The following is a 72089-nucleotide window of genomic DNA, read 5'->3' as shown; positions in this document are numbered from 1 at the left end:
TTCACCCTTACAACCTCAATATCTAGTACAGTATAAGAACATTTTAAGTGCTCAATAAATATTATGTGACGGACAAAGAGCTTGAGCTCTTAACCTTGTTTTAGAAGGCTTTACCTATGCAGGAGTGGGTGGTTATTCCTAAAGCAGATCAGACATCAGATGCCAATGCCTTTTAGTTTCATAATATTTATTTGTAACACTGATAGTGGTTTAGGAAAAAATAAGTTAAGTTTGAAAATCTGTTTGCATATCACCACGAGTAAGGTTATATTCTTGTTATTTTAAATGACACTTGTTGGAATGTGGACAAAAGACAGGAGGAAGTAGGAGTAGGATAGCTATAATTCTTTTTTTCCCGATCTTTAGTGGAGTATAATAACTTTACACTGTTGTGCCAGTTTCCACTGTATAACAAAGCAAATCAGCTGTATTTATACATATATCCCCACATCCCCTCCCTCTTAAGCCTCCCACTCGAGCATCCCTCCTATCCTCCCTATCCCACCTCTCTAGGTCATCAGTAGTCATCAAGTTGATCTCCCTGCATTAGGCAGCTGCTTCCCACTAGCTATCTATTTTACATTTGGTAGTATATAAATGTCAATACTATTCACAAAGGATAGCTATAATTCTGAGCAGCCATCCTCTCTGTTCTTAAGAAGTTTACAAGGGGAAAGTCTTCATACATAATGGAAGCTATAACCAAAATTTCAATACAATTTATATCAAATATCAAATAAATCATTACAACTTAAAAGCCATGGACTTTTAAAAATGAGAACAGTTACGAGAATTGGGATGGTCAGGAAAATTTTGTGAATAACACGGGAATTCAAAGGATGAAATTTTGAAAAGAAGAGAGGAAGGAAGAGACGTGCTAAATAAGCAAGAATGTGTGAGTATATTTAGAGAATAGCTGAGCAGCAACACAAGCCTAAGTAATGACTGCTGGTTTTCTTCTAACCAGTGTCAGGACTCACACGTGGCTTATTACCAATTTATGGAACTTAAAATAAGAAGCAAGAATGGTTTAAGAATGACTTTGCCTCCTTGCTTTTAGCTTCAGTTAACCTACCTGAGTCTCAGTTTCTTCCTCTGTAAAACTGAGAATTATAGCAATTCAACCTCCTGGGATTCGCGTGAGGATGTAGTCATAACTGCGTTTAGGGAACGTTATCAGTTGGCATGCCCCCCAACAACCATTCCTACTAATCTTCTCCCTTGATTTCTTTTGCCACTTAGGCTGGAGACACATATTTTGTTGTTTTAGCCACTTTCCAATCACCTTAGCCTCTTTTCCAAACCTGAGATTTCAGAAAGCTATCCAGGGAAGGCTTTCTCTTTCTTTTAAAAGATGAAACCTTAAGAAACTTCTAACATCTCTCCAAAACTTTAGCAAAGGCAGCAATGTCCACAAAGATGCTAGGTGGTATTTGTGGGTATGGTAATAACAAAACATGAATGATATCACCACCGGAGGATAGTAAGATGATTCATGAACTAAACTGATTTAGCAGAAGCATGGTGTCAGACAATGTAAGTCCCCTACGAATTCACAAATTCTCTGGAAATGCACTGGATTTTCCATGGACATGTGTAGGGACAGGAGAATTTTAACTTGAGCCTGGTAACTGACATTGGTGTGATGGGCATAATAAAAGGTAATTCTCCTGAGTAGGGCCCAGATTGCATGGAAACAGCTATAATATGAAACTGTTTGTAATGACATTAAGTAAAGTTTCTCATATGTTTAACATTATTCAGTAATAGAGCGTATCTATAAATTCTTTATAGGGTCTCTCAATTTCTAATTCAAAAATTTAGAAGATTGTCTCAATTAGGGTCATATAATTTATAAGAACACAGAAGAAATTTGAAGAGGTTTTTGCAGACAACATTTTGGAAGGGAAATTTTTGGAGAAAATCTAGGATCAGTAGGTGAATATTTCAGAAAATTGCCCAGGTAATACGTTTTGAATACCGTATATTAACGCATATAAGTGGAATCTAGAAAAATAGTACAGATGAGCCTATCTGCAGGGCATGATAGAGATGCAGAAGCAGAGAACAGGCATGTGGACACAGGGCGGGAAGGGGAGGGAGGGATGAATTAAGAGATTGGGATAAACATATATGCACTGCCTTGTGTAGAATACATAGTTAGCGGTAACATGCTCTCATGCACAAGCAGCTCAGCTCAGTGCTCTGTGATGACCTAGATGGGTAGGATGGGGGGTGGATGGGAGGGAGGTCCAAGAAAGAGGGGATGCATGTATACATATAGCTGATTCACTTCATTGTACAGCAGAAACTAACACAACATCATAAAGCAATTATACTCCAAAAAAAAGTAATACAGTTCTGTGGCCACAGTTCTTATTTTTATTGCAAATACTCCTGTTGGATGCACAAGTATCAATGGATCCCTTTTAAGGAACTGTCTGCTTGATCGCTTAGCATTTGACAAAGTGGGCACCTCTTTGGTGTCCATGCTACTAGATTTTTCTGCTCCTCTTTTTCCTTTCCAGTTTCGTATACGTTTTCTTTCCCTTTACACTAGTTTTGACAATTGGTGATCCTCAAGTTCTTCCCTTGGCTTGCTCTTTTCTTTCTACTCACCTACATTTATTTCTCTGTCTGTCAATGCCACATACTTCTATATCTCCGACCCATACCTCTCCTTCAGCCTTTTCTGGATGTCCAGTGCAACAATTCCAGTACACATTCCCCATTATCCTGCCCCCCCAAATCTATACCCTTTCTTATTCTCAATCTGAAGAGTGACACTTCCAATCTCAGACTTCCAACCAATCACCAAGCCCACCTACACAAAGTATCTGTTACCGATACCTCTTCTAGCCACACCACCACGTCTCTTCAGATCCTTAACATATCTTACCTGAAGTCATGTGCTAACCAGGCTCCCTGCTTCTAGTCTCAGGGCACCACACGTATGTCTTCCATATTTTCACAAAAATCACCTTTCTAAAATGCGAAGCTGTTGAGCATTCTTCAGATTAAAAGCTTCTTTAACACATTTACAATAGAGGAAATGTTACACAGCATTTAGGGCATTCAATGATTGTCTGTTTTGCCTCTTGGCCAACCTTATTGTGCCTCACATACCGGGCTCCAGTCGTACTAAAGGTATTGCCCACCCCATATGCTCAGAGGTGTGTTACAGTTCTGTGCCTTCTCTCAGGCTGCTAGCCCACAGAAATGCCTCTTTCTGCCTGGTGACAATCTCTGTAAAGCCTTTTTTGATCCCTCATAATTAGAAATATATATATACATTCCCAGCACTGGTATATTATTTTAAGTATTTAATAACTGTGTGCTTAATTAACTAATTAATGCATACCTGGTGAAACTAATCAATATTAGAATGAGTGACTATTCTTGGTCATTTTGCTAATTTCCAATTAGAAAGCTACCCTGTTTTCTGTAACTACCATCATCAGTACTTGTGGCTATCTCTTGCACACTAATTGTTACACAAGTCATACCAGCCCTTAAAATCCATGAACCAATCCTTATTGGCACTATTTTCATCCTTTGATCCCTCATCACTTTGCCATTTCACAGTGTACAAGAGTTTTAAAGTGTACACTGAATCATGGTTAAACCTTTATACACACAGAGCTGGTCTGTGTCCTAAAGGTACAAATCTAGCTCCCTTTTCAGGTCATATTCCGTGTTTAACTTACAAAATCCCACAATATTGAATGCAGTCAGTACCACCTTTTTTTTCTTTCCCTTGCTGTCATTAGTAATTTTAAAGGGTTTTATGGGCTTTTAATGAGATATGTCTAAAAATATTAAAACTCATTTTAATAATTTAGCACCTAATATATACAAACTAGTGTTTACAAATGAATTCTAGTAGCTATGCCAACTTTTAAATGACTATTCTGTGCCAGTCTGTAGTTTAAATCTTTAGTTTGCTTTAAACTAATTTATTTTGCATAACAATCTATTGGGTACAGCCTATTAATATTCCCATCTAGCAAATGTGGACTCTGAAGGATAGAGAGATAAGTAACTTGACCAAAATCCCAAGGCAAGTACATGGCACCTAGATTTGAACTCAGAAAACTGGACTCCAAAACCTGTGCTCTCAATCACTTCCCTTTTATTAACAAATACACCAAAATTTAGTTTTACTTTTTAGAGTAGTCCCCTAGGGAGGTAGCACTTATTCAAATAATTCTGTATTTTCCCGTAACTTTAAGTGGATTCATCTTCAGGAATCATCTGCAGAAGTGGTTTGTTAGTCTCATAAGCGTTATAATCTGTAGGCTCTACTGTAACATTCATTTGCCTTCCCGATTCTTTCTTTCTTCTCTTCTCAGCTTGGATTTGCTCCTTTCCTTAATTCTAGTGTTTCGTCAACAATGTCCTGAGAGTGTGAGTGGGTTGTAACTTGGATCCAGTAGCCTCTCTCCCTCCTAGTCCCCCAGAGGAAGTGATGTAAGGCTACTCTGATAGTAGAGCCTGGTGATGTTTGAGCAGAATCCTTCAGGAAGCCAGCTTAGAAGGCAAGGTTGTATATTGTTCCTTCTCTTTCTATGTATGATAAATTTATAACACAGCAGCAACTAACTGCAAGTCATTAAATCAAGTCATTTTAAATCAAGAATCTCTGTTCTGTAGAATCTGTTGATAGTTAAAGCGCATAAGTATCTGCAGTGTTATGTGCTCAGTATCTTTATTACAATAAAAACCGTTAATTTTCTTTTGGCGAACATGTTTTATTCTCATTTTCCAATCCATGTGCTATGATGGCCTGACCTGTATAGTTCAGGGTTGCATATGTGATCCAGACTAGGTCTGTGAGGGTCAGGCCTGGAAATTTTAATATAACCATTGGGGAAAGAGACTGCCAGAGAACAAAGTCAACACAATGTCTAGAAATGGAAAGGGACAGATTACTTATGTTGTCATGTGAACTCCTAGATCCATATGTGCCTAAAGCCAATTAATTCCCCTGGACTTTTCTGATAAATCTACTGATATAGAGGAGGGCAGGGTCTTTCAAACCAAAATAGTCATGACTAATAAATAATTGGTAGCACATATATGCACACCAGTAATGTTCACTCAAAGTGATCAGCTTGGCTGGACAAACCTTAATTAACACAGATACTTTTTCTAAGTATCTGCCAAACACATATCAAGACTCATGTACTCAACAATGTCATTCGTCTTTGAGTTTTCAGAGGAATGTTATAAAGTTTGAAAGCTCAGATTTGTTGATTACAAATATTTCTTAGGCATCTAAAATGAGCCTGCCAATGTATTTGGCAGGAGGATACAATAGTGAACATAATCAAACCCATCTTCTGGCTTAACTGAGGCCAAAGACTTGTAGCAAGATAGACATTAAGTACATAATCACACAAAAAAGTATAAAATACCAAATGTTCAAGGATTGTCACATAATGGTCCAAGGGCTTATAAAAATAATAGAGGGATTTGACCTTATCATGGAAGTTAGGAAAGACTTCCCTGGGTAAATGACGCCAGGATCACTCCTTTTATGGGACAGACAAGAGTTCTGTGGAGGCTTCTGGGCAGCCACGCACCACTTTTCTTTCCACCCCTGGACCATCATCTTCATGATGGCCTGACACAACCTCCATCTCCGTCTGCCCTTTGGGAAAAGCACACTAGTGCCCTCAGGAAAGAGGCCTGGAGGATCCTCTAGCACAGGCCCGAGGGGCCTTTTCAGGTATATTTGTGTAGGAAATTATGGGGTCCCAAGGTCGTGAGATGCCATCTAATAGGAGAATTACAGATCCCAGCTGGGTTTGTTCCCTGAGCCAGCCCAGTGGACTGTCTACCTTAGGAAGGGGGACAGTGAAGGGAGGGTCAGAGTGGGGACTTCCAAAGCATAGGCTCCCAGAGTAGGAGCCATGTTGATCAACTTGAAGGGCAGAATGCAAGGACACTTACATGAGCTCTGAAGGCAAAGCCTGGAAATGAGACAGAGGAGCGGAGGAGATGTTGGGAGCAGAGGATGAGAGAGTGGCATGAACCAATATTTTAGGAGAAGACACATTCTTCACCATTAGAAACCTAGCTTGTATTCAAGTTACTTGTTTATGTTTAAAAACATAAAAATGTCTTAAATATGAATATGAACAATGCAAAAAAATAGCACATGCCATGATATGTGGGTGGGCTAAAATTGCTACATAGTATAATTTTCACACCAAGCTATTGTCTCAAAATAACCAAATCACACAATTACACAGAGAAAGAGATGTACAACAAATATAATATCCCCCCTCCCAAAAATTCTTACTTTGTTTTTGAAAGAAATGGTATATTCTGTATAGCCTGAAGCTACCTAATCCCTCTGGGACAAGTTTAGCTGAGTGACAGTCACTGAATGTGTCCACAGACTTTATAGTGACAGTAACAATTTACCTCACTTTCCTTCTTTAATTAAATAGTAATCAGTGAGTGGTAATTTAGAGCCCCATATGTATGGGTACCTAAGAAAGTATGACAACATGATTTGCTAAACTCTGAGTGTTAGTCCTACTTAAAGCACTGGCTAAATTTCTAGGTTTCAATGTGCTTAGTTAGGCCTGCTGCTGAACTTGAAAGAATTGATAGCTCTAAGGCATATATAGGTTTGTTAAAAGGACATGTTAAACCCACAAACAGGTGATTGCATATATAAAGAGTACTTTTTTTCTAAGTCTTGGGACATGATCTCCCCAAAATATTTTCTATTTTTGGCTCTGAATGCGGCAATAGTAGCAAGTTGGCTATGAAGTGGTTTGCCCCTCTTAACCAATTCTATAAGTTACTGTTATTAAGAATAAACATCTTTCTTTTAAAAAATGGTTGAGTTCCAAGTCTTTAAAACACTTTAAAAATAACACCTTAAAACAAGGCTTCTCTCACTATAAACTAGATAGAGCTTTAACAGAATGAGATTTTATCTGATTTTCTTTAGAAAATGTGTATATTCATCAGACATTATCATAGCATCAAGTTTAGTGAATTTTGTCATTTAAATAACTTCAGTTATAATTCCAGTTTCCTCCTCTTATGTAAATAGCCTCAAAACTGCTTTGGAGCAGAAGCTCTCCAAATATGGTCTCAGCCTAGAGGTAATTTTTTTTTTTTAACAGAGACATTTTTTTTTTTAGCTATATTAACTCTCCAATGCAAAAATCCATGAAACCCAGTGAAAAGAGAATCTAAGAAATTCTTTCACTTTGATAAATCTGAAATGTTGGAACTTTCAAGTTTAAAATTTTCCCTGGGGCACTGTAAGAAAACTGACAGGAGATAAGTTTTAAAAGAATGTTATAACATTTAGAAGTTATAAATAAATTAAACAACATAGGTCATTGCATAAATGAGCATTAACTATTTCTATCAGGCTTGAAATTTTCATGACCTACATTTCTTGGTATCATATTATGAGGTCTATATTCATTCCCAGAGCATTTTTTTTGAGAGCTACTAGAGCTGTGTGGAAAAGAGGTGAAGCAAGAGAAGGTTAATGAGGGTGAAAGTGAAGGACCATGCTCCTGCCACCTCTCATTCACCAGACATTGCAGGGAAGGGGCTCCTGCTTCCAGGACTGACAGCCAGGCACCTTGCATCACTCAAAAATGATGCCACATTCAATTAAAGTAAGAATGAGACATTTCATATATGGCAAAGGAGGCCAGACCCTTTGAAGTGTAAATTTATTTCTCCATCCTAAAGTAATGGTTCCAGGGGTGAGGGAGTTTCCAGCTACCAGCTCACCAAAAACTGCACTATTTTCCGTCTCTTTTATATAGCCTATTTAAAGGGTGCTTTTGCTCTGCAAAGCTGTCCATGGTATTCTCCTTCAGATTAAACTCTGAATTGATCTTTGTAAAAATTTCATATTAAGAGCCAGATAACATCTGAAAAAACTCAAATTGCCATGTGTCCTACTCTTAACGAAAACATTCTGGGGCAAGTGTGTTTTTAAGCCAGGAAAGCTATAAAAATAATGATTATATTTATTTTCATCTCTGTGTCCTTCCTTGGAATGAAAAAGGACAGGGACATTTTGGGTACATATTTGTTGAATGGACAATGGAATAATCATTGGCTATTTTCAAGACGAGCAACTAATAAATCCTGTGGCAAAGAACAAAGTAGAGCCAAAGTATGCAAAGCATAAGTGCATACTTGAAGTTCCAGAATATCAATTCACTCAAACTTAAGTTATATACCAACACTCACAGAGTGTATCTTCCCCTGTGTTCCTGACAACTCCCAACTTCATATCATTTGCAAATTCAATTAGCCTGCTCTTTACTCCTGTCACATAACCCATCTGACCTCTTCTGTCTTTCTGCTCTATTTCACCCTTTTATCCCCACAGACTCGCCTAGGAACAGACGTCTATGTATCATAAGTCCTATCTCTCTCTGCTTCCTATTTTCTCTCCTGTACTCAATGGAGAAGAATTATGAGAACAAATAGTTATGTACATTTTGTAACTGAATAGAAAATCTCTGGAATGATTTTGTCCTACTCATGATTACCTAATCTAGGCAATAATTCAATAAATGTATACATGATTAATAATTTTGTGTAACATTTCTATGTGCATTTACTGCATATTACGAGTATTATTATCTACAAATGACCTAACACTTATAATTGCCGTGTGGGGAATCTGATGTTACATACTTATGACATCAGATTCATATTGTGTATCTCAGTGTGCACAGCAAAAATAAATTTGTCTTGGATACTAAACTACCTTTGTGGTTACAGGTATAAATATTATCATTAAATAAAAAAGTATTTATGTGCCGGTGTTGACCTTTGAATTAAATGGAAATGGCCAGAGTCAATCATCTATTGACAGGTATTTACATAGCAAGTAATTACAGGGTAAAGAAATTATTTCGGTTATAAAATCAGAGAGCAAGTCATACAAACTTTAGAAATAGAGTCACCAAGGAATCTGTAAGAACATGTAATTGCTATGTTTTTAACTGGAATTTACCAAGGAAAACTAAATTCTTACGGTAACATTGTAAAGTGACTTGTAATTGAGGGTATTGGTATGGTTTTATTTTCTTAGTGATTAGGAGTCTGAAATATCTAATAATATTTACAGTCTTACTAATATGTGAAAGAATTTCAGAGCATCTCAGCATAGAACTTTCTGCATAACTGCTCCGCTCTAGTGTTGGAAAGCTACAGCATTCATTTCAAGGTTCTCCACGGGATCAGCGCAGCTCCTCCTGATTTTAGCCCCAAGAGCAGCACCTCACTTTTAGGCACCCTAACAACAGTATTTCTTGAGAACTCTATGTCCACTGTTGACAAAAGGCAGTGGTAAAACTATGGAGAATCATTGCAACAGAATTTCTGGCAATTTGAAGATCTGCTATTTTTAAAAACATTATACCATAATATAAAGGTATCTGGATTCTGGCTCCAGAGATTGAATCAAATCTCAGAAGTGAATACAACCCATCTTCCTTCCTCCCTGCCTCCAGAGTCACCTAAACAGTTACAAATCACTATTCAGTTTTCCTGGCCTCTGAATCCTGAGCCTCGTATGCTGAATAAGGTATCAATTAGTTCCTATTGCTGTGAATGTGATGATTTTTAAAAACTGAATAACATGTTAGCTGAAGTTATTTACTCAAGTTACTCCTCGGTTATTTATATAATAATGAGTGGCTGTTGCCAATGCCCTATTGTTAACTCAGAATTTCAGTGGACTGTGAATTCAGGCTACTGCAGGTCAACAAAACAGGGTTTATGGAGCTCAAGTGAAGACAAATGCTCCGAATTAACTTCCTGCACAGGTATCGTAGTTTGTATGTCTTTGGGGCTTAGATATTGCTGAAATTCAAGGAGTGTCAACAGATCTAGGTATTAAATGAGAAAGTCATACTCGACTCTATGAGCAGAATAAACCAGGAGACTGGGAAGATGAAAAGAGTATAAATGGAAACGAAAAGCTACCTTCAAACTGAAGAGACATTTTTTGAGCTATTGCTAAATGATTGTTAAAGTGGGTGTACATATAGTTGTTTAAATAGTGCCAACTTCTACCTGTCATTTGGAGAGGTAGAAGAAGAAGAATCTTTAGTTAGCATAAGTAAAATAAATTCAAATAATTTTAGCTCAAGAGGGAAGCATGGGTAGTAAGAATTCTAAGGAGAAAATTTACTGTGATCAGATTTTCTAAGTCTATTGGTACTTCCAGGGACTAAATAATAAACAACAGGGAAGACGGAATGAATACTTTTGAGCACTTGCTGTGTGCCAGGAAAATTCAGAACGTTTCACATATTTTAGCTTATTAATTAACCCCTACATACAAGCCATAAAACCAAAACATAGAGAATTCTCAGTGCTTCACGCTGACCTTGCTGTGTGCTCCTGCTTCTAGCACTACCAGCTTCACAGAGACCGATGACTCTGGCTCTTGCTCTAGTTTTTCCTTTCTTCATCATGTTTAGTATATGAAGCCAATTTGCAGGAAATAAAGTTTGGTATTAATCCGGCTTCATACACTAAGGACAGACCAAGAGAAAATATGCATTTAACTATACAAATATACACACACAATACATTGTTAAAAGTAACAGTGCCCTCCCTTTTTTTCCATCTTCTTTCCTTAAACACTCCTCATAAAAAACGGTATTTCTTGGCAAGAGAAACCATTTTTCCTTTATGTCAGAGTCACTGTTAAGTTCATATTTGTGTTTGCAAGTTCTGTTTCCAACTTTCCACTCTGGTTCTATCCCCCACAGCAAGAAGAAAATCACGGAATTTGCATATTGTGCTTATAAAGTAGAGTAGCTGTCTCTGAGAGAAGCACCGAGGGGTTATAAATCATGAATACACACACACACACACACACACACACACACACACACGTTGTCTCAGAATCCTAATCCAACATATTTGTCCTCTACTTTTATATATTTCTCTGCTTTCAATTAAGACGCCTTATTAAATAGCATTCAAACATGTGAAAGCAAGGACAGAGCCTGACAGAATTTCAACAGGTTCTGTGCATTCATACTGTATGTCACCTCTTAATTAGCAACCAAAATGCAATGAACAGATTGTACAGTTTACCATCCTAGCCCAGCTCCTACACTTGCTATTTGTGCGTATACAGCATATTTAAAGAGACCCCCATCCAGTGGGATTTTCATACTTGCTCCATCCCTGGAACAGAACCACCATCAACTAAATGCCACTTCATGGCTGCCTTAGCCTGCAGCAGCAGCTGGCATTACCAAGCAGTTGAAAGGACATTTTAATCTCCTGTTTAATGCATTTTTCTCCACCTGGGCTAAGAAGCCAAAATTGCTGTTAGCAAAAAATGCCTTAGTCATTAACTGAAAGTGCCTTTTTTAAAAGTGTTCCATTACTCCCCTACTGGGAAATTTCAGACTTTATTAGCATTTTTTGAATTTGTATTAGTGGTACCTGAGTGGTAAAATGCTAACGGATGAACACTTAGCTATTTTCCACAGATTTTGCTTTTGGGCTCTCCTTGTACTGGGGCAAAAAAAAGAGAAAGGGGTCAATAGATTGCACTCTTCATCTTGCTCTCTGGGATTGACATCCATAGACAGAGGAATCATCTTAATTTTCTATTATTCTACCCCTGCAGAAGCACAAAAGACTGGATTTGGGGACTCTCTTTTACCTAAGGGCAACTAAGAGGATATTAAATGTTCTTTAAATGCAAGTCTTGTGTATTTAAATCACATGCATGCTGGGCTGGTATTACCTTGCTTTGGTGATCAGACTGCATTGAATTCAGGCTGTAAGAAAATAGAAATTCTCCCATTGAAACACATGCTGTTAGTGAAAGAGTTGGTCTGCCATTTTGGCACAAGAGACCTGACATTAAAAGATAAGAACCATCCAAGCAATGATCTGAATCAAACATAATCTAGATCGAGATTCTTCCACATTTTTTTTGTTTTATTTTCTGTCTACTCAACACCCACCTCAATTTTAGAAATCTTCTGAAATATGTGATTAGCCTGATACAGTTGTGGTTTAGTTTTGTTTAGTTTCTGTAAGTACTGTGTTAGTCATGAGCTGAAATAAATATATAAGTGTAAGATAGCCACTAGGGTCCCAGATAGAAAATATAAATATATCGAAGTCTTCCCCCAAGATGCTTGACTGTCTCGTAAAAACTAAAGAGGACAGATAGAAAGTCAAAATATATTTTGAAAGTAATGTAGCTAAATTTATTCCTTGTTTTATTATCATATTCAACCAATTGAACAATAAATATATTGGCATCTTATATAACTGCCTCAGAAATCCTCTTTATGTCTGAAGTTTTACTTCTGCTGTTCCCTGGTTTGGTAACAGAATAAGCAAGCTTCCTTTGATATGCAGAAACTATGGTTTCCTTAAGGTATAAATGAAAATGCAGTCCTTTTCCAATAAATGAGGGAGGCAGCAGGGATAAAGAAAGAATATTGGATTTAACAGGGATTATGGCTAACAAGGCACAAGTCCCCAAGGATGTGTATTTTCTGGAGAGGTATGGGACAGCAGGGCAAAAGGCCTGAGTTAGAGAATATGGTAGGAAATATAATGGGAAGAGAAATGATTAGGAATTTTCTAAAATCTCTCTTTATTATTTGAATACTAAGAAATCATAATTAAAATAACATTGAAACTCACACAATAGTGGCCTTCTAATGGCTTAGGGTAAATATTCCATACCAATCAGCCGTATCCTTACTACATTCCTGCTTCTAAGTCCTGCCAAAAACATAAGCAGCTCAAATGTGGTGAACAGCTGCAAATGGCCAGTTTGGCTGGTTTATTTGAACGTAGAGGTGTGTATGCACATAGATAGATAAATAGATAGATGATATAGGTATAGAGAGATAGATAGATAGGTATAGATAGATAGATAGATGATAGATAGATAGATACACATTCCATTGAGATGTTAATCTTCCTAAAGCAATCCCCTGAGTGGATCATCAGCAAATTTGATTGCATCTGTTATGCAATATGGCTCCATTGCGCATTATTCAAAATTTTAATAGAAATGTTTAGAGCACCAATTGTGACTTCTCTTTCATAATCTAATTGAAAACCTTGTATAATCAGAAGACCCCAAACACATTGTTGCCTTTGGAGTGGAAGTCAGTGGAATACTTCTGTACAGAATCCAAATATACCCTCAAATTCTATCGTCAACTATACGGGGGTTTTCTACATTTTTAATTCATAAATCCCTTTCTCAGAATCTCAAAATTTTGAGGAGCTTTCTTGTTATTTTAAAAAATCTGTTTATAATTTTATGTGTGTATGGAATGTGACAAAAAGGTTATTTTAAGAAGAATGAAGAAATTTACATTAGCATGTTAGAAAAGATTATATTATAAAATTGACAAGAACAAGGAAGCAGATACAGAGAATGGACTGGAGAACTCGAGGTATGGGAGGGGGCGGGGGGTGAAGGGGAAACTGAGAAGAAGCGAGAGAGTAGCACAGACATATATATACTACCAACTGTAAAATAGTCAGTGGGAAGTTGTTGTATAACAAAGGGAGTCCAACTCGAGGATGGAAGATGCCTTAGAGGACTGGGGCAGGGAGGGTGGGGGGGACTCGAGGGGGGGGCGTCAAGGAAGGGAGGGAATATGGGGATATGTGTATAAAAACAGTTGATTGAACCTGGTGTACCCCCCCCCAAAAAAATAATAATAATAATATTAAAAAAAAAAATACAATATCTATGAAATAACAGTTTCAAAAAGAAACTGATTTTAATCACAAAAGCTAAACTGAAAACAAAATGTTATTTTGCTGGTTAGTCATAATGAAATTAATATGTCTAGTATGAAAAAAAACATTGATTGTCATATTCTGATAAATTTTATAGCACATAAAGACAAAATTCAACCTTTAGCACTTAACAAGTCATTCATAATATTTAATTTACTTTAATTGTGTTATGAAAAAATAACATCGATTTTGAACAAATTCATAAAATAGCACATCACATTTGAATTGGGAGACAATGTCTATTAGCATGTAGATTGAAATATAACTTCTTTATTCAAAATAGACAAGAATTCTTAGCTGAATTAAAATTTAAAATTTTTATATTTCTCATTAAGAACTTTTAAAAATATAATTTTTGTGTTATTTTCCCTCTAAATGATGGGATGTTTAGGCTGTTTGCAAACACATCCCACAAATGATATATAATGGATATTTAGAGTCATCATCTTAGTAGATAAAAATACAAATCAGATATATTCATCATTCTATATTTTTTCTTTTAACATTAGCTTTTGCAGTGCCAGAGACATCTTGATTCTGCTCAAGATGAAAGCAACTTAGAATTCTATCATATGAACGTAAGTAAAGACCAACTTTAGATAATTTTGTAGAGCTATATTCTCCTTACTCATCTTTGTTTCATCTTTTGCTGTTTTCTGTCTTTTATGAACATTATGTTATAGCTTAAAAATGGTATATGACTAAGAATAAAAATTTGAATTGTATAATGGTTAACCATCATAGTTCCTAGGGGAGTTTGGTTGATTAACAAATTAAGTGACTGTGTCATAACACCACTCACTGTCAGTTGTTACACACTAGGATTTACTCAGATTGTTTCATTTCAAAGAGAGAAAATATTTAAATAACGGTTTTATCAATTTAAAACTTAAGGTGAAAACATATATCATTATCACTATTAAAAATGTGACCCCGTATTTGTGTTATGCTAGCATTCCTGAAAATTTCTCAGATCTTGAGTTCCAGGAACTTAAAATCCCCTAAGAGATGATAGAGACCACCATGCTTTATCACTGCCAAGGTTACATTCCACATAGCATACAAGGCTGAGTGAACCATAGAATCGTCTCATAGAACTCTAATTCATTTACTCAACACATACCTCTTGAATTACACTATGCATTAAGCCAGGCAGGCGGTGTACTAGGATTCAAGGGTAAGGAGATGAAAAAGACAGATTCCTACTTTTCAAGCAACTCACAATCTAAATTAGGGCACCAAAACCAAACAGGTAAGAGTAATACAGTTCTGCTAAGTGCTGAAACAGAAGTATGAACTACTGGATGGAGGGGATGAAGGCAAAAGGTACACAGAAATGATAAATTGGGGGCAGTTAAGGAAATCCTCACAAAAGAAATTATGCTTGAACTAAGCCTTCAAGTAGAAGCAGAAGTCTGCTGGGCAACATCAGATGGGGAAGGGCATCTCAGCACAGAGAATGGCATGTGCAAAGCAGAGCATGACAGTTTCAGAAAATATGTGAGTAAGCCTGTAATTGAAGTTCACATGTAAGAGTAAACAAGTTGAAAGTGGTGGTGGACGACATGCCACCAGAGAAAGAATTTGCATTTCATATATAGGCAATGGGGAAATACTGAAGGAATTTTAGCCCTGCAATAAAATGACCAGATGCATTTTAGAAAGATGATTTCTGACAACTAGGACTCTTCCGCTCCTTTACATCATCCTTGCCTCTGATCCTTCCATCACCAACATCTGATGAGAGAAGAGTGAAACTATAGGATATTGATAATGTTTAATAAATGTATGTGATTATTTGGAGAAAAGCAAACTTGAAAGATTTTGAACGTACTGGATTTTTAACTTATATGGGCATTCAGTGACCAGTAAGAGAATTATTGCTGATATATTTTGAAATGCTTAGACAATCTCTTTTACATAATTTTATTACTTTTTCATCTAGTTACAGCTCACATCTATCCCCCAAGTTTCAAAGAGAGTAGTTATGTTTAACATGTATAATGTTAAGGAATATTCACCATTTCAGAGTTTTTAAAAAACTTATTTACTTGAAATTATAGCCTATGAAACAAACTTCTCTTCTTTCTTATGAATCCACAGTATTACAGATCTAATTTTAGAAATACACATATTCATTATATGCATGTATATTCGTCATATGTATATCCCATTTTTAAACTTTTAATTCATTTATGTAAATAAATATTGATATTTGGGGTCTGAACACCCATGCACACATGGAGGGCAGTGACACATGAATTGTCATGTTAGCCTGTGTTGAGCAGAAGCCTTGGTGTTTGAGGAACACCGTTTGATAGAAAATCTTAACCTGTAAGTCAAGATCATGAACAAATATTTAAAACGCTTGCGATTTCTTCCCTTTTATTGGGATATAGCCATTTATTGGGTTATAGGCATGTCAGGAATTGTTAGGTGCATTTCATGCAGTATGTCTAATCCCCACAACTCAAGCAGTTATATTCATATTTAAAGATGAGAAAGCTAAGAGTCAGGGAAGTTATACAAATTTTCCAAGAGTTCTCTCTCCCCTGCTATACCTTCCAATGAGATCTTGAGCCACAATATTTTCTCTTGCCTTCTTGATTGTAATCCCTGATTTTCCTGACCTAGGTGGCAGCCTAATGTGTCCTCCCAGATGGCTGATTTTGACATAAGAGCTTGATTGATATTTTGCATCTCCTTTTGGACCACACACCTGATTCTGATCTTCTAGATCCTGACTTCAATGTTGTCTTTGCTATTAACGCAAAATCTTAATCTTCTGTTCACCATAAGAGAATAATTGGACTCCAGTTTGAATCTCCCAGTCACAGAAGCTGATTTCTTCTGAAGGTCACTAATGTAGAGAAAAAACCTGAGTCTAATACTCAACTTATAATAGTGATACATTTTTTTAGAAAACAAAATAGATTATTTAACATTGTTTTCAATTAAAATGTTATTAAAAATAACTATAAAAAGACATGGATTTATTTTCCATTCTACATCATGATTACCTAAAGGAGAATAAGTGAGAGAGAGAGAGACAGAGAGAGAGACAGACAGACAGAGAGAGAGAGAGAAGAAGAGGAAGAGGAATAACAGGAGGAGAAGGAAGAAGAGAAATGGGAGGTTTTTTTTTTTGTAATTTTTTTTTAAGCTCTTTATTGGAATATAATTGCCTTACACTCTTGTACCAGCTTTTGAGGTACACCAAAGTCAATCAGCTGTATTTATACATATATCCCCATATCCCCTCCTGCTGCTCCCTCCCACCCTCCCTGTCCTGGCCCGCTAAGTCCTCACCCATCATCAGGTTGATCTCCCTTTGTTATACAGCAACTTCCCACTAGCTATCTATTTTACATTTGGTAGTGTAAATATGTCAATGCTACTCTCTCACTTCCTCCCAGCTTCCCCTTCGCCCCACCCCGCCGCCCAACCCCGTGTCCTCCAGTCCACAGAGAAATGGAAGAAGTTTTTATAGCTGAGTAAAGAGCATTGGCCTGGAATGAGGCAAGACTGGGTTTGAGGTCTTATTCTTCCCTACTCACTGTGTGACCACCTAACCTCTCAAAGGCATGGTTTCCTTTAAAACAGGATTAATAACATATATTCACATGGTTACTGCAGGGATTTGATGAGCTGATGTGTGGAAAGCTCCTAGCCCAAGTAAGACTCTGATAGAAACAAGAGTAGAGAGAAAGACACAGTAGGTTGTGAAGAGTAACGTAAACCACTCCTGATTTTATGCTTCAGCTCTTGCACTTGAGGGCAACACTTTTTTACTCAATAGAAATCCCAATAATCTAGCTCCCCGCTCTTCCCAGCTCTTCATCCTCCCTTTAGATTTAAACTTAAAACCATTTACAAGCATAGACATAAAAGACCACTGCTAAAAAATATGCTCTTTATGTAATTCAAGGACAATGGCTAGAGCTGTCCAGATGGAAGGAGCTGATTTAATCTTTGAAAGAGTTTCCTATCTAATAAGTCATTGCTGAAGACAGAATAAGACACTGCTCAACTAAAATGCCTGAAAGAACGTTAGAGGAAGATCAGTGATCCCCACAGCAGCTCTGCTGAACTTAGGGCCTAGAATCTGAACCCACAGAAAGCAAGTCTAGCCGCCAAAGTGGCGAAGTATAGAAATGCTGTGCAGCAGAGTTTAAAGGGGCATAGACATGCTTATTGAATGTAGTATGTATACCAAACGTACTCACTAGGTACCTGTTGCTGTGCCAAACAAAATTAACTTAACTTTGTAAAACATTATGGATTATAACAACCAAGGAATTATTATTCCTATATTACAGATAAGGAGTCTGATGCTTGTGTCGGTGACTTGTCTACAGGTACGCAGGGAGAAAGTGCTGGAGCTCTTGATGCAGCTGAGTCTGAACCCAAGCATGTGCCATCTAAGATCCCACCTGCGAAGTTATGCTCCTTCAGTGAATCTGGCCAAATGACTACCATGCTTCTCTAGGATGAATTTACTAGAAAGAAGTCTCCAATAAACTTTTCATCAGAAATATTTGAATTGAGCACTAAGACAATTTCTGTGTTTCCTGCTTCTTTCTTCGTTTCCCCTCATATTAGCCTTTCAGCACTAAGTGTTTCATCTACAGACAAATAACACCTTATTTCCACTTGTAAGTTGCCCAAGTGAAATTCTTAGTAACATTTCAAAATGCAGGTTTTTGAAATGTTAGAAATACATAATATAAGATGTATTTTGGGCTTTCTAAATAAAAATCATGTGAGGAAACGCATAACATAAAGCATTTATAAAAACATTTGTATTAGAAATCTTGGTAACAAATAACATAACAAATAACTTATCCCAATACTAGGAGATTTGCTGTTTTTTTTTTTTTTTTTTGCTGTTTCATTTTATTCTCTTGATTTTCTAATCTTTTGAAAAATAAAACATGTTTGGCTGCTGAACGATTATTACAGCGAGAGATGATAAAGAAAAATTGCTTGGTTTACATTTTAAATTTTTATTTTACTTGTTTAGTTTTATATATTTAAGAAATAAAGCTCTGGTTTGGAAAAAGCACCATCATTAGACAAACTTCCATATATTTAAAAAAGGTCAAAAGGAAATTAAAATTCTAGATTAAAATCTAATATAAATAGCCAGTAAAACCTGTATAGCTAATAGCTGCATTTTAGCACTAGAAATCATGGCTACTGTAAAGGTACAGACTTCAAAAATTTTAAGGAGAAAACACAAATCTTGTTTTTCTTTCACTCTGACTACAGAGAAAGTTGTTAGGTTATATACAAAGCTGTTTCCTCTCATTTTCTATATACTTTTACTGCAGCACAAGTGTTTTTGTTCATTATCCTAAATACTGCTTTCAAGGCAATAGTAGGACATGGTAGCCCTTCTCACTAGAGTGCTTTGTTTTTGAAGAAATCCCCTTTAACGTTTCAGTCACAGAATTAAAAGGCCTGGGAAACAGCCCAGCTAAATGAAGGGTTCAAAACAATGCCCCTGTACAGCTCTCACGGAACCCATCACCACTTCCCAAGATGACAGAGTATTTTTGCAGGTACAGTAGGGAAGGACAACTCCTGGCTGTCCTGCCTCTTGACAGAGGAAATAAATCACCCTACACACTGGAGGATACCTTTCCAGACTGCACGCTGGGAACTTCATTACGCAAGCTGTGCCACATATTACTATGCATATTGCTGCTGATTGGACACAGACGCATATCCCCAGCCTATTTCTGTCATGGTCTTATGGGGAAGATATCCATTTTTCCTCCACAGACAGATACAGGCTTGAAAAGGACATGAAGAAAATGATACCGTGTGCCCAAAGATCTCCAACTTCAGCAAAATATGCTCTCGACTAATGATTTGTCTAACTTGCCCTAACCCTATCTCTTGGTGCATAAAACACGATCGTATTATTATGGTTTTATATTCGCACAGTCTTCCTTGATCTGAATGTGATTGTTATCAAACATAAGTCTTGTTGCTCCTGGTTGCAGCCTCAGTAAGAACAGGGCAATCAATATATTTCCCCATAGAAGAAATTTTAGTGCCTTTTTCTTTTTAATTGGTAATCCTTTGGGTTCATTCATAAAATACAAACTTTATTTACTTAGTTTTGCTCATATGCCATGAATGTAGTTTAATCTAACTTGGACCAGTGTGATAATGAAAAGAAATTGCAAAGGAAGACTTATAATCTTCAGGCTGGACGCACAGTGTCATTTTCACAGTCAACAACATAAAATTAATGAACCAAAGGAGAGAAAATTAATGAACATAACTATTAGCAAGTTTCCTGTAGTTTGAGAACACTAATGTAATTTTAGTTGGAGATTCCTCATAATTTAGCCTCTTTTTGGGGAATTTTCTGTGTTGAAATGCTTCTGCCACTTCTGCTTTCACTGAATAATACTGCCCATTGGAAAGTACATGCAACGTTCTTGGTGCTAGGTGTGACACCTTAAGCATTGCAAAAGGAGAAGAAAAAAGGTTACCTTTAACCTTAAGCTAAATCACTTTTCTTAGTAAAATAAATTATAGCCTCAGTGTTCAAAATCTACCAATACAGAAAACAACAACAACTAATAAGGCTTTGAAACAGCCTTTGTCGGCTCTTAAAAGTTACTTGCGGGCAAAGCTAGAAACAATTTAGATTTTACATTGCTTTGCTACTGGACTGGTCTAACATGCCATTTGAGGTGTTTTTATGGTGTTAAGAGAGATGGTTGTCATGAAACAACATTTCTATTTCAATTAATACTACTAAAGTGCATCAGAGAAACGCTTCCAAAATTCTCTGAGACCCCAAAGATTAGCTTCAGAGTGGCAGCTGTGACGTGATGCATTATATGACCAAGTTACTCCTATCAGACTTCATTTCTTTTAGTTAGAAATGTATTGTGATTTTTAAAATTATCAACATTATTTTCTGTTGATTGACATTTGGAGTCTGGATTTAGTTTTGGTCCGTTTTTTGGATGTACCAATTCTCCTTAATCCCTGTAAGAAAAAATAAATACAATTCCATCTGATTTTCTGATTTTAGTCCCCTGTGTCACATTATATGATCCCAAAATATTAGGGGAAAGTCTCCAACAAATTTCTTAGTGGGAAGGAAGAACAAAACAGAGTGGGGAACCTCAAAGTGTCCCAATCATGAATAAATCCCCAGACCCTGCATCTGGTCTGTGACTTGAAAATTATTCCCATTATTTTTGCTAGCTTTATTGAGATATATTTGACATATAACATTGTATAAGTTTAAGGTGCACAACATGATGACTTGAGACATGTACATATTGTGAAACGATTACAATAAGGTTAGTTGACACATCCATCACCTCACATAACTACAATTTAATTTTTGTGGTATGAACATTCAATATTTGCTTTCTTAGCAACTTTCAAGTGTATAATACAGTAACTATAGTCACTATGCTCAATACCAGGTTCACAGAAACTATTCATCTTATAACTGGGAGTTTCTATTCTTTGACCATTGAAACTACAGATGGATTTGGGTAGTATGGACATTTTAGCAATATTAATTCTTCTGATCCACGAACAGAGGATATCTTTGCATTTATTTGTGAATTCTTCACTTTCTTTCATCAATGTCTTACAGTTTTCATTAACAGATCTTTCACTATCTTGGTTAAATTTATCCCTAAGTATTTTACTGTTTTAATGCTATTGTAAATGGGGTTGTTTTCTGTATTTCACTTTCAGATATTTTGTTGTGTATAGAAATGTGACTGATTTTTGAATATTTATTTTATATTCTGCAACTTTACTGAATTTATTTATTAGTTCCAACAGATGTTTTTTGGTAGGGTTTCCTATATATATATCATGTCACTATCTTCTACCTAGATCCCAAAGCTCCAGTGAAGGCACTTTCATCTGTGGACTGATGCGAATTCATTGTTGTTGAGGCAGGTTACACCAGGGATGTCTTATTGAGTCATTTTGCTGATGTCATTCTTCCTTCCATTACCATTTTTACTTTAAGTTTGGAATGTAAATGAGTGTTCTAATCACAAGTATCATCAAGTCAATACTTATATATATATAAATATTTAATGATGTCTAGAACTAACACAAGAATTTGGATTCACTTTGCATTTCCCACATGTATTATCCAAAATTATATCTTAGCTGAAGATGTAGTAATACGTTGGTTAAACCCGTGATTTTTAAGGCTGTCTCTTTCAATGGTGAAACTAATGTGGAAAAAACTGTGATTTTTTTTTTTTAGTATATATAAATTAATTTTTATATTTATTTGCTCTCCATTTAATCAAATAATTTATTAAAGGTAGGATTTTTGAAGAGTTGACAGTAATGAAGAAATAGAATCATTTGTCTGAATACTTTTAATCCGGAGACCAACAGCAATGTTAAAATATTTTTTGCTGTTGTTCTTGTTGATTTCTGTACATTTTCTAAATGAAACAGGTAGTGGTAGCATAAAATTAACAAGGAATCAAAGGTAATGGAGTGGTCGGTGGCTTAATGACACAAAGAAAGATGCTGGATCTGCCAGGAAGAAACGTCAGCAAAGGACCCAGCCTTTCCTTTGACATCTTCGGTCACTAGATAATTGTGAGTGTGACCCATGGTATCTTCACACTGAACAATGGCTGACTTTTTCAGGTGATAGCACAGACGAAGACAAAAGAGAGAACCAATTCCTCATATTATGTAAGAAGGTTTTCGAATAAATAATATTTAGAAAAATCACTAAAACTGAAGTTCAAATGACCTTAACAGGCTATATCACCCACTTAGATGTGTCAACTTAGGTGTTAAAATAGAAGATGATGTCACATTTGTCCCTTTGTACTCAGGTCTTCAATAGTATTGTCAATATTTAGTATTTAGTAGAAATGTTCTTCTAATTTAAATATTATATACACTTTTAGGTGCTTGCATAGATTTTTCAGATTTTTCTTTGGGAACAGGCAAATATTCTTAGCCTACAGTCCTCAAGCCATTAATTGACTCCCTCTATGCAGGCTGTTAGAAGTAGCCAGCACCATTCTGGCTGTGTACAAAACTGCCAGAAGTGGTGGTAGAGGAATCATAATAGCAGTATGTTTTCCAAAGGAGCTGTGAAATGTCCTTGCTCCTAGAACCATCTATGGATATGATATGTTCATCTTTTGATAAAATTGTACAAAGTTACATAATTGTATTAGTCTGTTCAGCCTGTCAAAACAAAATGCCATAGACTGGGTGGCTTTAACAACAGAAATTTACTTATTTTCTCAAAGTTCTGGAGGTTGAAAGTCTAAGATCAGGGTGCCAGCATCACTGGGTTCTGGCCAGGATCCTTTTCCTGGTTTGCAGATGGTCATCTTCTCTCTGTATCCTCACATGGCAAAGGAAGAGCAAACTCTTTGATGTCTGCTCTTATTAGGCCACTAATCCCATTATGAGAGCCCCATCCTCATGACCTCATCTGAACCTAATCACCTCCCAAAGGTCCCATCTCCAAATACCATCACACTGATGGTTAGAACTCAACATCTGAACTGGGGGGTGGGGGGGGACACAATTCAGTCTATGGCAATAACAATCTTCTTTTTGGTGTTAACCTCATACTGTCAACTCCTTGCAAAGGAAGATATGATTCATTCACTCATTCTCAGGGTTTGTGCAAGCGGCATAAAGAAATGTCTGAGAATTTTAACATTAATTTATGACTGTCTCCCAACACACTGCAGTGATGGAGTTTTTATCTAGAAGAGGCTAAAAGGAATCAATCTGCTTGTAAACAGTGGCATGGAGACCAGTCTGGGAACTTCAACTGATGAAAAAGATAACGGTGGAGACTATTGGATTATTTCTGGTGGCAATGAAAGATAGGAATTAGTGATCTCCCCCCATCCCCCTCCCCCACAAGAACTCTCTTCTGAAGGACAAGAATGGGAGAATTATCCAACACCTGCTCAGGGTTTCCATGAGCAGAGCTACATGACAACCTTTAGACACTGCTAGACTGCCTTCAGTTACTGTGCCAAATCCCCATACTAGATATACTGTAATTAAGTCAGTATAGTTAAGTAGAAAAATGCATACTGTGAAAACAAAACAAAACTGTTGAAGTGCTAGTTAGAGATGGCTGATTTCTGAAGGTTCTGAGTCTGAAAACTATTCAATTTTATTAAAAATTTTAATAGTTATTAGAGAGGTGTTAGAGACAGCACCAAATAGGGGGCTTTTTCTTGATGTAACCATAAGGATTTTTTTAAAGTAATATATTTCTTACTATGTGATTCAATGTTATTGAAGACCCTGTGTACTACCTAAAATCATCTTTCATGTCACCACTGGTACCCTCTCTACATTGTGTGAATCACTGATCTAGGTGGTAAAAAAAAGTGTTTAGGACAGAGGATCCATCCATTTGAAGCTTGCTTTGGAGTCATGGAGAGGCAATCAGCACAACCATTCCTATAGCATATGATACATAATGAAAAAGATAAGCAACCCAAGGGAAGTATAGAATGTTATGGAAGATCAATTGAAGGAAAGCAATAAAGGGTCACTTTTGATTTGGAACCCAAAGAAGATTCAATGAAAGATGTGCTGTTTGATGTAGCATTTAAAGAATTAATAAATATTATCAATTGCCAATGGTTAAAAGGCACCCAAGCAGAAAGCTCAGTAAAAAACAAAGTTCAAAAGCTGGAAGGCATCTAGCACATTCAGGAAATGGTGTACACTCCAATTAAGATATCAGGTAAGAATATAAAAATAGGGTAAGAACATGCTAGAGAGGGTAGGGCAGAATGGAGAGGATGTATTGTATCAACAAACAATTTGGCTTTTGGGGGACAGAGAATAATCTAGCAAGCAATACGCAGTCAAAAAATTACTCAGATGATATTGTACAGGATAACTCATGATGAGAGAGACTGAGGATGGAAAGATTACAGCTGTGTGGTTAAGAATCCGCCTGTCAATGCAGGGGACACGGGTTTCGTCGCTGCTCCAGGAAGATCCCACATGCTGCAGAGCAACTAAGCCCGTGTGTCACAACTATTGACCCTGTGTGCTGCAACTACTGAAGCCCACGCACCTAGAACCCATGCTCCACAACAGGAGAAGCCACCACAATGAGGAGCCTGCGCACCACAATGAAGAGTAGCCCCTGCTTGCCACAACTAGAGAAAGCCTGTGTGCAGCAATGAAGACCCAATGCAGCCAATAAATAAATAAATAAATAAATAAATAAAACTAAACGCTCATTATAGTGTATTTAAAAAATAAAAAAATAAAAAAAAACAAAAAATAAAGCACGTAACAGGGAGTTACTTGGCAGTCCAGTGGTTAGGACTCTGTGCTTTCACTGCTGAGGACCTGGGTTCAATCCCCGATTAGGGAATTAAGATTCCACAAGCCGCACAGCCAAAAACAAACAAACAAACATGCATAACATAAAGTTTACCATCTTCACCATTTTTAACTGTACAGCAAGGGGTTACTTTTGCATCACTAGCAGAAACTAGGAATGGACTTTACATATTTGTATTCTTGTATTATGAAACCTTTATTTTAAATGTCTGTGTAAGAATAAACCATAATAAATGTATAATTTCTATATTTTGAAAAAAAAAAAAGATTACTGCTGTGACCCAGGAAAGAAGCAGTTGAGAACTGACTAGAGCAGTGACATTGGCAACAACAACAGTAACAATGACAGCCGCCATGTACTGAGGCCTTCTGGAGCAGGCACTGGATCAAGTCCCTAATGTGTACTAAAGCATTAATACTTATAACTTACTGAAATATGTAATATTTTCACTCGTCTTACAAATGAGAAGCTGACCTAAAATCACATGCCAATATTGGAGTTTACACACAGATTACTTAATTCTAGAGACGAAGTTTCTAACTATAATATCACAACATAAAGGAACGTACAGAAATAGCTCATTTAGAGCTATTATGGTGTCAAAGCAAGATGACTTACTAGATATGAGGGTTAAGGAAGAAATTAAGAATAGTATTCAAAATTTGAGCATAGGTTAATGAAGTGATATTGAAAAAAAAGAGGAAATTAAGAAGTGGGCAGTATTAATAGGACACCCAGGAAGTGAGATTTAAAGAAAATACAATGGAAATGCTGTACAATTTGGAGAGAAATCAAGGTATCAATTTTGGTGGATCTGACTGGTAACCTGCTTAACTTCTGAGAATAAGACCAAGGTTTGCTCTAAAGTGTTCTCTATTTTGACCAACAAATAGCCAGAAAGAGAGAACAGGATTTCATTAAATTTTTTTTCTACCATGACTTTAAGTACATTTCTTCACAAAGAGATGTTCTTCTACTTTATCTTTGAGGAAGAAGAACTATATTTTTTTATTAGTAAGTTCACTGCTGGTGTAACATTCATTATACTTTACAATAGCAATTATACCCTCTAGTCCCCTGCATACTTTAATTAATGTCTAGTTTGTTAAAGAAAGAAGTGCCTTCAGCTTTACTCTAGGGTAAGGAACAAACTAGCTACAAACTACTGATGATGGATCAGCCTGGGGACTAATCATTAGGTAGATCTCAGCAGTGTGTAAGATTAATTTGCCTTAGATTATTTCAATGAAAATCATGTTTGTTCCTCTTTCTCTCTTTTTTAGTTCAAAGCCGAAAGTTCCTTCAGATGCAGGCAAGAAATCGATTTCAAGAGTAAGGATGATAGTTATAGATACAAGAAGAGGGTTTAGCTCTAGGCTACTGGGATGATAATCAGAGCTAACATCTTCAATGTTTCAGGCAATGTTCTAAGTGCTTTGCATAGATTAATGCCTTTAATTCTTCCAATACTGCTATTGTTTACATTATGCACCTCTGAAAAATCTGAAGCACCAAAGTATTGTCAGCCTACTAAGTGGTAGGGCTGAGTTTCAAATCAATCACTACAATTGCAAAACCTGTGCTCTTCTACTGTCTCTTAGATTTAGTTCTGTTAAATAGAAGCATCTCATCTTAAAAATATGAGGCTATTTACATGAAAAATGAAAAAATAGGTTTAGTTAAGTACCCATAAAACTTAGGCTTAAGGAATAGGAAACTACCGCTGAAGGAAAAGTAATATTTTGTTGTGAATTGTTCATTTTTTTCCATTCAACACAATTTATTGAACACCTATCAGTTTTAATCATTCAAATAAATGATCAACATTGATAGAATCTATCAGATAATTGGTTAAAACTACCACATTTTGTCATTTTGCACATCAAAACTAGCAGTTTAATTACCATGAGATATTTGAACCAAATAAAATTTTAAATGAATATACTTGTTCTCAATCTTGTGAAGTAAAAAGTTTGGGTGGCAATTAATAGCAACTAATCATCATGGAATTACCAACATATAATCTTGATCTACAGCTTTGAGAAATGAGCTTTGATAAACCAACTGTTTCCCTTTATGCTCTGTTTTGAGATTGGTCAAAAGGGAGAGACAGGAGGGATCACACATAAGGAGTCATTCATCTCCAAAAATCTATTACGTAGTCAAGTGTGTCTGTCTCCCAAGTGGAAAGGTTCTGCCTATTGAAACCCCTTCCACCAATGGAAGCATGTAAATAGCAGTTGTGAGAAGTCAGAGATGGGCTCTTTTCTCTCTCTCATACTGCAGAAAGCACTGTCCTTATATTTTTGGTTCCAGGGAACTACGTTTCTCCTTTCTCCTGTAATCTTCTCAGACTTTCATCTCTTATCCCTTCTTAACTTTGAATATCTAAACATCAAAGAATTTCTTCTATGATAAAAAGAAAGCAAAGCTGATGCAAACAAATGCACATTTTCAATGAGTCTCAAAGAATCCTATCCTGATTAAAGTTAGACTGTAATCCCAAAGCCATTAGTTTTTATCCCCATCACTCACTCCCAACGTAATAACCATACCAAAAATGTGTTTTGGTGAACTGAAAAACAAACAACTCCAAAAAAGGGCTGTAGGAACTATCTGACATATGGATAACATTTTGCCCTCCTAACTGGAAGAACAAAATGTCACTTTTTGTGGAGTAGTGGCTGTTGAAGTAAAGTTCTGCCCCACCTAGGACACAAAGAGACAGAGGAAGACTTCCTTCAAAAGTTATAAAGTAATTCTTACAGTGTTCAATGTCTACAGGTTTATTTGGGTCATTTTTTTGTCTGAATCTACAGCTTATTCTCTGTTTCAATAGCATGCAGTCTGAATGAACATTATTTCAATTTCAGCTATAAGCAAGACTTTGGACTAGATGAAATTCAGATGGCATAATGTGTGTGTGTATTTTTATCATTTTCACTTCTAACTGGGATAGGCATGCTACATTGCTATGTGTTATTAAGTAGATACCAGATTTTACTCTAGACTTGACACGCTTTGGTTATGGATGAGATCTTGAGAAGCTGGAGAAGACTTTGGCAATTGTTAAATATGAGTAAAACTGTATTAATAAACATATTACAATTTCACAAAGACAGCTACTGATTACTTTTTAGAAGCTCCATTAATAGCATGGATTGGTATATGCACACTCTGGAATTTTCTAGACATATTCTACTAATGATACTCCCAATTATATTTTTGTTTTCAGAAAGGAAGAAAAATTTCAATTTAATTCAAACTGTAATTCATTGTACCAACTAGCATTTTCAACCCTTTTTTTAGATCCTCCAGAGGCCCTTTAATCACCACAAGTACTATTATAAAATGTAGAATAGAATTTCAAAAGAAAATAAAATCAACTTAGGTCAACTTAATTTTACAAATATTTGTGTAAGAAATTAAGCAATAAAACAGTTAGTTATAGCAATTCTAAGAGACTAGGTAAATGTTTCACAGTCTAATTTACCTAGATGTTAAAAAAATGTTTTCTTACATCTTCCTACTATTTGTTTTGTGTTCATTATTTATTAACACGTTGATATTAATGTATATATATGTAAATGCAGTCCATATTACCAACAGGTGAAAAACAAATCAAGAGTTATGCTAACAAGGAATTAATCCCAAGCCACTGCAAAAGGCTGAATTGTGTCCCCCCAAAATTCATATGTTGAATGTCTAACCCCCAGTACCTCCGAATGCGACTGTATTTGGAGATAGGGCCTTTCAAGAGGTAATGAAGTTAAAATATGGTCCATAAGATGAGACCTAACCCAATCTGACTGGTGTCTTTATAAGAGGAGATTAGGACACAGACAGACAGAGGAAAAGACCGTGCAAGGAGACACGGAGAAGGTGGAAAGGCAAGGAGAGAGGCCTCAGGTAAAAAAAAAAATTTGCTGACACCTTGATCTTGGACTTCTAGCCTCCAGAACTGTGAGAAAATAAATATGTGTTATTTAAACCACCCAGTGTGTGATATTTTGTTACCTCAGCCCTAGCACACTAATACAGCCACCAATTAGCACCAAATTCTTTAAATCTGGAACCAAATTTGAAATAATTATATTTTAGATTCAGGGTGAACTGGTTATTTTATTTCACCATAACCAATTAACCAGTTAGTCAGTTAATAGTCTGACTAACGGCTTGATGATAAAGATATTTTATGTGGTCTCTCACCAAATTCCAACTGAAAATGTCAGTGCTCTGGAATGATTCTGAACATGCATCTTTGTCACAAAACACCATTTAATTCAGAACAAATAACTGAGATTTTAAACTGACCTTTCATAAATGGTGATGATTCATTCTTATATATAGACACTCATCTCATGAGTTAAAGCAGCAATTGCTAGTACCCTTGTAATATCATTGTGAGGACACAGAAAAGATAAACAACATTTAATGGAAATAGTCACTCTTTTCTCCTTTTGTTAATAAGCACGTTCTTTGTTCCAAATCTTGTTTTCTCAGATTATTCATGTCAGAAGAAGAGAAGTTATTGGGAAAAAGAACTGTTTTGCTACAGTTTGCAAGGCAGATGGAAATGCAGGCAGTATCAATATCAGCAAATCTCACATTTGTTACATCAGCTAACTTGAAAAGTTGCAGTTAGGTGGTTTACAATAGTCTAAATCATCCTATTTGCATCATCAACATATCACAACCTCTTTTACGTTGCCATTGTTCTTGCTTAAGCATCCTGCACAAGAGAAAGTGTTGCAAGACAACAATGATAAATGCAACCTTATCATCAATATTCGCCCTTCCTAGGTCTATTAAAGATTTTTTTGTGGAAACTTGTCAAAATAGTTGTGTATTAGATTTTGATGCCTCTTCATTTTCCAGGGAGGCTTAATGTGCATATTTCTTGCAGTATTATTATTTTCCCCCAACACAATTAATTCTGTGGACATTTGCTACCAGAGCTCGTTACTTAAGACAGAGTTGCCGAGGTTGTTATGACTCACAGTACAGTTCAGCAGGAGATGGCTCAACCTTTCATGTGAGAAAATACTTAGGGCTGTTATTAAAAACTACTTAAGGACCTGAATAAACAATTAGAATTTCTAACTTCTAAAGGTAGAAAACTCCCTGCACTTCTCCAGAGGAAGAATTATGTGGCTAATACTACATGAGTTGTTGCATTTAATTTTGGCTTGTGCAGCAGGATCTGCCCCATGAAATTTCTATTTAGCCTATCAGAGATAAATCCTTATTTACAACCTCCTATCATTTCTTCTGTTATTTTCATCCTCTTATGTTAAAAGAGCAGCCTAAAATCACTCTCATTCTACTTGCAGTGAAGAAAGAAACAACAGCTTACATTACTGATGAAGCTAAAACTATTTCAGTGATAAGCTATACATAAAGATGGACTAGAAGATTCATCTTTTAGTGAATGATGCCAAGTCAATACTAAAGGTATCACAGCAATGAATCCAGACTGATCATTTCACTGTAGAAAGTCACTTTTCCTTTTAAACAAACAGTTCAGGAAAAGTTTGCCTTTTTTTATCAACACAATACTACATTTCCAGAAAGAGCTATGAAAATAATTGTAGATACTGTATTTGTTTCAAGTGTGGGATACAAAATATATCATGTCATTTATTATATACTGATTTAAATATACCTGAAATACCTTTCTGGAAAATATTCTACACACTGACAAGAATAAGAAGCAAACACCTATGTTCAGGAAAGAAAAGATATTGATAACTAGAACCTATTTGAAAGAAGCAAAACTTGCTGGTCTCGTCAAAGCTTGTGTAATTAATCAGCTTGATTATCGCCCAGCATACAAGGGACTAACATTTCCCAGGCCCAAAGAAAAGCGTTTGCTTTGGACCCCACTCTTAGCTTGCTTGTTTATCTGGGCTCCATCCTGCTTAAATATTAAGATGGATTTCAGGGGTTTAGCAGCAGCTCTGAGGAAAAGCAAAAGTTAATCAAGGTGACACCCTGGAGAAAACCGGGATAAAGTGTCCTCTGGCCTTCCTTGGCCATGTCTGGCACTTTTGTCTTCTGCATTCCAGAAACTGCATTAACCCTTCAGAGTGTGTGCGTGCATATGTGTGCGTGTGTGTGTGCGTGTGTGTGTGTGTGTGTGTGTGTAAACATGTCCATATACACTAGCATACACTAAAGAAAGAACAAGTCAGGGAGTATAACTTTATTCCTGCCATGTAAAGCATCCAGACTTATGGGTTTGTAAAACTAAAGTAATGTGACCTAGGTCCTTGAAGTTGGAATTTTCCACCCATAAGTACCCTTTCACATTGCATCAAATGTTGGTGCATCAGAGTAAGTGTGTAGGTTTGGCTTTTGATGTAAGGAAAATGCAAGACTTGAATATTCTGGCAAGAGTAAGGCAAACCCTCCCCTTTACTTTCACTTCAAAGATATTCTTTAGAGCCTCCTTTTATGGCTGAAGGTTTCTTCAGTATTTTACAATTAATGATTTGGCAGTGCTAGTTTGGATGTAGAGGGAGTATTTGTTAGCCAAGAGTTAAGCTAAAGCACAGACTTTAGAGACTTGCAGATTTCAGGAAAAGAGATCTTTTCTCTTAGGTTTTTCTGCCTTTCCATTCTCCAAATTATTCTTTTTTTTTTTTCCTTTTGGATGTCTTTGATTAGGTGCATGGAGCCAAAATCATACAAAGGGTAGTCAAATGAAAACATTTTGACATTTAACCTGAGGAGATCTCTGATCTGAGAAAGAGGCTAAAGTATTTTCCTAAGAGAATAGAGATTCAAGGCCAAGTTCCTTGGTTAAAGAAGATTTAGACTGAAAGACTACAAAAGGAAGATTATTTCCCTACGCAGATAATCAAGTACAGCTAATCCGTCCCCTTAACCATGTTAGTGTTAGTGACAGATTGCCCATCAGTCAATGTGACAGAGGTAATCAGGACTGATGGTGGTGTTGGTAAGAATAAATGAGTTAACAAGGCCACTGTTGATTAGATAGCTTGAGCTAAGTGTTGGGTGGCTCCAAGCTTGCTTAGACTCAGTCTGGAGTCAGGGGTACAGGATGTGGACCTTCGGCTCCTGTGCACAATCTCTGGCAAACATAGCATCTTCTTTGCCTCTTTCAGATAAGGTAGTATCTCTGACCTCTTTCTTCATGTATCTAGTTGCAAAGGCTCAGGAACACTGGAGGCCAGGAGGTCCATATGAACTTTTATAATTGACTTGTGTCAGATGACTAGCCAAGGGTATGTGTCTCCTTAGAGAGCAACATTCTTCTTTCTGTAGCTCATGAGAGAAGAGCCTATCCCACATGTAGTTTAGAGGATGACTGCACTTGCATTCACTCAGAAATGCAGTAAAAAATGAACAGTCAGTGGATTCTCTTGTTCTTATTACCATGAAACAGGAAGAAAAAATTGTGGCTCTTATCCAGAAAAGGCTTTCAGTGCCATTGGCTTGGTCAAAGGGAATATTGGCTTGGTTAGAAGGAATTTTATTAGCGTTACCACTGAGACAGGGAGTGTTCACTTCTGATTCCCTTCCCTACTCCCTCTCATTGCCTTAGATTTTCCACCATTTTTATATTCAGAAGCTTTGTGCTTTGGGTGCCTGTGGGTCTGCTTCCAATGTAGGAATAAAAATCTCTTTTTTTCCATTTCATTGGAGTATTGAGGAATATTGCACTGAACTGAAGGGCTTACTATTTCTGTCCCCCTAATAGCTCCCTTAGTAAAACTTGACCATGTTCCCTGTAGGGATGGAGAGAGGCCGTTAACCAAATAAGTGAAATAACATTTCAGGTTGGACCCATGGGATCCAGGACTGAATCTAGCCTTCAAGATTCTACAGATTATTCAGGAACTATATGATCCTCTCATTATATAAATCTGCTACCAAGCAGAGTAGAGCCCATTACCCAGAAAATTTCCAGACAAATTTATTTCCCATTGATTATTAGAATAAAATACTATGTGCATATTTCTATCATTGCCTTTGCAATGTTGGCTTGTAACTGTCCTCTATCTGTTATTCCCTTTGACCTCTTTGGAAACAGAAACTGAGCCTTGCTTTTTATACTTTTGTATCTGTATGTACACAGTAGATATTCATTAGTTGAAAAATTGGAGATGTAAAGTAAACATTGGTCCCAGTGCATTGTTCTGCCTGTAATGTGAAATATCTCCTAATGGCTTAAATCATCTTAATAAAGCTTTTATTGACCTTATTTCTACCTCGTTCTTAAAAGATTATTTACAATTGATACATTTTAATCACTAAGTTGGACCATATACCTTACTAGCCTTCATTTTCTCCTCTTAAATAATTAATAGAAATAATCACAACAAAAATAATAATTAGCTATTACATTTATTCAGCATTTGTTACATCCCAGGCAGTTTTCTAAATGTTTTATACATATAAATTTCTCTAAGTCATACATCAATCCTAGTGAGTAGATTCACATATTTCCATTTTATGTATAGGCATACCTCAGAGATATCGTGGGTTTGGTTCCAGACCACCGCAATAAAGCAAATATTATAATAAAGCAAGTTGCACAATTTTTTTGGTTTCTCAGTGCATATAAATGTTATGTTTACATTATACTGTAGTCTATTAAGTATGCAATAGCATTATGTCTAAAAAACAACATATATACCTTAATTAAAAAATATCTTCCTGCTAAAAATACTAACCGTCCTCTGAGCCTTTAGCGAGTGGTAACATCTGCTGATGGAGACTCTTGCCTCAATGTTGCTGACTGATCATGGTGGTGGCTGCTGAAGCCCAGGGCGGCTGTGGCAACTTCTTAAAATAAGACAACAATGAAGTTTGTCTTAGAGATTGACTCTTCCTTTCACAAACAATTTCTCTGTAGCATGAAATGCTGTTTGATGTTCCACCCACAGTGGAACTTCTTTCAAAACTAGAGTCAAATCTCTCAAACCACACTCCTGCTTTATCAACTAAGTTCTTGCAAAATTAGAATTCTTTGTTGTCATTTCAACAATCTTCACAGCATCTTTACCAGGAGTAGATCTCATTTCAAGAAAACACTTTCTTTGCTCATTTTTAAGAAGCTATCCCTCACCCATTAAAAGTTTTATCATGAGATTGAAGCAACTCAGTCACATCTTCAGACTACACTTCTAGTTCTAGATCTCTTTCTATTTCTACTACATCTACAGTGACTTCCTCCACTGAAGTCTTGAATCCCTCAAAGTCACCCATGGGGTTTGGAATCAACTGCTTCCAAATTCCTGATAATATCAATATTTTGACCTCTTCCCATGAATCATGAGTATTCTTAAAGGCATCTAGAATGATGAATCCTTTCCAGAAGGTTTTCAAATGACTTTGCCCAGATCCATCAGAATAATCACTATCTATGGCAACAATAGCCTTTTGAAATAATAAGACTTGAAATTCGTCAAAATGACTGATCCATGGGTTAAAGAATGAATGTTATGTTAGCAGACATGAAAAACAACACTAGTACAATTCTGTCAGAGCTCTTAGTGCATTGTCAGTAAGCAGTAATGTTTTGAAAGGAATCTTTTTTTTTTTTTTCTGAACAGTCAGTCTCAAGAGTGGGGCTAAAATATTTGGTAAACCATGTTGTCAACAGATGTGTTGTCATCCAGACTCTGTTGTTACAGGCAGAGTAGATTTAGCATAATTCTTAAGGGCCCCAGGATTTTTAGAATGGTAAATGAGCACTGGCTTCAACTTAAAGTCGTCAGCTGCATTAGCCCCTAACAAGAGAGTCAGCCTTTCCTTGGAAGTTTTGAAGCTGGGCATTGACTTCTCCTCTCTAGCTATGAAAGTCCCAGATGGCATCTTCTTCCAACAGAAGCCTGTTTGATCTACATTGAAAATCTGTTGTTTAGTGTAACTCCATTCATTAATTATCTTAGTTAGATTTTCTGGATAGCTTGCTACAGCTCCTACACCTGCACTTTACCTTGCAGTTTTATGTTAAGATGGCTTCTTTCCTTCAACCTCACGAACCAACCTCTATTAGCTTCAAACTTTTCTTCTGCAAGTTCCTCACATCTCTCTGCCTTCACAGAATGGATACCAGATTAGGGATTTACTATGGATTAGGCTTTGGCTTAAGGGAATATTGTGGCTTGTTTGATCTTCTACTCAGACCACTAAAATTTTCTCCATATTATCATTAAGGCTGTTTTGCTTCTTTATCATTCTTGTGTTCATTGGAGTAGTTCTTTTAATTTTCTTCAAAAATTCTTCCTTTGCATTCACAACTTGGCTGACTGTTTAGCACAAGAGGCCTACTTTTGGCTTCCAATGTGCCTTCCTCACTAAGCTTAATCATTTCTAACCTTTGATTAAAAGTGAGAGATGTGCAATTCTTCCTTTCAATTGAACACTCTGAAGCCATTGTAGGGTTACTCATTGACCTAATTTTAATACTGTTGTATCTCAGGGAATAGGGAGGCCTGAAGAGAGGGAAGGAGATGGGGAACAGCCAGCTGGTGGATCAGTCACTGTACATACAACATTTATCAATTAAGTTTGCTGTGTTAAGTGGGCATGGTTTGAGACACCCCAAAATAATTACAATACTGACATCAAAGATCACTGATCACAGATTACCATAACAAATACAAAAATACTGAGAAAAGTTTGAAATATTATGAAAAGTATCAAAACATGACACAGAGAGACAAAGTGAAAAAATGCTATTGGAAAAATGACCCTCACAGATTTGCCTGATGAAGAGTTCCACAGATTTTTCAATTTGTAAAAACCAGTTATCTGCAAAGCATTATAAAGCAAAGTGCAATAAAACAAAGTATACCTATAATGAAAGTTAAGTCTGAGGAATTCCCCACATTCACAATTTAGTATTTTTTGACAAATACAATGGCCTTAAAGTTCCCCTCAGCTTAACAAAACCTTATTTTCTTGACTATAGGCCTTTTCTTAGAAAACTTGTAATTACAAATTCCTACTCTCCCAGGCCTGAGATATAAATCTTCTCCTAGCCTCTTGGCAGTTTTATAACCCAGGATTCTCTCTCTCAAGGATCTTGGAGCCATCCTTTTGAAATGTAATCATCAAGAAAGACTACACTCAGTCTTGCAGTCTCTGTGAGAGGGTAGGAGCCTCCTTTCATAAGCAATGATTAGCAAACACAAATGGCCTAATCACATTTACCAACCTCCCCTTACCTCCCCCAGTACTTTTTTCACCAATTCACTTCAGTATTGAAAAAGCCTCCTACCTTTCATTTGAGTCCAATCTCTCTCCCCTAGTGCAATAGTCTTAAATAAAGTATTCCTCTTCTATTTCACTCTGTACAGTGCAATTTGTCTTTGACCCTTTCTGAACTTATCTTCAGCTTCCCACAGTATTTTACATGATCTCTCTTCTCCTCTTTCATTCTCATAACCAAGTATTTGCCTTTTTACCCTTCATAAATATATTTTCTGTATCCTCAGCCATGTGTACCTAGTTTTAGTTCTGAAATAGACAAAAGGAACAAAAAAAGCATCTATTTGACACTAAAAGTTTCTTAAAGCTTTAGACTGCATAAAAATCCAAGATAGAGATTGCATTTATTTTACTATTTCAGAGTTAATTTTTGAGGGTAAATTCTTCAGAAATATTCATGGATAAAAGAGATTGAGGGAGTTAATCTGATGTTCAACAAGTGGGAGAGGGATGGGACAGGCCCATGAGATGCCCACTGTGAGGACAGAGGCCTTCCCCACAATGACAGGAGGTAGACATGATGCTTACCCTTTTCTCCCATGATGGATGTGTCCTGCACATATCTTGTATTCCTAAGAGAAGTTTTGGTATTCACAACTTTGTTAATAATAATAATAGATGTAAGAAACCAATGAGTCCCCTGCCTCTCCCACATGAGAACAAAGCAGTCCTAATTATCTAGCACTAGGAAGTCGGTGCCAGTGTGGATTTATGTTCCCTTCTAAACTAGAATATAGCATCACAATTGATTTTCCTTTTCCAATTCTAATTTTCCAGACCTATTAAAATGACTCTAAACCAAACTGCTTTGAAAGAAATAATATTGGCTTTCTCCCATTATCCCTTTCTTTTCTCCCTTGTCTCCTTTCTACTAAATCAAATTAATCTGCTTTAAAAATAGAAAAGATAAGTGATTATATAATCTTCTAAGGGAGGCAGGAAGCTGTGGGACATAAGGCACAAATGATATGCTCACACATTGGGCATAGACAATATGCATGTCAATCCAAGTCTTTTGTGGCCTGGTACTGTGGAGATGCAGCAAATGGAGGTGGGGAGGCTCTCCCCCTTCTGGGGCCCCCAGTGATGTGAAGCACTTTCTGAGGGAAAGAAAATGCTTCTACAAGCCCAGAGAAAATGTTAAGATGCCACTCTGAGCTCTTGTCGCTCAGAATTATAGCCTGGAGGCAGTGAAGAGCCCCCTGTGACTTAATCTTGACACAGGAGAGGAAGGGGAACTTTTTCATCAGCCCAGCTGGCACTGTCATTGTGCCTTTAAAAACCTTATTTGAGGCTTGCTTTTAATTTATATGGAAAAAAATCCCCCTACAACTCAATGAGAAAGCAATTTAACCTTCTCAGGTAAATAGTGAAACTTCACAGTAACAGAAGCAGGGGCTCCTCTGCCCCAACTTCATTCCCTAAAAGCCAAGTGTTGGTTGTGCCTGAAAAGACTTTGTCCTAAGAAAAGTCAACTGAGTGGAAGGATGATATTCTGGGTGAAGAGAGTTATTTTAAGAAGCCACCAGCATCTGCATTTCTAAACTATTAGGAGATAAAATGAAGGGAAAAATTTTAAATGCATATACATATATACATGTTTTAAAATCTAATTTGAGGTCACAGCTGTAATTGCAAAAGCTTTGGATTGTGTGTCATGCTGGAATAATGTTGTGTTAGTGAATGTAGAGCATTCAGCATTACTTTATGCCTCATTGCATCCTAAGTGCGATGCTATTTCAATACAACACCTACCACTTTTAGGTCTTTATGCTTAAGTATGTCTTGCTGGATGAAATCAAGCTACAAATTGGATAAAATTGGGTCCTCCCAGTTGATTCTACTGCTAGAAGTTCCAAAACCCAATTGTTCTCTAAATCCAATTCCATGAATTCAGAATCCAAATTATCATAATTTCTTGCACTGAAAAATAAATACAAAAGCTCAACTTGCTGCAGAGATGAAAAGCATTTTTTTGCCCATAAAAATAAAGTTAACCTTTTTTCACATTGGCCTTAAAAATGGCTTAGAAATGGAGCAAGAAACACTAGAGAAAACATAACCTGCAGGAATTTGAGACATAGTGAAACCATTGCTTAGACAAAAAAGCCCTTCATTCAAACAATTCCATCCAAAATATTTCAGAGAAAAATTGCTCTGTCTTCAGCGTCCTTTCATCCTTGCTTGGTAGCTGAAATCATTCTACTGCCACCTAAATTTGTGGTTGCAACAAATTTACCTATTTTAAAAGACAATATTCAGATCACAACATCCTTCCATTTGGTAGTTAAAGATGCATTTGAAAAGATAACCATGTATAGAGTCCACCCTCAGATGATTTATGTTTTACTAAATTGCAGGAAGTGTGGTGAAATGGGATACAGATTTTCAGTGTGGCAGACAGAACTAAAATTGAACATAACTGGGACTGAATCTGGGTATCAAACATCAATTACCACTGATTTTGAAGATCCTTAATTCTCCAAAATCCTTTTCATTGTAGAAACAAAAGCCTCTTCAAAACACTAGTATTTTGTTTGGAAATATTTTGGGTGGACAAATCTAATAAAACAAGCAGCTAAAAACAGTCAGAAGTTCTTATTCCACACACTTATTTCAATTATGCTAAATGAAGGCTATATTTATAAGAGAAAAAATAGCTAACTAAAGAAACATAATGGACTATCCATGGGTGGGTGTTGTAATAATTTATACAAATTTATGCTTGATCTTATTATCTAAATAATTGAAATTACCAATATCTACCTTGAAAGAAAAATAGTCTAAAAAATGGCATTACAAGTGGATGCATTTGTATTTGTTTTCAGTTAAAGAGAAAGCATATTGACAATATAGTGGTGTAAAAGAATTTTGGTAAACAAGAGGTACACTATGGAGAGATTATCTGTTGCCAGGTCAGGCACTAGGATCTCTGACATAAGTCTCAGCCCTCTTAGGAGAACCTAATAATTCAGACCATGTGACCTTGGAGGAAGTTAGACTGAATTAGATGGGGTTTGAGGAAGAAGCATTGTCATCAATACTAGGTAAAAACAATTCACAAATAATAACAACACTGCCAACCACTGTGAATCACTGAAGAAGTACAACAGTAAGGAAAGCCACAGGCACAATTATTTCCGTGGCCTGGAAGTAGGCACTGACCAAATGCAGCTCTGCCCTACCCACACCCCCAGAGCAATCCCAGTTGATGTCTGATATCATGAGGGTAATTTAGGATTCCTCCTTCTATGTGGTTCTAGTTTCTGTTCATAGACTGTACCTAGATATCCAGCTTCTCCCCTTCTCTTTCCACCCTGCCATGACTGCCTCCTCATCTTGGTTGCTAACCTGATAATCTTTGATCAGTAATACACTGGCTAGTTCCAGGACTAACTTCCTTATCTTATACTTGCCTACCGTAATCACTGCTGTCAAGCCCTTAACCTAGAGACCTCCACAACTAAACAGGGTAATCTGTCTTAATGACTTCACTTACCGACTTAATTTATGTACTAGTCAATTCAACTAACACGGTGCGTTGACTTGCCCTGCCCAATTCTCAACAACCCTCCAAAAAAATAACTTGGGGGAATTACACATGTGAGAGAGAATCAGAATTCCAGGGGACACAGGAAGACAGATAGAGAAAGAGAAAGAGATAGAGAAGAGGGGGGCGGGAAACGTATGCATTTCTAGGACAATTTGTACTAACGTTCTATTTGTTCATGGAGTCCATATTCGCAAATTTCCCTCCTTGCTAAAACGTATTTGTAATCCTCCGAATCAATACTTGTGGCATGCTCACAGTCATTTGTGGTCATGTGTCAAGTGGTGAAAAATGTGAGTTTCCTGATGGGCTGAGGCAATGCTCTGCCTTCTTGTTCCAGCTCCCATACTGTAAACAACTGTTCCTTTTGTGGTCTATTTAGTGCTACAGTTTTTGTACTTTTGCTCTTTTTGTTGGTGATTTCACTATTTTAAATGGCCCTTAAGTGTAGTGCTGAGGTGCTGTCTCGTGTTCCTAAACGCAGGAAAGCTGTGATCTGCTTACAGAAATAAGCTTCATTCAGGCATGAGGTACAGTGCTATTTATAATTAAATGATAATAAAAAGAGTACATGTCAAAATGTGTGAAACAACCAAAAGAAAAAAAAAACATTGATTAAAAAGTATAGCTTTGAATACATATACCTAGAAATTAGATTAAAACTAGTATTTAATTATTATTTGAAAGAAACTTTAAAACAAGGACATAAACACGATCTGAATAAATGGGGATGAATTTTAGTTTCTTGAATAGTAAATTTAATTGTATAAAAATGTCAATTCTCCCTCATTAATGTATAAATTCAATGCAATCCCATTCCCATTTTCAGGGAGATATTTTGATATACTTAAAATTTACATAGAAAACAAACACTACAAATATGTCTCAGACAAATATGAAGATAAGGGGATACTTTTCCAACCAAATACAAAGAAAAACTATAAGGTCATTGTAATAAAAGTCATGCATTATCACAAGGACACTACATATTGCTTCAGGGTTGGGAGTGGTTAAAAACAAGAGATGGACCCTATAGTCAAGTAGATTTAGGATAAGAACAAAAGGGAAATTTCTAACAGTGAGAAAAGTCACAAGTGGGCATAGTTATAGGATGAATTCTTTGCCTGGCATTTTTCATGCAGAAGGTAGACATCATTTATCAGGAATGAAGAGATTCCTGTCTTCGAAGGGAGGGCCACCAAGGGATTGGACTATAACGTCCTTTCTACTTCCTAAAATTTTGTAAATCTAAAGAATTTAAAAGACTTAATGCAAAGAAAAATTAAATTTTAAGCAATTTGCTTTCTTTTCTTTTCCTCAAATTTAGATCAAGCAATGACTCTAGGGGCTAAATAAGCCATCAAATTGAAAACAAACAAACAAACAAACAAACCTAAGGCTAATTTGAGGATTTTCTTTCTCTCTGGACTATTTGTAATGCCAGTGTGTCATCCTTATTCACAAGTTCCCACTGAAGTGAGTAAGTAGACATTTTGACAGTTCCAGGTATTTACTTATACATCAATCTATTCTCATACCTATGATTAGAAGCTTTCCACAGCCATGCTCATGTACCACAGGCATCTCTTTTTCTCCATTGTGCTGGGAAGAACATCCCTGGGGTGTGAAATATTCAGAGGTGGAAACTCCCATATCATCATATGATTCAGATTTCCATAGTAAAATTGACCATCAGTCTTACAGAATGAGTTCCCTCAGAAACTAATTCACTGCTAGTATCACTAGCATTTGAAGTATGCCAATGGTATATTAGCACATAATGCCTGAAAGACAAGTTTAATTCATTCCTTTCCTTCTAAGTCTTACTCCTATTTTCCTTTCCCTTTCCTCAAATTCAAACTCCACCTTAAGGTATCTAAGGCACTCTTCAAAGCAATTATGTGGCTGGAATGGCAAAAATTTTAAACTTGATTTTCTAAATAAAATGAGTAATGGTGAACTTTATATTTCCATTTTGTGCACTCTCTAGAATATATGCTAATCAATTCTTATTTTATGGTAATGTGATTATATAGTGAAAATATAACTCAAGACTATAGATAATTTTCTTTCTTCATTTACTGGTCACTCAAAAATATACAATTATACTTGTTCTTTTTCACTCCAGGTATAACATTCTTACTCACATCACATCATTTCCCACTTTACTAAACTTAATGAAAGGATCAGAAACCTATCTGTTAAGGATTATGAAAAGAACAAAATAATGATATCACTAAAAATGAGATTTATGACATTAGATGCCTAAGCTGTGTGTACAGTGGTGAACTCGGAGTTGTTCCAGGAGGTCAGCAGCAGAAAGCTTGCTGCTAATCAGGGGTCAGCAAACAATAGACCTCAGGCAAAATCTGACAGACACCTGTTTTAATAAATAGGTATTACCAGAACACAGTCATACCCATTAATTTACATATTGCCTATGGTTGTCTTCATGATCCAAAGTTGTTGAGAAGTTGTTGCCGAGCCCACATGCACTGTAAAACCTGAAATATTCAATATCTGAGCCTTGCAGAAAAAAACTTTGTTGACCTCTGCCTTAAATATTCTGAAGTCCTAGAGACCCTTAGTTAATTCTCATATAATAACCTTTAATAAGTATGGGTAAATAAAAGGTACCGCAAAACTGGGTGGAGAGGAGAGATACTACAGCAGGAGAGGGCACTCATCTACAAGTATTAGTGAGGATTTTATTATTTCATTCATCAGACATATAAGAACCTAGTATGTGTTTGTCACCCGCCAGGCCCTGGGGACACAAATAAGAACAAAGAAGATGTGATTCCTATCCTTCCAGAACCTAATACAGAATTGATGTATTAAATCAACTCCAAAATATGTATAAAACTGCAGACTGTAGTGAGTACTATTACTTACCAGAGGGTGATATGAAAAATAAAAACTTGTAAGTTAAAGATGGACACCTGCTTATTTTTTCTGAATTAATTTCTCCCTTCTGGTAACAGTAATCCTCTTTCTTTGGGGAACTATGTCTCCCCCATCTAAACTTGGATTTCTGGAAAGGCTTGCAAGACTACCCTCCTCTGCCCACAGTGTTGGAAACATGATACCATCTGGGTTAACTGGAGTTGCCCATGTTCCCAGTTACAGTGATTGGTGCAGGAATAGTTCCATGACTCAAGCCTAACCAATCACAAGCCTTCCTTAGTATTTAGTTTTAGTGAAGAAGGTAAGTTCTCTTTCTTCTTTCCTCTTTGGTCTTGATTCAGTAGAACTGTCAGCTCAAAGCTCTAGGGGTCTCATTCCCCTTCATGTAAATTTGGAGAGAGATATGGACAGACAGAAACAGAGATATATATCTAGAGAGAGAGACAAAAAGATACAGGGGGTAAGCTCATGGCTTTTGAGACCTGGATTCAACTGTCCCTGGAATCAAAGATAAACAAGAAATGATCAGAAAAATGGGTTTTCCACATAAGATCTCACCATAAGTTTCTCTAGAAGCTCAAAAAAAAAAAAAAAAAAGAAAGAAAAAGAAAAAAGAAAAAAAAAAAGAAAGAAAAAGAAAGAAAGAAAAAAAAAAGGAATAGTTGTTTTTGAGATTGAGCTTACTTTAAGGACCGTGAGTGTGTGTGTGTGTGTGTGTAAAAGGATATGAGTGTAGAAGGAGAAAAGAACATGGTTTAAGCCAGAAATATAGAAATCATTCTTTTTACTATTCCTTCCTTCATTTCCAACATTCAATGTATTACAAATCCCATAATTTTAAAATAGTGGTTCTTAAAGTGAAATCCCCTGGCCAGGAACAGAAATGTCACTTGGAAACTCGTTAGAAATGTAAATTCTCAGGCTTCACTCTAGACCTCCAAAATTACAAACTGACTTTAGGGCCCAGCAATCTGTAAATCATGCTGAGGTCTGAGAATTCCCGATTTAAACTTTTAAACAGCTCTGGAATTTAACTTTTCTCAATTGCCACTGCCATCCACCTAAAGTGCCACCATTCCTAGCCAGGATTCTGTAGTAGACTCCTAACTCATTTCCCCAAATACGAAAACTCCCTCCAACACATTTTATTTTCCACAGAGAAAACTGTCTCAGCCACTTCTATTTTAATTAATTACCTGATCCATCCTCTGTCACCTGGCACACGTGAAGACCCATTCAGAAATGCTGTCCCCTGTCTAGAAGACAGCCTGAAGCTCTCCAGTGTGTGGAGCCCCCTGCGAACACTGACACACGTGTCTCAGGGTGATTCCCCGGCTTGTGCCCAAAGGAATTCAGAGTGCTGCTTCAGCCGCTATTGGTTAGCTTAGTAGGGAGCACACACAAATTCACTCGTTCCTTGAACACGTATCTATTTAGCACCCACGACATGTCACAGATGGTGGTCACCCAGGGAGTCCAGAGGCAATGCAGATCTGAAGCTTGCCTACACAAGCTTCTAGTCTAATTGGAGGAGATGGTAAATTGGTCTAAGAGCCAAGTGAATAAGTGATATGTGGATAAGTGTTCTGAGGGGAAGCCACTTGCAGTATGAAGAATAATGGGGGTGCATCTCTATATTGAACAATGAAGAAAGGCCTCAGAAAGAAGGAACCAGCTATGTTAACAGCAAAGAAACAAAAATAGAGAGGAGAACAGGTGCAAATGCCTGAGGCAGGTTAAAATCTGATGCTAATTTGAAAAGGCCAGTAAGGCAGATCAGAAACAAAGGAAATAAGATGAGACTGGAGAGTGTAGAAGGATCAGATGGTGGGCCCTAAGTCAGTGAGAACAGTTTGGATTTTATTCTAAAGGCAACAGCTAAATTACACTAGCTGCTCTTCAAGATAACAGAAATGAAGAAGGCAAGATGGTTACGGATGGCTCTGTTGAAATCTGAGCTCTGAACACAGAAAACACTATTTTGTTTTATTGAGTCAGTACATCAGTTCATGTATATTAAGAATCAAGGAGGCTTTTGTGGGCTAACCTGGAGAAATCACCATAATTTCTAGTCTCTATAATAAAACATTTCAAAATCTAAACAATTAAGGGAAAAAAAAAAACTTTAGAAACAATCTATAAAGTTGGGGCTCATCTCAACAGTTCCAGGCATAATTAAACTTTAGTTACTTGATATCAATACTTTCACCTCTGAAGTTAGAAGTTAAACACTTAAGTGTTTTTTAAACCTATGATCCTCCATCTTCCAAAGAATCAATTACTGATGGTTTTCAATCCCTCTTTTGGTTCAGACATCCCAACCACATATTGTTTTAATTTATATTTTATTTTAAGCTCTATTTAGCTCTTCCCTTGTTCTCTTTCATGTATTTAAATTTGAATATGCTCAGCAGGCAAGTGGTTATATTTGTCAAGCCTCCCCCTGGTCTTTTAAAATAAATAAATAAATATGATGGAAAAATAAATTGTATAAATTAATTAAATCCAATATTTTTCTCCTACAAAATGTCTTTTTCCAGATTTCCTGCCTACTTTTTGGCTCCATTCTTTGCTGCCTGGAAAGGGAACAGAGAAGTGTAAATGATATGCACACCTCGTAACTGGTATAATTAACAGATCCCCAGGTTATCGTGCAGCACAAGGTCTCCTGTTTCACTGTAAGGGATGAAGGAACCAGATTAGATACTTAATGACGTGTCCACACATGGGCAGAGCCCCAGCTTCAATTCACTACAACTCCCTGGCAAAGTGATCATGGAGTGTCATCTTCTACAAAGAAGCACGCTTAATAGCCATTTTCTAACGCGTGTGCAACTATTCCAGTGTAGCAATATTTCCAATTCAAGAAATGTTTTCCAATGCAAGAGGGAAAAAAAAAAGATATTTTTAACAACTCTGCAAAAAGAAACCTTGCTTTTAAACTTTGCTCTGCTCTTGATGTCAAAGCAGATTGCCCAACTAATTAGGACCTTAAGTTCTCAGCTCAGAGCCCAAAGCTTTCCTGAAGCCTTTGCCTTGACCTTGTTTACAACCAGCCCAAACTATTATCAGCTAGGGTAATTCCCATCTTAATTGCTTTTCTCCTATCCAAATGCTCTCTCCTTAATGTCATAGGTAATCAGTAATCCATAGAGGATAAGATTTGGGGTTGCGTGTGTCATATGCAAGGGTTTGAATCCTGGCTCCTATGTAAATACAGACAAGTTACTTAGCCTTTCCGGGCTGCCTTGCCAGATAAAATACCACATGTCCAGTTAAATGTGAATTTCAAATAATCAATGAATATTTTTTAGTGTAAGTATATCCCATACCATACTTGGTCACCCTCAATCTTACAACCCTACCCCAGGCTTTAGTTTTCTTAAGTGTACAATGAGTATAATAATAGGGGAATTGTGAAGATTAAATAAATTAATCCAGTTGCATTTATTATGGTGCCTGGAACACGGTGAGTTCTCACTAATTCTTAGCTGTTGTGTTGCTGTCGTGAATTTTCTCCAGGAAACAAAGGAATGCAACACAAGACTGTCTGAATAGAGTTTCCTACATGCTGGGCAAAAAGGGAATTAGATAGGTGGGAGACACTCATGCTAGCAACATAGATTTTATTAGATGCAACCACGTGTCAGGGGCTACATGTTATGATTTAGTCCTATAATCCCATGCGCTCAAATTGTTTTCAGAGCCATTTTACAGAGAAAGAAAGTGAGACTCTGAGAAGTTAAGTAATTCCCTACTTAACTTGGGTGGTAGCTAGCAAAGCTGGGATTTTTGTGAGACTTCAACACAGAGGTTCTTTTCTCTATTCTGACCATTGTCCCAAAACAAAATAAAAATTTGGTCATACCCAATAAAGACACCAAACGTTGAATTTAAGGAAAAAATAACACGGATTCCTTTTTGGTGAAAATTAATATGATAAAGATAACTAAAAGTAATTTTGTAACACTTTTAAAAGGCACGAAGCACCCTCACTCTAATTTATGATATCTCACAATGACCCATAAAGGTGGCATTTCTAGTTATTCTCTTTCCACAGGTAAGGCAGTGAAATTCAGAAACTAGACATCTTCCCCACAGCATGCAGTTGTAAGTATAAAAGCCAGGACTGAGACCCAGGTGGGTTTTAAATCTTGGGTTTGCCAGGGCTGCCATAACCAATTACTACAGACTAAGAGGCTTAAACAACAGAAATTTATTTTCTTATAGTTCTGGAGGCTGGAAAGTCCAAGATCAAGGTAATAGCTAGTTTGGTTTCCTCTGAGGCTTCTTTCCTTGGCTTGCAGATGGCTGCTAGCTAGCTGTGTCTTCACATGGCCTTTTCTCTGTGTGCCTGCATCCCTGGTGTGTCTTCTTCTTCTTATAAGGACACTGGTCATATTTGATTAGGGACCCACCCCTAAGATCTCATTTAACCTTTATCACTTCTTTAAAGACCCTGTCTCTAAATACAGTCAAATTTTGGGTTAGGGCTTCAACATATGAATTTGGGGAGAACACAATTCAGTCCGTTAACACCAGGCTTTCTCATCTGTGGCCCTATCAGTATCGTTAGTCATGCCATGCTTCCAGGATGACTTTAAATGACAATTCTGTTAATTTCGATGGTGAAAGAAATATGTAAAACATTACAATGGAACATTTATAAAGATCAATAACAAACTTTAAGTACAAGAATTCTTAAAATGTAATACCTTATACATACTTGGGATTTGGTCCACTGTAATATTTTAACAGGACCTTGGACTAAGAGAATAACAATGAACCTGAGAGTAGAGTTTGATCACAGCTGATGTAATAACTAATCTCACATGTAAAGAAGAATCAAGAATATGAAATCCATTCTCATATGTGTATGAAGAAGAGACAATGAGGAGGCATGCATTATTTAACCCTAATTCCTCCAAAATTGAAACTTTCTAAAGTGTCGAAAGTGTGGGCAGAGCTCTGTGGGTCAGACCAACCTCCACGTGTACCTACAAATACCAGGTTAGATTAATAGCTTCTTACTGTGAATGAGTCAATGGATGATTCATAGGACTACTGCTTACTCCTGGAATCAGGTGGATTCTGTGCCACATTCTGATGTGTTTGCATTTAGCAACAGTGCAGACCAAGCAAGAGAAGCTATTATGGTAGCAGCTGGAGGAGAAATCTGTAGGAAAGATGTAAAAAAATCTTTCAACACTTAGTGAACGTAGGTAGAGAGCATTTAATATGGACACCACTATAAATGATTTGAGCTTCAATATTGGTTTTTAAAAACACAGTCTGCACAGTGGTATTTTTATAGTCAGTGTCAAGCACAGTCGTTTTTAGTTACAGCTTGCATAACAGTTCAAGATAAATCAAAGTGAACCGTTCTGAAGAAAATAAAATAGCACAGATTTGCTAATACTATAATCATTGCTTTGGCCAAAGGCTACTTTGCACTGTGTCTACATAACACTCATTCAATAAATATTTGTTAAGTGTTGATTATTTGCCAAATACTGTCCTAGGTGCTGGGAATGTATCAATGAATAAAATACAGTCCCGGCATACAATATGCCTACAGCATCTCCTAGGAAGAGAAGCAATGGCAATACAGGGCGCTAAATGCTAAATGACATCAGAACTGTGCGCTCTGGGCTCTGGAGAAGGTGACAGCACTTGTCTTGGCTGCGGGAAATCAGGGTAAGCTTCCCAGAAGAGGTGATATCTAAACTCAAATCAAAGGCCCAGGAAAAGTTAAACAAAGAGCTGGCAAGAGGAGCCTTCTGAGACAAGGGTTAATTATGTTAGTATAGGGAAGGTCAGAGTAAGCACAGCATGGGAAGCCATTTATCATGACTGAAGAGACAGTGGGAAGCAGGGAGTTTTATAAGATGAAGCTGGGAAAGTTCTCAAGAGGATGTGCACACAGTGGAGAGGAGTTTGGAATGCACGCTGAGGGCACCATGCAAAAATGGGTGTGGTGGGAAGACCAGGTAGGGGCTCATACAGCAGCAGAGACAAAAGATTACAGTAGCCTGAACAAAAGCATAAAATGGACCAATCTGACAAATTTTAAAGAGAGAAAATTGACAGAATTAGTGATCGACTGGATGTAGAGAGAAAGAAAGAAATATGTTCCCAGGTTTCCAGATTAGGCACCTTGTAAATCATGGTGCTATTAACAACTAAGGCTAGGGAGCAGGTTTGGGGAAAAATGGTCAGTGGTACATGTGGAATATTCTTTCATTTTATTTATTTAAATAGTCTTTACTGAACCCCTACTCTATGCTTGGCATTGTGGTAAACACTGGATGTAGTATGAGCAAGATAGATAAATCTGTGAAGTTCACATTCTATTGATTTCCATAACTAGGTGGAAACATCTAGGAGGCAAGTGGCTCACTCAGAGGTTTGGTGGTTATCACTACATGGGTGATATAAGACTCCATCAGAGAGCATAGATCATCCACAGAAAATGCTGAGCAAAAGAAGAAAAGAGGAACACCACATATGACAGGAAAATAGATGATAAGAAGCCTTCATTGAAAAAGAAGCGGCCAGGGATATAGACGGAAGATGAGAAGAGGATATTGGCTATGTGACAGACTAGTCGTTAACCAGTTGCTTGGATTTCCATAGAAAGTCAATCCAGGTTACTATGGTGCAAGAGCATAGTGTTTCTCTCTGAATTATCTGGTGCCTATCCACTTTGAATTAAGCTTCGAAAAGAAGTCTACACTTAACATTGGGTGGCAGGAACAGAGATATATAAAAAACAGTCCCTTGACGAAGTCCTTCTTTTCATAGTCTAGAAAGATGAATGCTTTTTTTTCCAGAAGAAAACTGAACTCTAGCCTCACATGTGATTATATAAGTAATTGCAAAAAAAGACCGCGAAACTGATGATTTCTCTAATATTGTATCTTAGGTTTTGTTCTTTTGTTTCTGACACAAACATTTTTGAACAGAAATCCTTCTAGCCTATTCTAATAATGAGAATACTGACAATGACCACCTTTTCTTAAGCGCTATGTGCCAGACGGTAAGTGCCCTGAATGCATTTACTTAATTCAATCATCACGACAATCATTTGAGATTACAGTTTAGGAAACTGAAGCTTGGGAAAGTTGAGGAACTTGTCCAAGGTCACATGATAATTTTATTGGTGGAGGTGGGATCTGAACCAAGATATGCCTGATTCCAAGAGGATTTTTTCTGTGACAACACCTCCATGAAAATGTGAAAGGCTTGGGGTTTGCCTTTCAACAGGGAAGCTTTATATTATGTTCAGAATCAATTTTAATCTTGTTATGAAACCAAAGACTATATTGTTACATTTCATTCATTAAAATTACATAATGCCCTCATCTCGATAAACAGATAACCTCCATATAAGTGAAAACAACTTCACACAGTATTTTTCTCCTATGAATTTTTTAAAGAGCTAATTTATTCATGAGCAAAAATGAATAAAAGCACCTCCTCACCAGTAAGGTCGTGCTGTTAACATGAATCGCTCTTTGCCTGACAGAGCTAGATAGTATCCGCTGGGATTATGTTTTCTTTCACATGGAAGTGCCAATCAGGCAGGAAAATGAATCTGTTAAAAAAATGGTCTTTGGTCATTGAGTGTCAGTTCTTTCTTTGCTTCCCTTAAATCATTTAGATTTCTTCTTCAGTCTTAATTCTCCTATTTCCCTCTGTGGATCAAAGAGCCCTATAAAACTTCCTCCTAGCAAGCCCTAGCTGTTGGCACTTGTTGTCAGTTGAATTGTGTCCCCCCAAAATAAAATATGCTGAAGTTCTAATCCCCGCTACATCAAAATGTGACCTTATTTGGAAATTTGGTTGATGTAGTTGTAAATAGTTAAGTTAAAATGAGGTCATATTGGAGTAGGGTAGGCCTCTAATACAAGATGACTGGTGTCCTTATAAGAAGACAGCCACGTGAAGATACAGGGAGAATACCATACGAGGAGATGTGTGCAATTATGCAGCTGCAAGCCAAGGGTCGCCAAGACTGCCAGCCAAACACTGGAAGCTAAGAGAAAGGCCTGGAGCAGATTCTTCCCCAGATCCTTCATGGGGAGCACAGTCCTGCTGACACCTGGATTATGGACTTTTATCTTCCAGGATTGGGAGATAATCAATTTCTGTTGTTTTAACCTACCCAGTTTGTGGTACTTTGTTATGACTGCTCTAGGAAACTAAAATATATATTTTTTAACTATATTAACCATCTCAGTCAACTTTACAGTGTGGAATACTTTTGGATATTTTAAAATTAATAGAGTCATAAAAAATGCTGAGGGGTAGAGGGGCATTTTTGGGTCATGTAGTCCAATCTTCTATCCCTGAAGTATTTTTTCTGGAAGCATCCTTGACAGATGACTATACCATCTCTGCTTAAATTACTGACAACCCAATATGCCGGGATAGGCATGGTAGAAGACACACTAGATATGAACCATTCCATGTCCTCATAGAATTTATAATTTACAATGGAGAAAATTTGTAAGTAAATAGTTATTAGGAAATCCAAATAGATATAAATAGGATTTTGTGTCAAAAAACCCAAATCTGACACATCAGCTTAAGCACACAAGGAAATTAATTAACTCATGTAATAGATTAGTCCATGGATGGGTCCAATTTTGGAAGCAGCTTGATAAAGAACTCTAAATATATCACTAAAGTGAATTGTTCATGTCTTCTTACTGGAGTTTGGCTCTGACCACAGGCTTGATCCCCTCATGGTAGAAAACAGATCAAACAATGTCAGGCATTATCATGCGATACAAATGAGAAAGGACACATCTGGGTGCTCCTGTTGGTGTAAGGGGAACATTACTGCTGGGGAGGCAGCCAACCAATATCTACTAGACAAAAATTCTACCACGTCATATAGGTACATTTATGTAGGAGAACAATATTTATTCCTTCTGAGCTACTAGAGAAAGTTTCATAAGAGAAGAACATTTTTTCCTCGGTCTGAAATGTTTGAAAAGATAGAAAAAAGATATACAACTACATAAAATGACAGAGTATCACAAATCAATGCAAAGAAGCTAAATGAGGTTATTGTTTTAGGATGTGGTAAGCGTGTATTAGTAGGAAGCAAGGATGGAAAGAGAGGTGTGGGTAGGTTTTAAAGGGCCAGGAACACTATTGGAAGCAATGCTGCCTTTACAGTGAGAGCTATCAAAGGTTGGACCAGGAGTGGTTAAGATTTGCTCTAGAAGAGTGACTTAAGGAATAGCTTAAGAAGGAGAATGACTGAAGATCAAAATAATCATCTAAAATAAAATATGAAGACCTGAATTAGGATAAAGAAAGAGCAAATGGAGAACATAGCATCAATTTGGTAATCAATTGAATCTGGTGTCAGGTGAGGGAGGAGAATGGTAAGAAGTTACCTCTGAAATTTCTTGAGTAATTATTGCGAGAAGACAGTGCCTTTAACCAAGGCAGGAGCTGGTCTAAAGAATGAGAAAACAGTGAAGAAGAGATAATGAGTTCAGTTTTAGATATGTTGATTTTATGAAATTTAAATATACTCACGTGAAGATATAAAAGATGCAGTTAGAAATATATGTTTGAAATTCCTAAGTCAAGAAATTAAAATGTTGGAGTGCTTTCACAGGCCAGCACTTAGTTTATAGCAAGAGCAATCCAAAAGGCAAACTTTGTATGAATTCTTAATTCCTCCTTTACCACAAACCATAAAAATCCTTCACTGAATTTATTTCACTGAAAAATTCCCTCAACTCAGTGTGTGTTCTACATTTTTGTCTTTTATGTCAATCTTTGTTTTTAGACCCCCAAGCTCCTTGGGGTAAGGACTTTGTCATTAATTTAGCACAGCTGAATATATTACATTGTGCCATGTGTATTTATAGAAGTTTGCTAAGTAATGATGATTCAGATTTGGTAATCAGCACTTGCGATGATCATATGGTTATGCAGATCAACACTTACTATGCAAAAATCATTTCCTATAGGGGCAGATGTGCTGGTCTCCCTCTTAGCAAATTTTTAGATCAGTAAATTTCTTACACTGTGTAAGTCAATTTAGAATTATGCCTTTGATTGTCTTCTTGTTGCCTAAGGGAACCGAGAATGCAGTACCTTTCCATGATGCTAAGCTGCCTGAAAGTAAATAATGCTGATTGCTTTAACAGCAACTAATTCTAACACTTTAAATGATATAAAACGCCTTGTATTGATCTAACAATGTATTGATTTCAGTTCTCCAAGTAAAACATCAGTGGTTTAAACACTTTAAATATTGAGAATATAGTCATACAAATGCAGTTCCTACATTAAGACATATTGAGATTCCATTGGAAATCAGAAATGAGTTTTCATTACATTTTTTGGAAGATGACAAATGCTTCCAGATTTCAGATTTAATGTCTTTTTAAAAAGATGAGAAGACATGTTTCATAATCTCCTTGATTTCTTTTAAAATTCTATTAACATCTGAACTGTCATTTTAAAAATCTTGGTAAATATTTTGCATTAATTTACTGATACTCTATTAAATAGTGATCCTATCAACCTAAGATAGGTGGATACTAATCCAAGTTAGTACGAAAGGGAAAAAGAAAGAGGGTAAAAAGATGTAAGGAAAGGAAAAAGTTAGTAAATTAAGGAAAAAAGAAAGAAAAAAGGGAGGGAAAAAGAAGTTTGGAGAATTGAAGTTTTATTTCTACAATATCAGAATTCAGCTGTGACAAAGTAAATTATTTTAGAAGGAAGCCTCATGTCATAAGGCAGTTTTTATGCTTCAGTATTTCAACATGCTATGAAGCGAAATGTTGCTATAATTTCCTACCTGGCCTCTCAGAAGTTCTTAACTATTCCACCTTATTTATCATAACCATTAGTACCAGCTGATTGAAATCTTAGTGATATCTACTGATTTGAAACTGACAGACAACTCGAACCCTATTTTTAAAATCTAGCAATTAAGTGACATTGTATCACTCATTGCCCAAAACAACCTCAATAACAATGCGAATATGTTCAAGTATCCAATTATATTCTGGGGTGAACATAAAAATAAACATCACAACAACACAAAGTTTTAACAGAAATGATGACAGTTCCACTGTATAACTGCTGTAAGCACCAGACATCATTGGAATCTGTGGTTTTATGATCTTCCCCCTCCCTCCCCACCGTGGGAAGTGGTGGGTGCAGAAGGCAGCAAACAAACGCTTGCTTGTGTACATGTATGTGTGTATTTAAATTTCTCTTTTTAACCTTTATCTTTGGAATCAAGTAGAGTAAAAGCTGTAAAACATTTTTTTTAATACTAGAGTGGTTTTCTTCTTTCCTTTGTTATTATTGATATTGTTTTGTAAAGATTCATGTGAAGGAACAGCTTGCTATTTATGTGTTTTGGGAGAGATAAGTTGGAAAATGTGGGTCTATCCATTCTTGATGGGGATAAGTGACTAAAAAGCAATGTGAAAATACAGAATACCTGTTCCCATGTGTCCATGCCCATGTTATAGAGACTAAATTAAATACACTCAGAAAATGAGGTCAGCTGGAATCTAAGGCCTTTCTTCTCAGCTTCCCCCAAATTGATCAGATGGAAGATTATGAAAAAGGGACACATTCAAGATCGAAAGACAAAACCAGACTACGTGTGGGTGGTCCCACAGAGTAGAATGAAATAGTAGAGCTAGACCACAAAATGCCAGAAAAGCTAGAATGTGATGCTGAGGCAAAGGGAAAGAAATCTGGCAACTTTGTGATTCCCTCCCTCCAACCCCAATTGTTCCATTCTGTTTATGAGACTATTTCTACAGGAGGGGTGAAGGAGGAGTAGGACACATTTTCCGCATGTGTGTACACTTTTATAAAGGGAACTATGTGGGTAATGTTCTTTGTGCCTGGGCAGATTTGTTTATGACTGTATCAAATGCTTTTTTAATTTCATAAACTTTATAGTAAAAAAGCAGATAAGTCCCAATCCATTCTTCCTAGAAGGTTGTCATTTAACTGGATGGGAAAGAAGAACTTACAGTACTTCAGAAGTGCAAATTTTGAAATACAGTAAGAAAGCAATGATGATTTATTCAAGCTCATAGATGAACAGATTTAGGGAATTGTTCAAAAGCCTTACAATGATAGTTGCAAATTTACACAAGTCAGGGTCATTCATAACCTGCATTGTTTAAAAAAATATGATCTATAACATTTAACAGGCTTACTTTGGAACAAACAACTCAAAAGCAATATTATCTGAAAATGTACTTATTTTCTCAGATTCTCAGAAATGTGAAAATGCGGTGGTCATTTGTACCAGTTAGCCTTCTGGGAATTACAGGATCTTGGATTTTGTGCATTTATGATTTGTTCATTATCATAGAGAAGAGGTGAGAAGAAGTGGAACTGTTCTAATTTAAAAACAACTTTGTATGTATTTTTGTACCCCCTCAACTGCCATTCATGGTTTACAATTGTTGGGTTACATGTCCTTGAGTTCCTAAGCACAAAAAAGCCAGACCTGGTTGTTTATTAGCAATGCTCTTCCCTCACTCAATCTTCTTCATTATAGATTTCACTAAATAAACATGTCACTCCTCTTTTTCAACTGTGAAACTAAATAGTTAATTAATAAGCAGAAAATCATCTCTGCTTATAATTCTATGCTTCATTTATTTATTATTGACTACTATTCCACACATACATGGGAATGGTAAGGACTGAGGCAAACTGTGAATTAGATTCTCTTTAAAGGGGTCAACTAACCTGAACCCCTCAGTGATCGTCGCTATTCCTCAATGCAGGCTCAGGATTGCTAGATGTCTTGATTTTCAGAGGAATCATATCTTTTCATTTTGATTAACTCTCAGAGTATATAAGCAAAATACATACTGGGGATGAATTCCCATTCTATATCCCTTGTACACAGGTGAATCAGCAAACAACAGTTGGTCGAGTTTATAAGCTTGGACTTGATGATCACATCAGAATGCCATGTTAGGGAAAGAGGATTTTCTTTATCCACTGAAGAACTCATCCCCTTTTACCCTTAACCCATCCATTCCTGCTGCATATTTTCTTCCCTTCCTGTCTCTTCCCGTATCTTCCCTTCCACCCTTTTCAGTTTCTCAACTTATCAATCTTTCTCCTTTTGCTTTCTTACATTCAACACATATGAACCATAGCTCTACTCAAAGGTCTGTGTCTTATTAGATATCCTTCTCTCACATCCTATTTTTTTAATCAATTATTCCCCCTTTTTTCCTGCATCCTCAATATTTTCCTAACTAATGACTTCTAGTTTTTTCAAAAAACATGATCCGCTACCCTGTAAAATACACAGAAAGAATCTTCCTCTCACCTTTTCTTTTCCTTTGAACTCTGATTCTCTCATCATCAAATTTCTTGGAAGCATCATCCATGTTCATTGCTTTTAACTCCACATAAATCATACACTTACTCTTTAAATGAAACAAATCCAGCCTTTGAAAATACTCTCCCAAAGGTTTGTCTCTCTTCTAATTTCTCTGAGTTCTATTTTGCATATGATAGCTTAGCCTTCCCAATTTTCCTTGAATCAGTTTCCTGCCTTCAATTTCTGTGACAGTCCATTATCCTCCTACATATATTTAAATTTAATTTGAAAAATGTTTTGTATAATTTTTATGACATTTAGTATTTTCAATTATAAAACATACATATTAATTAAAAATTGAAAATGCATAAAATCTTTTCAACGAATGGTGCTGGGACAACTGAACATCCACATACAAAAGAGTAAAGGTGGAAATCTACATCACACCATATACAAAAATTAAGTCAAAATTTATAGTGGGGTTAAAAGTAAGAGCTAAAACTATAAAACTTTTAGAAGAAAGCATAGGTATAAATCTTTATGACCTTATATTAGACAATGGTTTCTCGAATGACACCAAAAGCACAAGTGCCAAAAAGAGAGAGAGAAATTGAGTTCATCAAAATTAAAAACTTTTGTGCTTCAAAGGATACCACCAAAAAGAGAAAGAAACAAACCAACACCCACAGACTCTGAGAAAATATTTTTAAATCACATATCAGATAAAGGACTTGTATCCAGAATATATAAAGAACACTTACAACTCAACAATAAAGAGACAAAAGCTCAAATTTAAAATGAGCAATGAATTTGAATAGATATTTCTCCAAAGAAGATACTCAACTGGCCAATAGGGAAATGTTAGTTATTAGGCAAACTCCAATCAAAATCACAATGAGAAACCACTATATACTCATAAGGACAGCTAAAATAGACAGGCAAAAAAAAAAGTTTTAGTAAGGATGTGAAGAGATTGGAATCTTCATACACTGCTGGTGAGATTATAAAATGGTGTAGCCATTTTGAAAAACAGCTTGGCAGTTGTTTAAAATGTTAAACATGGAGTTACCATGTAATCATGCAATTCCACTCCTAGCTATATACCCAAAAGAAATAAAAATATATATTTACACAAAAGCTCATACACAAATGTTCATAGCAGCATTATTCTTAAGCTAAAAAGTGGAAACAACCCAACTGATTAACGGATAAAAATGTGATACTTCCATACAATAGAATATTATTATCCATCAATAAAAAGGAATGAAGTACTGATATATGCTATGTCATGGATGAATTTTGAAAATGTTATACTAAGTTAAAGAAACCAGTCACAAAAGACCACATATTGTATGATTCCATTTATATAAAATGTCTAGAAGAGGTAAATTCATCATTGTTCCACTATGAATAGGATTGGGGATCAGTAGTTCCCAGGTGACAGGAGGAGTAGGGATTAGGATGTCACTGCTAATTTGATTTGCTTTGGAGTGCTGAAAATGTTCTAAAATTAGATATCAGTGATGGTGTACAACCCTGTGAATATACTAAAAATCATTGAACTGTATACTTTAAAAGGGAGAATGTGTTGGTATACGTGTGTATCTCAATAAAGCTATTAGAAAAAAATACATGAGAATGCAAAGAAGAAAATAAAAATCACTTGTGAACTCAGCAACCAAAGATGATCGTTATGAACTTAGAAAGAGACAGAACAGGTTTTAGAGTCACCCAAACTGCATTCAAATCCTGTCCTTTTCACTTTCTAAAGTATTCGTGGCTAAATGGCTTAACCTCCCTGGTTTACTTTTTTTTTTTTTTTAATCTGAAAATGGATGCATTAACAAGGATATGATAAACTGATGTCACAAATAAAATTTGAAATTTAATATATCAAATATAGCAGGGTTCCTCCCCCCTCCCCCGGCTCATATAATAGTCCAGGAAGTTTAGGTTCAGGTTGGTGGCAGTTGTCTTCTCAGTGCTTCGAGGAGCTGTGTTCCTTCAAGATTTTGACTTTACTGTCTCCTAGGGCAGGGGTTGATAAATTTTTTCTGTAAAGGGCCACAGAGTAAATCTTTTAGGCTTTGTATGCCATAGGTCTCTGTTGCAATTAAACTCTGCTATTGTAGTACAAAGGAGCCACAAGCAATATGTAAATGAATAGGCCTGGCTGCATTCCAATAAAACTCTGTACTCAGCAGGCAGCATGGCAGATTTGGTCTATGGGCCACAGTTTGCCAACCCAAGCGCTAGAGTCTTGCAGTCCATTCATATCCAGCTCGCAAAACAGGAAAGAAGGTGAGGAGAATGTATACAGTCGGCCCACCTTATCTGTAGGTTCTGAATTCATGGATTCAACCAACCCTGGGTCAAAAATATTTGAGAAGAAAATTTCCCATATAAATACCTAAATGTAAGACTGGAAACCATAAAACTCCTAGAAGAAAACATAGGCATAACACTCTTTGACATAAATCATTGTGATATTTTTTTGATCTGTCTCCTACAGCAACAGAAATAAAAGCAAAGATAAACAAATAGGACCTAATTGAGCTTAAAATCTTTTACACAGCAAAGGAAACTACTGACAAAACAAAATGATAACCTACGGAATGGGAGAAAATATTTGCAAATGATATGACTGATAAGGGGTTGACATCCAAAATATATAAGGAGCTCATACAACCCAACATCAAAAAAAAAAAAAAAAAACCCGATTAAAAAATGAGCAAATGTGAGATATTTTTCCAAAGAAGACATACAGATGGCCAATAGGCACATGAAAAGATGCTCAACATCACTAATCATCAGAGAAATGCAAATCAAAACGACAATGAGATATCACCTCATGCCTGTCAGAATGGCTATTATCAAAAAGAACACAAATAACAAATGTTGATGAGGATGTGGAGAACCTTATTTATAACCTTAATTACATCATTCTGTTACTCAAAACTATTAACACCATAGACTTGTTTTATTTCTTTGAATGTCCCATGGATATCAGCATTGCCTTGATCCTAAGAGACATTCAATAATGAATTTTTGAATTCATTATGAACTTTATGAATTTTTGAAGGCAAAGAATTTGATAAGATATTCCTCAAAAAAAATAAATAAAACAAAACACTAAATAATAAAAGAAAGTTTGAGGAAATTAGACCAAAGAGGAAAATTAGAAAATAAGTATATAGGGCAAGGCTGAGTTCATTAGTATTCTTCTTTATAAGTCATACCAACAATGTTTAGCTTATATAAGAAACATGTACAACATTTCAAAGTTGGCTGCTGAAGGTGAAAAGTCTGCTTTGTGTTTTAAAGCAAGCAAAAAGTTCCTTTAAATAACAACACGGCATTGAGAAATCTCGGCATTTTCTTGTTTTTAACCCAACGACGATCTGCTTTCATACATACTCCACACACAATACCAACTCTTTATCATGCTTTTCTCTAAAAAAATTGCACAGAAGGCTAAGTAGTGTTAGGTTTATTCCTTTTAACTTCTAATGTATGATAATCTGCAATAGAATTATTAATTTTCAGAGTTGAAAGGAAACACAGTGATCATCCAATATCCTTTTATAGACAAGAAAATATTAATTTTTGGAATAATTACATGATTGAGATCATGCTGCTAATTAATACCCGAACTGAGAATAGAACCCAGGACTCCAGTCAAGTGCTCCCTCTCCTTCCCCATACACTCCTGCAGTCAATTTGGAGAAAACAAGTAGGAAATCCACGGATGATCTCTGGGAATGAGAGCTCTGTATGGAAGCCCTCCCACATCTACCCAGTACTTGTGGTGTGCCCATCTTGCAAACAGAGTTGTCCTGCACACAGAACATTAATATTACTTCAAATGTTGCTCACAAAGTAAGGGATCTGTGACTATATTAAGGTTGGCATTAAATTCTCAGAGTTAGCCAATTCCAGGAAAAAAACTGGAAAAAGGATTAAAATGTTTCTTTTTGTCATACCCTATATACATGTTTCTTAAATTTCATTGTGCATATTAGTCACCTGGGGATTTTGTTAATGGAGACTATGACAGTAGATCCAGGGCAGGGTCTGGGAGCTGGCATTTCTAACAAGCTCCTAGGCAATGCTGTCCTATGGTCCATGGACATACCTTGAATAGCAAGCTCAAGAATGTACGTAGATTATGATCTCCCTGGGGTTTGGGGAGTGCTCAGCCGGGTCCAGAGGCACCACACCCTCCTCTCAAGGACTGTAGTGCTTGTTCCTCCAGCACAGCTCTGGCCCATAGCTCTATTCTATTTTAACATATACAGTTTCTTCCATAAAACGAGAAAAATCTTTTTGAGGGAAGGGTTCATGCCTCATATTTCCTTGACTCTCCAGTGTCTAACAAATGTTGCTCCCTTAAACTTGTTTATGATTGATTATAATGTTAAGGGAAAAAAATATTTGGAAGAAAACCTGTACTCAAAGAGGGAAGTACGTTTTAAACACTGGTTCTTGGCCATAATTTGAATCATTTTGTAAGCTAGCCATGTTCTATCTGCTACGACATTAGAATCATGTCATATTCTAAAATATGTGAGTTGGCTCAGCACATGCATTAATCTATGGCATAATAGTGCTTTACTTATTTTGAAAGAGAAATACTTAGTAATTCCATTTACAATTTCATTCCTATCTAAAACTGGAAATAGTAGATCATGATTGACTACATGAAAAAAATGTTTTGCATATGATAATAATTGTGAGGGAAAAAAACAACTAAAAGTCAGTCTACTTCAAATAATTAACAATATTTTATAAATTTATATTGAAAGATGAAAAAATATATTTTAAAATAAGTTAATCTATCAATTATTAATAAATCAATATTCATGGATAATAGACACTAATTTTAAAATAAACATGGAGTTTCTTTTTGGAAGGAGGCAGATTTTTCCGGTGAAACTATTTAAGGCAGGTAGAACACCTTCATATTTCTCTGATATGGCCTGATATAGAGAGAAACTTGAAAAAAATATTTTAGTGATTCATCAAGTTCTCCCAAGTCTCTCTTCATTTTCTGATATCCAAATATTCTCTTTTGAAATACATAAAATATCCTCATCCTTGGACATTTTCTTTTTTGCAATTGGTAAATGGTCTAAATTCTTCCAAGTGCCAATTTGTCAGTGTCTTTACTTATGATTCTAATAATTCTTCCTTTAACTTTCAGTGTATGAAATTACGGTGCTTTTGTTTGAAATACCTGATATTCCCAACTCAAAAATATATTAACTGCAAGGACATTTATTAGCATAAATAACTAGAGCTAGAGTGTGCTCCAGGTACCACATGACAGGTGTTCAACGACACTATCAAGAACACATATTTTTTTTGGTCTCTCAACCTGCCTTCCATATCCTTGGTCTCATCTAAAGGCTGACTCCCTTATAGCTATAGGCTGGTTTCCAAAGGTATTTGCGGATTTACTGAATTCCATAAAAAGAGAGAATGAGAACATGTGAAAGGGAAAACTCTATTCCTCTCAAAGCCTAGGACAGAAATCATTCTCTTCTAATGAAGATATAACTTAAGTCAAAGGCTCATTGTGGTTCAACAATAGCTAAAAGGGAGATGCCAGATACTTGGATAGTCTGATTAGAATGTCTTCTGGAGATAAGGATTTGGGTATGGGTCTGGAAAAAAAAAAAGTCAGAGCTCCATTTCAAAGGAGGAAGGCACTGTGGGATTATTTCAAGGTATAGTGATTTCATAAAATCTAGAGTCTTTTATAAGATTCAGGTTCATATAACAATATCTTTGTCTTGCCTTTGGCTTGCCCTGTCTTCTGAAAGTCAGTTAAAAGTACCCAACAAGTAAATAATGAATAGGAAATAGGTGGCAAGAATGGAGGGTAGGGACTAATTTTGCAGGGATCATTCCATTAACACGTATTTTTGTGTTTTAAGAGCTTTGCTATCTTACCAATCTCCCAACACAGGAAAGAATACTTACTTATCAAGAACCTCCTACATTTCACATATACTGCATGTTTGTGATGTATTCATTCCAAAGGAAAATATGCAAGCAATATTTCCTGTGTGTCAACAAAGAATGTAGAAATTGACAATCCAAGGTACCAATCTACATTTGAGTTATAGAGGTGATGATGAAAAGAACCCCAGTTTTTTCTTACATAGGAATGGAATGAATCAGCAGCACTCCCTAAGTCAGTAGAACATCTGAGCATCAACAAAGGATACAAGGTCACTGGACAAAGCTCTGTCCTTGCTATTTTTCTCTGGCACAAGAAATGGCATGTATAACGATGCTGGGTGACAAAATTTACTCAGTTTACAGAGGAACTATATTATATCTGTCTCTTATTTGGGTGACTTCCCTAATTTTTTCTGAGTCCTAATTTGGTATACATCATTTGTGAACACTTGTAAAAATAAATCATGTTCTAACAGATTTCTTTTGTATCTTGTGATTAGAGAGCTATGTTGAATTGATGTACGGACAGAGACAGTGGGAAAAAAATGGCTTTTTTTCACATACATTGAAGTCTGAATCTGTGAAAGGAGATCACCCTCAGAAATAAGGTACTGTTTTCCAAGGGTGACAATCAGAAAGGTGAATGTCAGTGGTGACAGTTACACGGCAGGGACATCAACCAGCAGCATCAATGCCTTTGTCCTTGATCATAAGCTAACAAGCACTGGGTAAAGACTAAGGGATGCTGGATCCTGACAACTAACTTTACATATAACTGAAGAGAGTATAAATGAAGGTCAACATGTTGTATCAAAAGAAAAGAATCTCTACAGCCTGGTGACTAAGGCAACAAGTGTTGAGGCTCAGAATAAAAGATTTCTGGAAATACTCCACTAACATGCCTAGCAACATGTTCTGCCTTTGTTTTGACTGTTTCTTTGTTTACTTTATCCTTTAGCTTTTTATGAACAGAATCACACAGGGTGTGTGGCCAGGAAGAGATTGATGGGGGATGGGGGTGAGATGTAACAACTAGTTAGTGAAAATATTGATCTGGTCCCTTGGTACTAGAAGTCAGGCTGAATTGTGAGAAACAACTAAGGTTGACTATACCTTAGATTTCTGTGATGCTACTCAGAAGGATAAAAATTCTCCTCTCTCATCTCCCACAAGGTTATCTTTTCCCTCTTGAGCATTATGAAAGGGAAGATGAGCACAAGACAGAAAAGTCAGTAGGGTGGATGTTCTTATTTTATTCTTATCTAAGCATCTTTTCTCAGTATGCTCAGTTGGAATCATAGTCTCCCCAGCATACTTAATTTTAAGGGAAAAAAATATCCAGATAAATAGAATGAAACTAGGGTACAAAAGGTTGGAGGGAACTGAAGTACAGGTTAAAAGGGAAATGAAATATAGTTTATTCTCTCTGTGTTGGGGATACTTCTGTGTCACAGATAAGGTAGAAAATGATTTTTGGAGCACCTCTCTAGTAATCTGCTTGGGGAAACCTTCTCCTAACTCTTTGGCACTAGTTAGTTTTCCTGATAAGTACTTATACATTTCTGCTCATCTCAGCCACTGTCTTCCTGACAAATATCCACTCTATAATGCATGAAGTTTAATACATAATAAGAGCTCTTGAATTTGTTATAAGTGTGCTGATTTCCAGAGACTATGTAAAGTGTTCTACATTATTAACTCATTCTGTCCTTACAACAACACCTAGGAATAAGTAGCTCCATTCAACAGATGGGAGAACCATGGCACAGAGAGATTAAGAAACATGCTTAAATCACAAAGCATGAAGTGGCAGAGTTGAGAGTCCAACCCGGGTAGACTGGCCTCAAAGGTGATCCTAGTAGCTGCTACAATACAGAAACCAAGGCCTTTCTGTTTAATATTAGCCAGTGAAAAATTCCCTAACTTTAGATATTTTTGTCATATTTGTTCCTTCTAAAAAATAAGAGGTCATTTTATTCTATTCTTCACTTTGATTTTTTCATGATTCTCAAAAATAAGGCAATCCATTGCTCAGTTTCTTCAAGTTTCCAGGAAATTGAAGGCTACAAAGCTACAATTATTGCACAATTATCAATTTCAATTTAGGAGGTTTTTTTGCTTGCCACAAGTATCAATTAGATTATTTTTTACAATTTAGTACATTAAAAAATGTAAAACAAAAATCTAAGTTGAAGGAGAAGAAGAGATACCTGCTGTCCTAATTCCAGGGATATATTCTCAGATAAATCCAGTTCCACCATTTGTAAATAGTGGAATGAGTAGCTCATATTTAAAGAAGCTTCCAGAACTAAAATTTGATGAGTTTGTACGTCACTGGAGCTTTTTTTTTTTTTTTTTTTTTTTGTTTAGTAAAAATACCTTCCCTATTCAGGACATTTAAAACTAGACTGGACAATATCTAACAGAGAATTTTTCTGTTGAGAAAAAAGCCTCTATTAAGTTGTTTCAAAACATTTCCCTACTTCTGAGGATACTAAATAATATTCTTTTATATCTTTGGAAAGTGAACCATTTCTCTGTGAAATCCTGATTTCTTGATGCTCTGCTAAATATTTTTAAAAGCAAATTATAATTTGAAGGAAAATAAATAACAACTTTTTTCAGCAGGCCAAAGAAGCCACAATCATGCTAGGGTTTATGATGACATAAACTTTTCCTAGACACTGAAGCAAGACACTGCTCCTAGCACTCTACCATCTGCTGCAGATATTTTAAAATTCTAAAGCACTAACAATGATGCAATTTGCTACATTTTGAGCTGCATTTTACAACTCTCTCTTTGCTGAATTACTATTGATGACATTAAAACCCTTTACAAATCAAGACAACACATTTGCTTGCTATTGCCACCAAAGAGCTGTCAGCTACTCTCTTTCTCTGGGAGTTTACCTGCCACCTCCTTCATGGTCAGCAGTGTTTAAACCCTTTTAGCGAATGAGAAGCAGAACACATTATTTTCTATGTTACTCATTGCTCATAAGAAAAAGTACAAAGGGAGAGGACATTCATTTGATGAAGGAAAAAACTGTAAAGCAAAGTAAACAGTTTGTTACATATTTTCTCTTATTCTCATAGATAAAGGGGAGAACTCTCTAGCTTTCTAGAAACAAAGGACCAGGAGTTACTAAAATAAGGTATATAACAGTGGAGGACCAAGGAGCTAAAACATGTCTTCAGGCACAGATGTAAAACTTAGAGAATTACTCAGAGAAAATACATTGCCTGAAAGAAAAAAAAAATGGTAAAAATGTAAGTGTTTGATAAAGATTTAACAGTTTCCTTTTTCTCTTGAGAGTTGAACAAGTAGGATAGCTTCATAGATAGGTAGGTTTTAACAACTCCAGTTTCAAATTATTTTCAGCCAGTGACAGTATGATGAACTCTCTGCAAAAATGCTCACTTACAGGGATAGGAAGAATAAATTGCCGACAATTTTTAAAGTTTCAGCTCAGCTCAACACCTGATGACTGTGGTCACCAGTTTCAAACTTTAGAAATTACTAGCAGCTGTTACTTTCTAAAAGTAACTAAGATATTCAAACACTTGCCCTGGAAAAAATGACACCTGTCAAAAAAAAAAATAACAGGATAAAATATGTCTTCGTTCATTTTAAAGGACATATTTTATAAGATATTTTCATCTAACTGAAAACAATCATTTTTGGCATTCTTGGTTAGCTTCCTAGCCTTTTTTCCCTTAATAACTAGCTTCTTTAAAAAATATCTTCTTCTTATATGCAAATTCCTCATATTCCTATTATGTTTCATTACTGAAATAATTTTAGCTATTGTTATAATTGTTATAAAACCTACATCTACAATAGTCCTGGATTAGAAAGAATAGATATTTAATTATTCATTAGGCAGAAATATATTTGAAGTTTGATATTAATAATAATTTGCAAATACTTGTTTAATTCCCTTTTAATTTTTTTGTAAACAAAACATTACTTCACAGAAAAGGTAAGATACATAGAAAAATAACTTCTTTTTTAAGTTTTAGGATAAGGAAAAAAAACAGCTTATACCACCTAACACCCTTACTTCAATGTTCTACTGCACAAAATGAGGGAAAGGTAAGTCACTTCACAAACAACCCTGAGGGTTGAGTCACCACACTTGGAAGTGGCAAACTGTCATCTTGTTTTTATTACTGAACACTTAGTGAAAGTGAAAGAGAGGTGAGGTTTCAAGCAGGTGGCCAGGCTAGATGTGAATGGTTCACTTGGAGAAAAGGCACAGATGTAGTTTGCCACAAGAGCAAGAATCTGAAAGAGACTCCATCATATGATCCCACACAAGTCCTTACCCAAACAATTATCCTTTTCCCAGAGACCTTCTTGCTCATATAACAACAATAGAAATGATAATAGCAATAATATCCCCTGTGTATCAATTAAATGCTAGTTCCTAAGATAGACACTTTACATATGTTATTTCTAGACACTAAACCAGTCCTACAAAGTGGACTCTATTACTTTTGCTCATGAAATGAAAAAAGCAAAGCTCAGAGAGGCCAAGGCTTATCTGTGGTTCTAATACTAAGAAGGGAATTACCTATGCTTGACCTCAGAACTGTCTAATATCAAAGCCCACACTCTACTCAACATTCTTTGCTGCTACATATCTGGTTGCAAACAAAGCTGTTTCTGGGAGAGTGGACTGAAAAAGAAGGATGCACAAATTGAAACTTGAGTCTTTAAAAATCAGTTATTTATTCCCTTACCCAGAAAATAAAAAAAGTGGGAAACAAGCACAACAGATATATGAAATATAAGTAGACTCACTAAATTAGAAATGTCTAGGTCATATTACATCTGACAGCACTGATTGTTAACGTATCACCTAAGATATTGGATAGTCGTAATGAATCAAATGAATCCTCTTTCTCCCATTCACTTCCTCACTTTGTAAATGCTGAGTCAGACAGGGAGTGGACTTATTCCAGTTTTTTGATCAGTGTCTTGGTTAGAACCAAAGACAGACACAGAAACAGGCGTGCGCTTGTGCACGTGCGTACACACACACACACACACACACACACACACACACACACAGAATCCTGAGGGTAAGAACAAAGCTTGGTTAGAAGGAGTGAAACAGGGTACATCGCTCCAACCTCCCTAGAATCTATAATTCTAATTTATTATCCCTGACTTGCGCCTGACCAAACAGGAGAAGGCAGTCTCTGACCCTTGGGATTCTTTCTCTTTAGTCCTGTTGTGCAGAAGGAAATGCTTCTAGCTTCTCATAACCTGTCATATGCAATGTATTAGTAATAATACCCATGCAATCACTGCTAGTTTAAAATGTGGCTCTGAGTATTTTCATCCATACCCAATTATAATTTTAAATGCTTCTAAAAGTTTTATTGAGCTATGATTTCCAGCTTATAATCAATGAAGGCCAAACTTGGACTTCAAGAAATATTCTAATTACTTGGTAATTTCATGAACTCCCTAGAAACATTATCATAGAGTGACAATCTGAGGGAGAATCCTACAACTTAATAGAATAAAGGGTCTCTAATTATAAATAGAAAGACCCTCCCCCCCTTAAGTAGTGCATGTTGAAATGAAGGCCCCTTTCTCTGCAAATGAATGCTTGATAACCAGGAAAGGGGCATTTTAAGTTAGACAATCCTTTACCTTTCATTCTGTTTTATTTTAACCTTACTTTTCTTTGTAATTACACTATAAACAGTTCATCAAGGAAATTTGTTAATATGCTGCAGATGGCGAAGAGACCGTACAGTGTTTTATTCTTCAGCATTTTGGTCAGTTGCCTCATTAAAATAGGTCCCAGGTTACAATTAAGAAAAGGCACTTGTTTTCTATTGTTCTCAAAATAAAAAGTATCATTTCTCAGCTTAGAACAGAGCACCAAGAACCCAGAACATGGGTTCTCTTTATGACTTTCCTTAAAATTGTATTTGACTGCATCAAAGTTACTAACTTTTTAAGTGTTTAAGAATATTAAAAGGAAGACACTGCTACCTTCCTAGAAAATTGTATAAAGCTTAATGGATTAATATTTGCAAAATAATTTAACATCTTGAAGTTTCATAGACCTTCTAAATATTAATATATTATTTCAATATCTACTTTTTAATCTTTTGGTTTTATTTAAAATTAATGTGTTTTCTCCAAAATATAAGTAAAACTCATCAGAGTAAGCTAAGTAGCAGACTTCAGCATTGTCAGTAAGGCAGTTTTCTATGCCTTGCCAATATCTTTGTAAGTCTCCTTGTTAATCATTTTACTTTATTATTTATTCCATATATATTTCCATGAAGAGTTCTTAACTTGATGAAAATCTGATTTCTTGATCCACAATCAAATCTTACTATGGCCAGCTGCTATGTCTTCATAACTGTGAAAATATTACATCTCTTTGCAAGTTGGCTCTAATACAAGGAAGGTTACTAAACTAACCCAATTAAATTGAGCATATCTGCAAGTTTAGATGATTATTGCTGTTGTCTGTGAGGGCTGGGATCCAAAGTGATGGATTGCTGGCTACCCTAGTGAATTCTAGAGGGGAAAAATATCCCATCCTGGATTAGCTTGAATTGGCTTACATAAAGGTTTTATGATGCAAATTGGAGATATTGGACTTAGTAACAACCTACACTATCTGTTACATTCTCCTGTCTCATAGTCACAGGAAGCCTTCTTGAGTATGACACGCCATTCTCATTAATAAGCTCTGTGTTGTACATCTTTGTCTGATATGAAGCTGCCATACCTTGTCACCAATTATAGACTCTGAAAAGACCCATCTCATTATAGTACTTAAATTGCTTGTTCCTGAAGGTGATGCTTGGTGTGTCTCTTCTGCCTCTTGCCAACAGGAAAATCACCCTTGAAGTGAATAGATGTCAGTCAAAAGCCACAAAAAGAAAGCAAAAAGAATTAATAAAAGACCTGGCTAGAATACTTATCAGTTTATTGCACAAAAAAGAATATAGATCAGACAAATAAAATGCAAGGCTAAAAGAGACACTTTTGAACATTTTAATCTCATGAAACATATCTGTCCATGAATTTGGGACCAAGCAAATATTTTGAATGTGAATCACACACGTGACCCAAAGTCCATTCTATTATTGTTGCACTAAAGGATGAATGAGTGTTCGAAAACACTTTTTCTCTGTTTCTCATTGTATCTCTAGATGGTAGTAAATCTAGCATCATGCAAGAGAATTCTTGTCCTTGGATAGCATCACTCTGTATTGCAAATGTGGTCTACAGGGGGTGTTCCATAAATTGTGATTGATCAGTAAATTGAGATATCAATTAATGAATTGCTAAGTCGAATGGGCAAGAACGGGCATAGCAGAATACTCTTCTGCCAAAGGAAAGCTAACATATTAGGGTTAAGCGTATGCAAAACACATTTGAAATGCATTCAAAGAACATTCATTCCCAGGTGCAATAAAGTTCTATTTATTCTATTCCATTTCAAAAGAAAATTTTTTTTCACAAATTCCCCTTACTAACAATAAACTCCATTATAAGCAAGTGTAGGGGGGAAATGTCTATATTTTCTTTTTTGCCTCTTTGCTTTTGGAATGTATGAGTTTATTCACAAGTTAAGCCAGTGGAGGCTATTTTAATGGTGGGGACTCTCCAAAGGCACTCTAGTTCAAATAACTGCCCCACACCTCCGCAGCTACAGAAATGAGTCAGCCAAAGGCAAGAAGAAAAAGGCTCACAGAAATGCTCAGAAACTAGCATGCAGTTCCTAGCTCAGCCCATGAAGCACAAATATACCCTAGTCTTTTACAATAAGTTTTAAAAGTATTTGTAGATAGTGTCATATCATTCAACATGCTGTGCCTTGTTTGGAAAGAAAATGTTCAATATTAACACCACCAGACTTCCCCTTGACAAGAGGGTCAATAAATAATGCCCACCCTTTTAAGAAGTCTACTTAGTCTAGTTAACTATATCCTCAAATACAGTGAGAACATGCTGTTTTCATATAGTATCCATTTGTGTATATGTGTGTGTATATATATACACATATACATATCTATGTATACACACAAGCTTTAAGAAGAAATAATAGAGAAAAAAGATGATCAGATCAAATGAAGAGCATATATGTTGAAAAATACTTGGTACAGGATACTTGTATAAGACATAACTAGATATATCTCTAGTTTCAGATTTGGTGTTACTGCCACCCATTTCTTCACTGGCAATTTACAGAATCTAATAATACATGACCTGAATCTGAGAGATAAAGAAAACTCTCCACTGTTCACTGCTGGACAAAAGAACAATGGAATTCTGACATCCTCACTGAATTCAAAAGAGCCTTCCATTAATTGATATTTAGTAGCATTTTGGCCTCCATTCAACGTATTCGAGAATGAGAACATTATTATTATCACTGTCTTTTACTATTACTTTACAAAGCTTACTGTAAACTGTAAAGAACCAAACACATATAAGGTCTTATTTCCAACCCTGCACCTCGGAGAGAAATTATGATACCCAGCTCCTCAAAGAGAATTTAATGCTATATAAAACACATTTTGGCATTTAAGTATACAAATATTCTTTTTCCACTGTATTATTTAGACATTTTAAAAGGAAACTTAAGTATAAATCCAAAATACAGTTTGGATTGAAGTCACATTTTCCCAGATATCAAATAAACATAAACGTGTAAGTGCTGAATATGTTAAGGGCAAAAAACTAAACAGGTTTTACTTAGCACAAGATATATAAGCTCTTTCTTTGAAAAAGTTTAGTTTCTCTATTAGATTCTGATGAAGGGGCCATTTTTTGAGTAGGGATACAGGAAAAGGTTAGAACACATTTTTTTTATCTGTGATACTGCCAACAATATATTGCCAAGTAAAAAACATTTCAAACAAAGCTGGAGGCACAAGCCTTCCAGACTTCAGACAATACTACAAAGCTACAGTATTCAAAACAGTGTGGTGTTGGCACAAAAGCAGACATATAGATCAATGGAACAGAATAGAGAGCCTAGAAATAAACCCACACACCTACATTCAATTAATTTATGACAAAGGAGGTAAGATTATATAATGGAAAAAAGACAGTCTCTTCAACAAGTGGTGTTGGGAAAGCTGTAAATCATGTAAATCAATTAAATTGGAACACTCCCTCAGAATATATATAAAAGATGAACTCAAAATGATTTAAATATCTAAATATGACACCATAAAACTACTAGATGAGAACATAGGCAAAACATCCTTGGACATAAATAATGGCAATATCTTCTTAGATCTATCTCCCAAGGTGAAAGAAATAAAATCAAAAATAAGCAAATGGGACCTAATAAAACTTAAAAGCTTTCGCATACAAAGGAAACCATCAACAAAACAAAAATGATAACCTATGGAATGGAAGAAAATAATTGCAAAAGATGTGACCAGCAAGGAGTTAATATCCAAAATATATAAACAGTTCATACAACTCAATACCAAAAAACCAAACAACTCAATAAAAAAATGGTCAGAAGACCTGAAGAGGCATTTCTCCAAAGAAGATAAACAGATGGCCAAGAAGCATATGAAAAGATGTTTAACATAACTAATTATTAGAGAAATGCAAGTCAAAACTACAGTGAGGTATCACTTCACACTGGTCAGATGGTCATCATCAAAAAGTCTACAAATAATAAAGACTGGCGAGGGTGTGGAGAAAAGGGGAACCTTTGTACCCTTGGTGGTAATGTAAGTTGGTGCAGCTGCTGTGGAAAACAGTATGGAGGGTTCCTTAAAAAACTAAAAAGAGAGCTACCATATGATCCAGCAATTCCACTCATGGGTATATATCCAGAAAAGACATAAACTCTATCAAA

The sequence above is a fragment of the Hippopotamus amphibius genome, chromosome 1 (genome assembly GCF_030028045.1).
Source record: "Hippopotamus amphibius kiboko isolate mHipAmp2 chromosome 1, mHipAmp2.hap2, whole genome shotgun sequence".
NCBI lineage: Eukaryota > Metazoa > Chordata > Mammalia > Artiodactyla > Hippopotamidae > Hippopotamus > Hippopotamus amphibius.
This window is presented reverse-complemented; position numbering follows the sequence as displayed.